Source organism: Sabethes cyaneus, chromosome 2, assembly GCF_943734655.1.
Source record: "Sabethes cyaneus chromosome 2, idSabCyanKW18_F2, whole genome shotgun sequence".
Lineage (NCBI taxonomy): Eukaryota > Metazoa > Arthropoda > Insecta > Diptera > Culicidae > Sabethes > Sabethes cyaneus.
Window position 1 is genome coordinate 147,968,154 of NC_071354.1, and position 71,519 is coordinate 148,039,672.

The following is a 71,519-nucleotide window of genomic DNA, read 5'->3' on the forward strand; positions in this document are numbered from 1 at the left end:
AAACAAAACACACAAAAACGTCAAACCAGAGTTGAGGTTAGGCACCGTGCGAAGGTTTATCCATGATATCTTTTATGTGCGAGAAAAAAAGAGAAAGAAATATTTCTGTTTGTGTTTTCACCGTTTTCAAGCAACTTTTGACGGTCTTGACAACTCGGCATAGAGATTCCGTGTAAAGGACCAAACAGAATGCTGCATCAACGCACCCGTCAGTGTCAATTTGACAGTAAACCCATTGCAAAACTGTCAGAATAACGCAGGCGGATGGGCTGACGCAGCATTCTGTTTAACCCCCCCTTCTCTATAACGAGATGCAGTGAACGTCAGCGACAGCATGTCCTGGGCTCAAAATTTGACAGCGGGCCCAAATCAGACTGTTCGCAGTTGAGTGAAACGCAGTGCTGACATGCTATCTCATTTTCGTACACACGAGATGTTGGCAGCGAAAACATGGTTGCCTGCCGATGGGGTGGTTTGGCCCTTAAGTGAAGTGCGTACAAACTTAAAACTCTCTTTGGCAAGGCAAACAGAGACTAATCGAATTCGCATGCGTGGCATTTCGCATGAGAACGAAAAGGTTCAAATATCTCTTTTTACATTTTTCATCGTGAATCATTTTTAAAATATTAGTTCTGTTGGTTGGTCCCGCTGGTTTCCGGTTATGCTATTATTTGAAATAACTTATTTTTCATTCTCATAGTCACACGGGTACGCGTACATGTGGATGTGTTTTGCTTTTTGGTTGGAGATAGCCCATAGTTGATTTTTCGGCTAACGAACCGTCCAATTAACGAATCCTTAAGCAAGCGCATCATTGCTGTATTTGATTTGAGCCAAAGCTTTTTTGAAAATTCATTTCGACAACTACCGCATACTAAACTGCTTCTCAGTTTACAGATACAACTTGTTTTTACAGGACAGGTCAGTAATAACTAAAGCGAGGATACCATTTTCAAGCTTGAACGATACTTATAAGCTGTTGCTATCCAATGAAGCAATAGCGCACGTAATACAAGACATAAGTAGGTCAGTGAAATTCTCCCACAACGGACTTTGTTGATTTAGAGTTCCAAATAATACACCCCCAAGTTGGTCGCACCAGCTTTGTTGGATGAGTTATCCAACATACAGATAAAAAGTTATTTTCATTGAAAATAATTTTACAAATAAAAACCAGGATTTCAATGAATTTTTATCTAAAAATACTGGAAACCATCTGCCGTCAGCAATCCCAAATCTATCAACAGCAAGAGAGTTACAATGCAACGGTGTTCGATTTTTACTACGCTTTATCCACCACCTATACTGCCGCTACTCACATAACAGTCCCATTTTCTATGGAGTTTCCTATATTAATGGGACTGTCATGCGAGTAGCGGCAGTATACACAACGAGTAATCGAAGTTTCGTCGATTACCCGATTAATCACAGACGATTAATCGTGTCGAATAACAATTGATAAAAAACTATTCGATTACTCGTTAATCGATTAACTGAGAAAATCGGACATCACTAGTCTCTTTATAGATCATAAGTTAGCTAGGTTAGATATTAGGTTAAGATTTATATTTTTTTCCCTTACATTTAGGTTGTAATTCCTACTGCTAAATAATCTTAATTGTCGTAACAAATCATAAGAAATCAGAATAATAGTATATATTGCAATTCTAATAGTGTTGAAAAGTCACCACTTGTGATTGAACACACAATATGATATAGGATAGTTACTCTTAAGTATTTTATGTAATCGAATATTTGCCCCAATAAAAAAAAAAAAAAAAAAAAAAAAAAAAAAAAAAAAATGAAAAATGAAACCGTTTAGTTTCATAATCCTTTAATACGTTTGAATATCCAGATGCACGCAGTAACGCCTACGTACTTTCCAATGGATTTATGGGGACAAAAACGACTAAATTTTTTGAAAAAGTATTAATTTTTTATTTCATGTTTTGATTCTGCAGTCTTTTCCGCTTAATTTGGCACCAATTTTGTAATAATCCGACTATGGAAAGTGGCCGAAAAACATTCGAACACATAAGCATTTCAATGCGGCGTGGTACCACCCCGCCGGAATAAAACGCCGCTCCTGTAAAACCACGGTTTTCAAACTGTATGTACCTTTTTCTCAGAAAATACACGATGTATCGGAACAAACTTTTTTTTATTTTATTGGTAAAAGCTTGGCAAAGAATTTTATAACTTTTGGGCTTTGTAAACAAAACAAAGCCAAGGAAATAGGAAAAAGAAGGCAAATGTTATTTTTTACAGCCATCTATTTTTCTTCTTTTTCTTTTTCTCAAGCTGCGTTTAGTTTTCAAAGCTCAAAAGTTATAAAGTCTTTGCCAAGCTTCTACCAACAAAACAAAACAAAATTGTTCCGATACGTTGTGTAGTTTTTGAGAAAAAGGTACATATAATTTGAAAATCATGGTTTTACAGGAATGGCGTTTTATTCCGGTGAGGTTGTTCCACGACGCACTAGAATGCTTATGTGTTTGATCGTTTTTCGGCCACTTTTTGTGGACGGATAATTACAAAATTAGTATCAAATTAAGCAAAAAAGAGTGCAGAATCAAAATCTGGAATAAAAAAAACACAATTTTTTCAAAAATTTTACTAGAGAGAAGCCTTGCGTACGGATACTACCTGTTCAGCTAAGCACCAAGGATGATTCCTCCTCAGAAGAAAAATAGAGAAGAGAAAAATTCAAACTGTGCTCAGTCTTCAACACGATTTATTCTGCTCCGTTTCATTTTAACTTTTCTCTTTCTTGCTGAACGCAGTTGTATGACCAACCGCACACTATGCTACTCATTGAGAAGCAACAGAATGTTACCGTGAACCCCCGTTGGTATGACCTTCTTTAATCTGAACATTTTTAATCTGTACCCCGGTGGTATAAATGCGTTCACATTAAAAACCGATCAAGCGTCACACACAATTGACGTTAAAGTGGACCGGTAAATTAAAAAAAAGCAAAAATTCTTAATGCGTTTCCTCTTGCTCAGGAGCCTTGGCAATATAGCTCATATGCAACTTATCTCTCTCCAGCACTCAAAATAGATCATTTTAGTCGAAACTGCCGAGCCGATTCCGTATTATACAAACCGAACCTTTAGAATTCGCGCATGTTTGAGATGTTTTCAAAACGTTTGTTTTCGTCAAATCAAAACAACAAGTTCATAGGGTGCGCGTCTTGCGCGTGTGTGAAAATGAATAGAGTTACCAAATATTCAGATTAAAAATGAACTCGCCCAATCTGAACGAGCTGTTTTTCATATTAGCGGGGGTTGAGTGTAATACACTTTGAATACGTTGATGCGATGCGCTGACGTATGACAACTATGGGTAGTGCGTTGAGAAAAAACGACGATTGTAAATAGCGGTCATTGCCATCAGAAAAATATTAATCCATTTATGCAGTTGAATCATGATTCTTACATTTAGTATATTCAGTTGAGTTTGGTTGCCCCCGTGAACGGAACTGCATCATATGGTTAGGCATGTCACAACGGCAACAGTGCGAAAAATGTTAATTAGATATGACAACATTGGAATTCCCATGCTTCTTGACGCGCACCTACAGGAAAGTCCCAGGTAGGGTAAGACTGTCCAGAACGCACCGGGGGGTAGAATGGATCATGTTATTAATTGCTTAAAAACGCGGAAACTATTTGGTAAAATTATGAATGCGCATTTCATTTTGGTGTAAAACACGCTAATTCATAATTGTGTAGAATGTAAAAACATCAAACATAGCAACATCCAATAAAATTAAGCGATTATCCGCGATCTCGTTCCACATGTAAGAAATTACGGTTTTCTCTTAAGCTTTTACCACTAGTCGGTATGCAAATTTCTTAATTAATACAGTCTATCTAATTGATATACTGTCATACTCGATGATTCATCACAAAAACGGCATTAACTATGCGTATTTTTCACATATATTGCAAAAAACTTCAAAATACAAAACAGGTAAAATGCATCACAGCGGGATCGAACAGTTATAAAATATTTTTAATTTGCAGTACATCTTTTGTTTCGGATTATTTATTAAAAATGTAGCAATATTATGTATTGTATAGGACTTATAATTTGCCTTAAACCTAATTGTACAGTATTTAACTTACAATATTTCATCACACATCAGTTGGAGAAAAGTAGATGATTAAATTTTATTGCCAATTATGTTGAGATATGAAACCATTGTACCCAGCAAACAAGCGTATGTAACAAACGCTATAACGAATGCTTCCGCATTTGCAGCAGCCTAATTTTAGGAGTTTATACAACACGTGATTGAATGGTAAATTTTTTGGTTGCGTTTAACGCCTAGCTGGGCAAACCTGGTGCGTTTTGTCCACGGGTTTTGGCGTTCTGCCTCACATAATGATTTTACCTCTTGCGAAAAATCGTCAAAAATAACAAAAAAAAACCTGGTTTTTGTTAGGAAATATCACCAGGAGTGAGTGTAAAAAAGATCCCAAAATCTTCTAGAAGTTGAAAAACGTGGAACAAACATGCCATTGCTCTGCAAAATGATGTTTTGCTTAAGCGGTGCATTCTGCACCACCTTACCCTAATTCTTCGCTAAGATTCAAAATTTAACGACGTTTGATTGCCTTGACGCCTCTGAGTCTATAGTTTCTGTACGCGCACCGGTTGTTTCGTTTTCAAGCTTACTGCTGTAGCTACCGAGAGGATCGAGAGCGAAACCGAAAATTACTCATTTAAAGAGCGCATTAAGAAGTTTTTCTGCGCATCAGTTTTGCTCTTTATGTTTAGTCTGTTTCTCATTGTGTGGATTTATTTCTCATTTCTGAAGGCAGTTCTGCTCATTGTGTTAAACAAAAAAGGTGCACTTTTTGCACAATGAGTGAGGAAATAACAACCCTGTAAGCGCCATTTGATAGGTACATTTAAATCAAATTGTAGACAGAATTTTCAAAATCACATTAAGGCCAATTTTTAAGGTTTTTTTGTATGTACACATATTTCCTTCATCGGGTCTAGTTTTAAGTGACCTTGTACTTTTTTGTGAGTTCGGTCTATCGAAAAATATCACTAGCTTTATTAGAACTCAGAATGTTTTGTGGAGAGGCTATAAGTCTCTTGACGTCCCATGTCATAGTTCAATTGAGATGAATTTAAACCCATGATTAATCGCTCTTGAATCCAATTCTGTAGTCTCATACGGCACAAAACAAAGATTCAAGCCGTCCGAAAATTCAGATAATTGATATTACAGCAGCAAAACGTTTGAAATGTTTTTCGAGTACCGGCCCCTATGCAATTGCAGCCATTTTGCAAAAGAACAGCTTCAATGCTATTCCATCTCCACTTGCATCAGTATTCTACTCGTCATTGGCCACTCATATTTTCCCTAGTTGCTGGATAAATTCTTATGCTTTTCCGGTTCACAAGGAGGGAAGCAAGTGTCCCGCCTTAAGTTCGAATGCCCTTGTGGCATTCACTTTTTTTGTCATTCGCCATATGGAGAAAGACTTGCAAGTGGATACCGTTTATATTGGTCCACCGGCTGCCTTTGATAAAATGGACCATCGCACTCACTAAATTCGAGAGATTGGGATGTTATGGTAGCCTACACTCCTGGCTGCGTTCGTATCTGACTGGACGGAATATGTCCGTTAAGATAGAAGAAGAACCAGAAAAATATTGACAGTGTTATCAGTTGATTTGCAGCAGCCATGGCGAAAACAGTCAAGCAAATACGCTTGATACTTTGCTTGTACTGCCAGCTCCACCATGGAGCGAAGAAATTCATCATTATGATCCACTTCGTATCCGCTGAATATAGCTTTTCCGGCAATTACAGCATCGTCTCCTCTCTATAGATAGGCGAGAGCGTCGAACGGACACCTGGTTTCGGCCTCCCGATGGTGCTGCACGACCGTAAAGTGCTCTTTTAATGCATATGTTACAGTTTTTCTACTAATTAGAGGCTCTAATTAAAAGAAAAACTGTAACATATGCATTAAAATTTCATAGGACAGATTTCAGCTGGCGATGAAAAAAATACTTCAAAAGATAATCGAAACGGAAAAATTTTCCTCAAATCTTACGTTTATTAAGCCCTCTACAAAAATGCTTCGACACCCTGCCGGATGACCTTACACCAGTTGGTCGGTACCTTAGCCATGGCCGATGAGAAGTTGAATGTCTGTATGTTCTTCAGCTCTTTCGTGGCCTTGGCGATCAGCTCCTTCTCCGTTTAGGCCACGAAATTATTGGAGTAGATCCTCACTTTCACTTTAGCTGAAATATTTTCTGTCGGTCGTAGCCTCCAATTTTGAGGCAACTCAAGCGTGCCGCATTTGAAAACCTCTACGAAGTTTATTTGAATCGGTACGCTACTGCCGTGCCTGATGAAATGGGCTGCACGCTCAAAACAAAGCAGCCGCGACCGATTTCGGTGTTGTATTTCAGGTACCGGTTTTTAACACTTCGGGAACACTCGGTATCGAGTACACTAGCCTCATAAAAGTACCTCGGAAACATGGTGGATAATCAGCGAAATCACGTATCTTTTTGCTAGCATCACGAAACAAAGAATGAATGAAGAAACTAATCTGAACTATTGGCAGCAACCTTTAGCATGAAAACAGAGACACGAATCGGAACATGGAATATGTTGACCCTTGCCCAGCAAGCCAAGACGGCTCGATTCACCAGTAAAGCTAGCCACCTGAAGCTTGAAATGCTGGGGCTGAGTGTGATCTGTTGGCCGAACACTGACGAGGAGTTGGTTTCCTACCCAGTCAGCATTTTCATATGTATAATTAGATTGCAAATAAGAGTTACGTACTGATATGTATCCAACAAAATCGTATTCGACGCGCAAAAGCCGTTTATCCGTACCATCTTGGAGGCGATATACGCACTGAGGAATAATTTTGAGCGATACACTTATATAGGTATTTCAATACGATAGGATCCGATTGAGCGTGACCAGTTGCATACAGCTATACAACTTTATGCTGAAAATCGTATGTTTATCAGCTACTAGCATTATAAACGACAGAATATCAACTTGTGCGCGCTTTATTAGGCTTTATTTACGAATCCGGATTTGTTAAGAGATATTTACGACAATTTTCGTACATTGATATACGAGTTGGTGCTGGCTGGGTAGTGAGAAAGGAATAATCTGCGTGAAATTTAGAACACGAGGTGGGAATGCCAAACTGCACAGGGCTGTTAAACAATCCTATACACGGGTTCAGAGAGCCTTACGAACGCCCTAGCCCAAGAAAGAGGAAACACCTGACATTGCAATACGTTAGGATGCTCAAAAGAACATATTGCCTCGATAGACACTCAAGAGCTCGTGCTTATTGGAACAAAAAAAATCCAACGGGCGACACACAGAGTTTTTCTAAAAGGAACAACAGGAGCAGACTAGGGAATTCACACGCCGTATGGTGTGAAGACAAGGACGGCAACATGGTTACTGACTAAACGGTGACTGTAGACGGCGGTTATTGACAGGAGAAAGGAGTACTTCCAGCGTGTGATGAATAGGGAGGCAAAAACAGGAAACAACAAAAAAAGTGTGGGCAGTAAAGCTGTTAATGAGTTGAAGAACGGAAAGACTGTTGGAAAGGATACTGGGCACCAGAAGAATTTCTAAAAATGAAGAGCGAGAAGCTGTACCTATTAAGACATCTATTGGATCACTCGGAAGATCTCCTCTAGTACTGTTGGTCCTGGGTTGCCGTTCTCCGATTTCCTTAAGCAGTAGCGGAGCGTGCATCGTTCTTGACAGCACATATCCATCGGGTGCGGTGTCTGCCCCGGAGTCTGCAGCGTTTTCCTGGTTCTTCCTGGAGCTCCTGGTCGTCTTGTTCCTACCAGATTTGAGGCGAACACCATCTTTGCAGGGTAGTTATCCGGCATTCTTGCAACATGCCCTGCCCATCGTATCCGTCCAGCTTTAGCCATCTTCTGGATACTGGGTTCACCAGAGTTTATGGCTCGTCCTCCGCCTCCATACTCCATTTTCCTGTACGCCGCCGAAGATTCTTAGCACTCGTCGTTCGAAAACTCCGAGCACTCACAGGTCCTCCTCAGGCATTGTCCATGTTTCATGCCCGTAGAGAACAGCCGGTCTAATAAGCGTCTTGTACAGGGTGCACTTTGTACGGGGACTTAGCCTGCTCGACCGCAATAGCTTGTGAAGCCCATAGTAAGCACGACTTCCGCTGATAATACGCCTCCGAATCTCACGGCTGGTATCATTGTCCACCGTTACCAGTGAGCCAAAGTAGACAAATTCGTCGACTACCTCAAACTCATCGCCGTCGATCAATTTATTACTGTCCAAGCAGCGTCGTTCGACCTCGTTTCCGCTGGCCAGCAAGTACTATAGTACTGTTTCGCGCTTTAGTCTGTTCAGCCACCGCCACAGATGTTCTGCCGATAACATCCATGTCATCGGCAAACCAGACGAATAGACTAGATTTGTTGAAGATCGAGCCCCGCGTGTTGATATCCGCTCGGTTCAAAACACCTTGTAGTGCTATGTTCAACAGCAGGCATGAAAGACCATCGCCTTGACGAAGCCCTCTGTGTGATTCGAATTAACTTGACAATCCACCCGAAATCCGAACACAATACTGTGTACCATCCATCGTAGATTTAATCAGTTTGATGAGCTTCCTGGGGAAGCTGTTCTCATCCATGATTTTCCATAGCTCTTTCCGGTCGATGGTATCATATGCGGCTTTGAAGTCGACGAACAAATAATGCATGGAAACTCTGTATTCACGGCCCTTTTGGAAGATTTGCCGCAGTTGAAATATTTGATCCGTTGTAGACCGACTTCGACGAAGGCTTGACCGGCTTGATAAGTTCCCACAAATCTGTTCGCAATTGGTGATAGTCGGCGGAAAATGATTTGGGACAGCACTTTATAGGCGGCATTGAGAACGGTGATCGCTCGATAGTTCTCACAGTCCAATTTGTCGCCCTTTTTATAGATCGGGCAGATAACCCTATCTTTCCACTCCTTTGGTAGCTGTTCCGTATCCCAAATTCTAACAATTAGCCGGTGCATACAAACGGCCAGCTTTTCTGGTCCCATTTTAATAAGTTCCGCTCCGATGTCATCCTTTCCAGCTGACGCTGCATGTTCTTTAGCTGCATGATGGCCTCCTTAACTTTGCCTATCGTTGGGACTGGCACCTCTTTCCCGTTTGTTGCACCGTCGAAATCGATTTCCCCGCAGCCATGGTTCTCCGCCTGGGCACCATTCAGGTGTTCGTCGAAGCCTTGGCGGGATCCGTTCAGTTTCAGCTTTCCACATTAGTTCTTCGTATTGCACCTTGCAAGACAATGTCGAATAATAGATGAGCGAATGCATCCCCTTACTTCAGTCCATCCAGCTAGAACTTCTCACTAAATTTTGACGAATGATTTTGATCCTTTCAGCATCACACGAATCAGCTCAACTAATTTTACCGGAAAACCATGTTCTAGCATTGTTCGTCACAGATCATTTCATTTAACTGAATTATACGCCGTCTTAAAGTATACATACAGATGATGAGTCTGCAAGTAATACTCCCGTAACTTGTCTAGTAACTGCCGCAGGATAAACGTCTGATCCGTTCTAGAGCGAAGACCAGCTTGATGCTCGCTGTTGTAGAACCCCGCTAACGGTTTCAGTCAGGATACGTGAGAGCACCTTATTGAGCAACATTGTGCCTCAACAGTTTTTAAACTCGAGTCAGTGTCCTTTTTTAAAAATAGGGCAAATGAGTCCATCCAACAACTACTCCGGTATTTATTCTTCCCTTCAGATCCCGATAATGAAGCGGTGGATTGCTTTGATTAGCCGCTCGTTTGCCGCTTTTGGAAGCGTCCTTCCCAAGTAACATTTTGGTTTTATAATCCCTTATCAAGCACTTCTTACACGGGAATTAGCTGTACAAGAGTTTAATGAGCTATTATACAACAAAAATGTAACTTGGGCTCTCAGCAGCCTTACCGTTTTTCACTAAACTAGTTAGTGAGGTTGAACTCATATATGAGTTATATAGGAATAAAATAACCAACTTAAATAACCTTATAAGTAATTTTTTAAGCAGAAATATTTTCTTCAAAAACATCATCGCATCACCAACGGAGCACACCGTCTTTCTGTTTGCATTGAACTTGTCTCCAACAGCATAAGTTCTCTGCAAATGAGGACCCCCTAGCAGCTATTACGCGGATTACGGTCCTCGACGTTTCCCTTTCTATCCTTAGTAGGCTAACAACCAGCAACGTGACAATACGGTTACTGTAGTTTTGAATTTCAATAGATATTTATTTCACTTTAGACAGCTTGGAAATAGTTTGTGAGCCAAAACATGCAGTGATTTCGTTTTCAATTTCATAATAACCAACATGTTACTCGAACGACAATCATCTTATTGGGCAATCATTAGTGCGTTTTTAGCACCACGGTACACGTTTTAATTAAAAAATCAGCCCTTCAAACCTCACCTATGGATGACCGACCGGCAGATCAAATTGTTAAACCGCACAATGAACCACGACCATGTTCCATTTTTCGACCATTACCCTAGCCACGAGGAAGTGAACCAATATCTTTCGAAGTTGGTGCGAAATTATGCAAATAAAATCGAAATTTTCTCCACTGCTCTTTCGTTCGAGGGTCGTGAAATAATGACCGTGCGTATCAGCCCAGATGTTAAGCGTAAAAAGTTCAACCGGCTTTACATCCTGATAGACGCTGGAATTCATGCTCGAGAATGGATAACAGTTATCGTAGCTCTGTATGTAGTGTATCAACTAGTCGAACGGGATGCCATCAACGTAAGACTACTCCGGAATTTCGACTGGATAATTTTGCCAGTGCTGAATCCCGATGGATACGAGTATAGTCTTGAACATGTAGTATATCGCGCCGAGCGCCAATCAGTTGGCGGAAATCCTTTACAGCAACTAATAAAACGTTTGATTGCAGAACAAAATGTGGCGAAAGACACGGCGACCCCTGGGTAGAGACCGTTGCGTAGGAGTAGATTGCAATCGAAATTTCAACGTATCGTGGGGAATTGGAACGGCCCAGTTTTGTTCGCTACTGTACAGGGGAGAAAGGCCATTCTCGGAGCTGGAAACCAGGAACGTTCGGAATATCTTTCAAAAGTTGCGGCCCAACTGTAGATTTTACCTGTCGCTACACTCGCATGCCAAAGCTATCCTCTATCCACGGGCGTATTCTAGGTGAGCACTACAATTAAAGATTTTTAACTCGTGGTTTAGTAGTTAGAGAACTCCTGAGTTTCCCGAATAACCAAATCCTCTTTTTACTTTAATTTGGTAAATGAAGTAAGAGCCAAAGGTAACAAAGAAAGTTAGCAGACATGAAAAACAAGACAACTTTTTGATTTAAAAAATATTTTTATTGCATTTTTGCTTACTGCATACTACATCAATTTCATGAAAAAAGTACCATCAAATTTGAAACTTATGCGCTTATTCCTTTTTAAGACTATGGGAATACCGTAAGGGTCGGGCCACTGCGTATATTCCGTTTTAGTAACACGAACTCGTAACAAATATTGTTAAACTTTGTTCTATGACTGATAACTTTACATAATATTGTGAGTTTCAATCGTATATATAAAATGCGTGCTCTAAATTCAATGATTAATTATATCATATAAAAAATTTTCAAAAGAAATGATTTTTTTTTGTTAAATTATAGTCACTTTAACAGCTTATGTCATTCATGACTTCTGCGGGGCAGGAATTTGAACCCAGGTTCCTCGGCGTGAGAGGCGTGAATGCTAACCACTACACCGGGACTGACCTCCTCAGAAATTAACTTCCTTCCTCTAGAAAATGCAATGCAATTATCAAGATTAGCATTCCTGAAATATCTCAATATAGAGTAACATAAATATTTAAGTCCGCAAATTTAGGTTCTAACTTTAAGAATTTAGTAGAATGAAGCTTTAGACATTTACTGTAAAGTATTTTATTTCAAGTATATTAAAAGTATTCTATTTCTTTAAGAACTAGGTCGCAAAAAGCCGTCGAAATCTCCAATATCCAAAGATTCTGTATTGCATTGACTCGATTTCAAGCAAATAACTAATCCAAGAGTTTATCCAGTTTACTAAAACGAAGGTTGTTTTTTTAGTTGTGGTCCAACGAGTGATAGCGCTTAAGCGTCTGCCCGGTATATTTCAATCGATATTTTCTACAATCATAATTTTGGTAAGACCAAATCGAGACACGGTTCTAAAATTGAGTACTTTTTCAAAATGTACTCCCTCGAGCAGCACGTTACTCGCGATTGACAGATTTTTGCCCTTTTATCTAAGCCCCATTGGCTTTCTCTGTAGAGTACATGTGTTTTAATTAATAGAAGGTTGCCAATTTGAGAGCTGTTTCGCTAATAAATTTTACGTGCTACTGAACTGTAAACCATATTACATTTTCAAAGATTTTGGTATCGTAGCTGGCCAAGACGGGTCAACCTAGTTATTTATTTATTTATTTGACTTTTTTCGGATGGTGATAAAAAAAATTAAGACGGTTAATTGAGTTTGATAGATTTCCCATAGAAGGTATTAACTTACTTGCAAAAAAAAATTCTACAGCTCTATCAGTCGAACTCTAACCGTGATGGCGAAAACAGTGAAACTATTCCGTTCAGAAGTGTGCGCGTTCAAAGAACGGTACTCCGTCGCGTGAAAAACGGACATCGTGCGGCACTTTGTGGACGCCGGATACGCCCGTTCCGGCATCTTTAACGTTTTGGCACTATTGGACAACAATCAGAGCGTCGAAAGAAAGTCCCGTTCACTGGTATCGGAGCTGCAGGCAATGACGCAGCGGCAACGGCTGAATAAGATGGTCAAGACGATTTTCCCGGCGAATCGCAAAGAGGCGGTGATGATGGACGACGAAACCTATTTTACCCTGGATGGCAGGGCACTTGTATTTTACTTCCCCCATGAAGGAAATGAGCTCCGAGGTGAAGTTCATTTCACACACCAAGTTCCCCAAGAAGGTGCTGCTATGGCTGACAATCAGCGAGAAGGGAATGTCAAAGCCGCTCTTCTTTCGCTCCGAACTGGCCGTGAACGGGGAAATTTATAGGACTGTATAGGAAATTTATAGTATAAGTGCGAAGACGCGATGTTCTGGCCGGGTCTGGCGTCGGCCCAATACTCGAAGCGATCGTTGGAGGAGATGGAGCGGCTGAATATCGAAACCGGCGAACCCACCCAACGTCCGTCAGCTGCGTCCCATCCAGAATTTCTGGACAAACCTGAAGCGTAAGATCTACTCCAACCATTTTGTCGCAAAAACCGAGGAGAAATTGATAAATGAAACGAAGAAAGAACCCAAAAACATGACTATTTACAGGCATGTTTTCGTCCGCCATGGCGAATGTTCCGGTTAACTGCCGGAAGGCCGCTCGCAAGGACGTAGAATTTTTTTGCAGGTAAGCTAATATAATTACCTTCCATGGGAAATTTATCAAACTTTATTAGCTGTTTTAGTTTTTTTCATCACCATCCGAAAAAAAAATCCACATTTTAATGTGTTGGATGGCCCCTCCGCACGCCGATACTTTCACCACATTGGCTCATCAGTTGTGATACCTGTCAGCTGCAATAGATGTCATCATGGGTATCGGCGATCAGAGGTCGAAGTCAGTCTAATCATCAGTCTGATACGACTCACACAGGTCATGTAATTATACTATTTTATATTTTAATAAATATTTTATGTTAGTCAGTTAGTGGCTACATTATTGCACCGAAAGCCCACTAACGTAACATAATGCGTAGATTATTTTAAATAATAGGGTAAGGAACGAGTTCAGCAGTGTCACCTATTTTAATCAGTTATGAATAAATGAGCCGAAAATGCACTTTTTTATTCATATTTTCCAAATCTTCACAAATCACTTAACCAGACATTTGATTCACACAAACACAATTTCCTGGGTTTCCGACAAGAAATATGATGAATTAAAAATTGTTGTCCAAAAACGTGCATTTTTCAGCTGCTGAAGGCAATCGCCACCTCGCTACTAACGAATCCATCACATTTTTCAGCACTGATTACAACCACTCTAAAAGTCAAGCACTCAATTGTCACATACCATATTATTCACTCTCTTTTTTTCTATTATCTAAGGCTTTGTCTCTAGCCGAAAGTTTTATTATTTTATAACAAAACTGAAAACAAATTCTGAATTAACGAACCTGTTCACCAGTAGCAGCAGCTGCAGCATAACTGATGAACTATCGTGTTGCCAAGACACTGTTTCGGTTCTGGAAATAAGAATTATAGGTTTGAAATTAACTGAAACCTCCAATAGTGAAAACTTGGTTCAATACTTTCAAGAGAAATGTATGTTCATAATTAATTTTTCTTCATTAAAAACAACAGAAAAAACCCGATTTAATCCACCTAGTGGTGAAAGGAACCTTTGTTATACGGTCTTACTTGCTATTTGAGATAGAAATCGACACGTCTTCGGAACATAATTCATCTATTGGTTATCGTTGCGTAGTGCGTTGGTTTACATAAAATTTTTGAAAATTGAAAAAGTTTACAAAATTTGAACAAAATAGGAACACTTTTAAATTTTGATAGATCCTTTTTTCATGAAATTGCGTAATAAGGATAAGTAAGTTGTTATTAATCTGAGTAAGTGCAAATAAAAGTAAGTTGTAAGAGGAAATCTTATCCTTTAGCATATACATTGTCTAGCAAAGGTCTAGTTTATAGGTTTTTGAACTATGCATAGTTTCCTGTAATGCCATTCTATTTGAATCACATCAATAGAGTTTTCTTGAATAATTTTCATCAATTTTTATTAACTCACGCTGTTGTATTTTATACAACACGTGTAGGTTTTTCAACGCCATATTGTTATAAAGTTACAAATCGTTGTTTAACTAACGTATATTCTTCAACAAACTTATTGTGAGCAAAATATCATAATTATTCAATGCATTAATAATTTAAATTTTTGGGAAAATTTATGGAGCAAAACTATCAGCAAATGTAAAATGTTTAAAATGTATCCGTCTGCTGGTAGTCGAGTAATTCGGAGTCAAAATTAGGGTATTCTTTATAATCAAAGTTCTACAGTTCCTAAACAAGCAAACATACAGGTATACTATTTTCAGCAAAGTTGTGTATTTTTACTATTTGTACAATTTTGTAGTACATGAAAAAGTCATACAACAATTACAAAAAGAGCAAAAATAGAAAAACTGATTTTACAAATTCATATACAATAAATACGATATTTCTATCTTCGCTGCAGAGATAGAAGGTTACTGTCTTCAGCAAAATTTCTTGTAATAATATGCTCTATAACTTTGCAGAACACATCAATGTTGACACATTGACACTGAAAAAAAATATTTTATTTATTTCACTTTTAGAGGGATTAATAAAAATTTAAATTCCACCAAACGATAGAGCTTTCAATTTCAAGAAACTCTTCCAAAGGTTCGATAAACCTAAAACCAAGTTTTCCCAGTCAAAACTCTAGCGCATACGTTTTCTTTGGTTTGGGGCTATTTTGCGCGCGAGTAACTATGTTACAAAAGTTGGCGCGAGTGTTCGACGGTTAATATATTTTAACCGGTAAAACCAATTCTTATGAAATTTTGCATATATATTCGTAGTGTCAAAACCTCTTGTTTGATATTAAAATAATTGAAATTAGATAAATTATCTTGGTTAAAATCATTATAAATTATTGTTAATTTTGGTGTAGTGTATACGGTTGCTCATAACTTTCAAATTAAACGTCCAATCAAAAAACCATTCAATAGTGATCTATTAGGATATATTATCTTTCGAATGAGACTAATAGCGCATAAATCGGTTTGGCCATCTCTAAGAAACAGGCGATAATTATTACCTTGTCAAAACAGGTTTTTTAAGGCTAACTTTTAAACTACTTATTTGTTTTCAATTAAAAATTCCTGAACAATTTACCTTTAATAAGGGCTTTCATTTGATACTAAGATCGATGAAATCTGTTATGTAGTTTCGAAGAAACCCGTGTCACGTATTTTTCACATTTTTGCTTATAACTTTTAAACGAAACGTCGTATCACGAAGCAACTCAATAGTGATCTACTAGACAATAACACCTTTCAAACAAAAGTAATAACGAACCATTCGGTTCAGCCATCTCTGAGAAACAGGCGATAGAAAAAATCATTACATACATACACACACACACACACACACACACACAGACATTGCTCAAATTGTCGAACCCTATCGATTGGTATATGTGACTTGGCCCTCCGGGCCTCGGATCAATTTCGTGTTTTTCGACCAATTTTTAAACCTTTGTTATAGTATAACAAAGGTAAAACAGCTTTTTCAATAATTTTCGAAGATTTTCTCAGTGCTTTAATGAAGCAACGATGTGTTTCAATGTTATTTGCTTTGACAACACTGTTCTGAGTCGGACCGTGTATACTGCTATGTTTACCTCTTTTGTTCTCCCACCATCCTTATGAACAGCGAGTGAGACGTCAAACTCGCAGTTTCCCATAAGAACACCAGAGAATAAAAGAGACGACGAATACCGTTTGCCGAACGGTGCGGGGAGTGTATGCCCCGATAACCAATTTAGACAGATGGCATTTTACGCATCTATGCCGATACGCTATGCCGATTACGCATCAGATGCCGATTAGTAGGTCGCGGATAAGAACGCGAACTTACTGAATAGGGGGAAAAGCTCGAGGGACTTTTTACGGGCACGTAAAAAAATTCAGATTTCAGGATTGCTTAAAAAAGCACCTTGAGGGTGAAAATATGTTCGGTCTGATCAAAATTAGTTCCACCGCTCCAAATTTTAAAGCGAAAAATCAAAAGTTTAGCTGAACAATAGTGTCCTCCAATGGTAACAGCTTGAAGAACTAGAGATAGCAAGAAGATTGGTGTTACGATGATAAGATGAACACATGTGGGCTTTTCAAGTAGGATTTTATTAATGATCTCTTCACCAAAGGCAGTGTTGCCGAGTTTCTTTAACATCACAACATATCTCCGATTTTATAATAAAAAGAAGTTCAACAATATAATATCAAATCACTAATAATAATAATATCAAGTATATAATATTAAATAACGTAATCTTCAAAACGCCTGGGAAGTGTAACACATCTACGGGGTCTATCTTGACCGGAATTCGTTGATTGTGGAATGTCCTTCGTAGGATCATCTCGTTCGCCGTGGCTGATGTCGTCTGCAGATGGTACGTTATCCACAGACGGCAATGGATGGTGCACCTTTAGATGTGATGTGTTTCTTTTGAAACGTTGACCACTCTCGGTCTCCACCGTCGCCGTGCTTCCATGCTTCTCCACAACTGTTGCTGGTACAGGCAGAAAAGTGGATGATAGTTTATTCGCTGGATGCATGTTTTTCATAAGCACTTCGTCGCCGACATTAATAGATGTTTCTTTGGCTCCTACCTTGCTGTCTCGATTTTGTTTAGTACGATGTTTGATAACAGCATCCTTGTCTCGAAGTTCATCATCCATTACCACTTCATCTCGCACATGAGGAAATAAATCTCGGAATCTGCGACCGAACATCAATGTAGCAGGAGGGACACCAGTTACGCTATGCGGGGTAACTGAATACATATAGAGGTAATCTTGAAGCGCTGCTTCCAAATTTGTGCCTTGATGCTGACCTATTTTCAGTACTTTTAATAGTGAACGATTCTGTCGCTCAACCTCACCGTTTGCACACGGCCAGTACGGCGTAGTATGAGTAAGTTTGATACCATAGTCCACGCAATAATCTATGAATTCTTGGCTCGAAAAGTTTTTGGCGTTGTCAGTTGTCAAAACCGACGGCAAACCGAATCTTGTAAAAATCCTCTTCAGTGTTCGAATAACATCAGCTGACAAAGTGCGCGTCATAAATTCTGCCACTACAAAACGACTGTATAGATCTATAAGGACAAATACGTATTTTCCATTCGGCAAGGGTCCCAAAAAATCGGCGCTCAAATGTACCCAAGGGGCTGACGGCATCTCTCGGATGCGTAATGGTTCTGGCTTATTCAGTGGACCGACCAACTGACACTCGACACAATTTCGACATGTTTTCTCAACATCTGAATCTAAACCTGGCCACCACAATGCTACCCGTAAGCGTCGTTTCATTTTTTCTCTACCTGGGTGCCCGATGTGTGACAATTGTAGTACTGTTTCTCGAAGATCTCCAGGGACAACGATTTTGTCTCTGCGGAGTAGAATGTCTTTAGAAAAACATAGCTCGGATTTAAAGGGTGTGAATGCTTTTAAATCATCCCAACAATCATCGCTCAAGGCTCTTTTAACCTTTTGGAACTCGTCATCGTCACGGGAACTACGTATGATTTCAGTCATTGTTATCGCCGATGGTTTACTAAACTCTGCAATCAAACACAGCACCTCCTCGGACTGTCTGTCGTAGGTTTGTGGTTTAACTGCTTCGCACAATCTCGATAATGGATCCGCAATGTTTACCTCACCTGGAACGTGCACTATGGAATATCGATATGATTGCATACGAAGGACCCATCTTTCTTGGCGCTTATTCGGACAGGAAGATTCGCTAAAAATCTGGACTAACGGTTTGTGATCGGTGAGAATTGTGAAATCCAAACCTCTCAAATACATTTCGAAACGTTCAGTTGCCCAAACTATGGCAAGTGCTTCCTTGTCGAGCGTGGAATATTTTCTTTCCGTTTTCGAAAGGCTCTTGCTAGCATAACTAACTGGTCGCAACTTCGAGTTATTTTTTTGCATTAAAACAGCGCCCAAACCACTGTCGCTTGCGTCAGTTACCAACACTGTATCAAACTTAGGATTGTAGAATGCCAAGTGGTTGGGATTCGACATAGCCTGCTTCACCTTATTGAACGACTTCACCGCTTCTCTCGACCAGTGAAATTTAGCTCCCTTAACGATCATTTCTCGAAGAGGTGTAGTCAGTGTCGATAAATTAGGGATGAATTTCCCTACGTAGTTAACTAACCCTAGGAAGCTACGCATCTCACTGGTGTTCTGAGGACGTCGGAAGTTTTTAATTGCACTAACCTTTTCATTCGTAGGAAGGATGCCATTCGCTGAGAGTTCATGCCCCATGAACTTTACCATTGCTTTTCCGAACTCGCACTTCGCTTCATTGACAGTTAACCCGTTCTCAGCCAAACGATTCAACACTGCTTTCAGTCGTTTATCGTGCTCATCTTTAGACGATCCGTATACTAGTATGTCGTCAATGAAGACTTTTACTCCTACCAATCCTTTCAAAACCCTCTCAATACATCGTTGGAATATTTCAGGTGCTACTTTCATCCCAAACATAAGCCTCTTAAACCGGTAGTAAGCATCTTGCGTGACGAAGGTAGTTATATCGCGTGACCCGGGATCTAGCTCAATTTGGTGAAATGCTTTAACCAAATCAATTTTGCTGAATATTTTACATCCATCTAGATGAGGCATTATTTCCTCGAACGTCGGCAGCGGATGCTTTTCTGGAATAATCGCCTTGTTTGCTTTGCGCATGTCTACGCAAAGTCGAACGTTTCGTCCACTGTCCTTAGGAGTAACAACGAGAGGAGAGGCCCAGCTGATGTTGAGAGGCGCGGGCTCAATAATGTCTTGCTCAAGCAAGTCCGCAAGTTTGTCGTCTACTAACTTTTTCAATGGAATCGGCAATCGCCTACATGACTGCTGCACCGGTAGTACACTGTTGTCCAATTTAACTTTCACATGTACATCTTTCAATTTTACGATCACAGGCTCATTTGATTCGCTAACACTGAAAACTTCTCCATGTATTTCAAGCAATCCAAGTTCTATCGAGGTAGCCCTACTCAACAAGTTAGCTCCTTTCGGCTTGTCAACCACGTTCTCGAACTTGCTGAACCTTCAACTTTCGAGACGGCTTTACTAACTTTGGCTTGGTTTTACACATTTTCTTGAAGTGTCCTATAATTTGACACTTGTCACACTTTTTAGACCTTGCTGGGCACTTTTTATCATTGGCGAAGTGACCTTTTAAGTGACCTTTTAAGTGAGTTAACGGGCACTCTTCCATCGGTTTTTTCATTTGATCTCGATTGCGTTTTACAGTTTCTAGTACTCTTCCCTCATCAGCAATTTCTTGAACTGACATCAATTTTTTCTTCAATATTGCTTCTCTCAACGAATCCGATACGCAGTTATCGAATACTTGTTCGGTAATGCGCATCTCTAACGCAGCACCATAATCGCAGAGACGGCCTTGGTCCCGGAGTCGATGTATAAACTTCTCAACCGATTCATCTTCCTTTTGTGCTATTTTCCGGAAAACAGATCTTTCATATGGAACGTTATTCAGCGGAGCAAAATGCGCATCTAATAAACGTAGAGCTTCGATGAAAACATCAGATCCCGGTGGAGGAGTTGCGTCATGTCCTTCTATATTATAGAATATATCCTGTACTTCCGGCCCAGCGTAGTGTAGTAAATATGAACGCTTGCGCGAAGCAAGAGCTACACAGTTCACTTCCAGGAACAGTTGAAACGATCTTTTCCATTTAATCCAACGACTGGCGATGGACGCTGTGTCCGATATATCAAACGGTAGTAAAGTGTTTGTTTTTTCCATTTTCGATCGAAGTGGGGTTATGTTCACTTTCAAGCTTAACCGATTAGCTGCTCAATGTACCGCCACGAATACACCGAATGTAACTCGCTTTACTAATTTTCGCGTATTTAAACAGTTCTTTTTCGCATTTAAGCACTCCGTTAACGAATTTAATCATAAAAACCCATCATTAGTCGCCAAAATGTTACGATGATAAGATGAACACATGTGGGCTTTTCAAGTAGGATTTTATTAATGATCTCTTCACCAAAGGCAGTGTTGCCGAGTTTCTTTAACATCACAACAATTGGTATGCTGATATCCCCCACTTAGTCAACCCATCGCTTGTAATAAGATAAAACAATCAGTGACCCACTTAGACTGCTTAAAACCGGTTCTTTACCCTACTTTAAATTGTTGGGAAAAATAGATCAGCATAAACTGACATCACAGAAACGAAGCAATCAGCATGTGAGGTGTGCCGCAATTGGCCTCAACTGGAATTTTCTCTCGTTTCTTTATAAGAAAAAATGATACTCACTTTAGAAGCTAAAAAATTATACAGCAAAACTATCAGCAAAGGTAAATTGTCTAAAATGAATCCGTCTGTTGGTGGTCGAGTAATTCGGGGTCAAAATTAGGCTATTTTTTATAATCAAAGTATTACAGTTCCTAAACAAGCAAACATAGAGGTGTACTATATTCAGCAAAGTTGTGTATTGTTACTATTTGCACAACTTTGCAGTACATGAAAAAGTCACAACAATTACAAAAGGAGCTAAAAGAGAAAAACTGATTTTCTGTCTGTCTGTCTGTCTGTCTGTCTGTCTGTCTGTCTGTCTGTCTGTCTGTCTGTCTGTCTGTCTGTCTGTCTGTCTGTCTGTCTGTCTGTCTGTCTGTCTGTCTGTCTGTCTGTCTGTCTGTCTGTCTGTCTGTCTGTCTGTCTGTCTGTCTGTCTGTCTGTCTGTCTGTCTGTCTGTCTGTCTGTCTGTCTGTCTGTCTGTCTGTCTGTCTGTCTGTCTGTCTGTCTGTCTGTCTGTCTGTCTGTCTGTCTGTCTGTCTGTCTGTCTGTCTGTCTGTCTGTCTGTCTGTCTGTCTGTCTGTCTGTCTGTCTGTCTGTCTGTCTGTCTGTCTGTCTGTCTGTCTGTCTGTCTGTCTGTCTGTCTGTCTGTCTGTCTGTCTGTCTGTCTGTCTGTCTGTCTGTCTGTCTGTCTGTCTGTCTGTCTGTCTGTCTGTCTGTCTGTCTGTCTGTCTGTCTGTCTGTCTGTCTGTCTGTCTGTCTGTCTGTCTGTCTGTCTGTCTGTCTGTCTGTCTGTCTGTCTGTCTGTCTGTCTGTCTGTCTGTCTGTCTGTCTGTCTGTCTGTCTGTCTGTCTGTCTGTCTGTCTGTCTGTCTGTCTGTCTGTCTGTCTGTCTGTCTGTCTGTCTGTCTGTCTGTCTGTCTGTCTGTCTGTCTGTCTGTCTGTCTGTCTGTCTGTCTGTCTGTCTGTCTGTCTGTCTGTCTGTCTGTCTGTCTGTCTGTCTGTCTGTCTGTCTGTCTGTCTGTCTGTCTGTCTGTCTGTCTGTCTGTCTGTCTGTCTGTCTGTCTGTCTGTCTGTCTGTCTGTCTGTCTGTCTGTCTGTCTGTCTGTCTGTCTGTCTGTCTGTCTGTCTGTCTGTCTGTCTGTCTGTCTGTCTGTCTGTCTGTCTGTCTGTCTGTCTGTCTGTCTGTCTGTCTGTCTGTCTGTCTGTCTGTCTGTCTGTCTGTCTGTCTGTCTGTCTGTCTGTCTGTCTGTCTGTCTGTCTGTCTGTCTGTCTGTCTGTCTGTCTGTCTGTCTGTCTGTCTGTCTGTCTGTCTGTCTGTCTGTCTGTCTGTCTGTCTGTCTGTCTGTCTGTCTGTCTGTCTGTCTGTCTGTCTGTCTGTCTGTCTGTCTGTCTGTCTGTCTGTCTGTCTGTCTGTCTGTCTGTCTGTCTGTCTGTCTGTCTGTCTGTCTGTCTGTCTGTCTGTCTGTCTGTCTGTCTGTCTGTCTGTCTGTCTGTCTGTCTGTCTGTCTGTCTGTCTGTCTGTCTGTCTGTCTGTCTGTCTGTCTGTCTGTCTGTCTGTCTGTCTGTCTGTCTGTCTGTCTGTCTGTCTGTCTGTCTGTCTGTCTGTCTGTCTGTCTGTCTGTCTGTCTGTCTGTCTGTCTGTCTGTCTGTCTGTCTGTCTGTCTGTCTGTCTGTCTGTCTGTCTGTCTGTCTGTCTGTCTGTCTGTCTGTCTGTCTGTCTGTCTGTCTGTCTGTCTGTCTGTCTGTCTGTCTGTCTGTCTGTCTGTCTGTCTGTCTGTCTGTCTGTCTGTCTGTCTGTCTGTCTGTCTGTCTGTCTGTCTGTCTGTCTGTCTGTCTGTCTGTCTGTCTGTCTGTCTGTCTGTCTGTCTGTCTGTCTGTCTGTCTGTCTGTCTGTCTGTCTGTCTGTCTGTCTGTCTGTCTGTCTGTCTGTCTGTCTGTCTGTCTGTCTGTCTGTCTGTCTGTCTGTCTGTCTGTCTGTCTGTCTGTCTGTCTGTCTGTCTGTCTGTCTGTCTGTCTGTCTGTCTGTCTGTCTGTCTGTCTGTCTGTCTGTCTGTCTGTCTGTCTGTCTGTCTGTCTGTCTGTCTGTCTGTCTGTCTGTCTGTCTGTCTGTCTGTCTGTCTGTCTGTCTGTCTGTCTGTCTGTCTGTCTGTCTGTCTGTCTGTCTGTCTGTCTGTCTGTCTGTCTGTCTGTCTGTCTGTCTGTCTGTCTGTCTGTCTGTCTGTCTGTCTGTCTGTCTGTCTGTCTGTCTGTCTGTCTGTCTGTCTGTCTGTCTGTCTGTCTGTCTGTCTGTCTGTCTGTCTGTCTGTCTGTCTGTCTGTCTGTCTGTCTGTCTGTCTGTCTGTCTGTCTGTCTGTCTGTCTGTCTGTCTGTCTGTCTGTCTGTCTGTCTGTCTGTCTGTCTGTCTGTCTGTCTGTCTGTCTGTCTGTCTGTCTGTCTGTCTGTCTGTCTGTCTGTCTGTCTGTCTGTCTGTCTGTCTGTCTGTCTGTCTGTCTGTCTGTCTGTCTGTCTGTCTGTCTGTCTGTCTGTCTGTCTGTCTGTCTGTCTGTCTGTCTGTCTGTCTGTCTGTCTGTCTGTCTGTCTGTCTGTCTGTCTGTCTGTCTGTCTGTCTGTCTGTCTGTCTGTCTGTCTGTCTGTCTGTCTGTCTGTCTGTCTGTCTGTCTGTCTGTCTGTCTGTCTGTCTGTCTGTCTGTCTGTCTGTCTGTCTGTCTGTCTGTCTGTCTGTCTGTCTGTCTGTCTGTCTGTCTGTCTGTCTGTCTGTCTGTCTGTCTGTCTGTCTGTCTGTCTGTCTGTCTGTCTGTCTGTCTGTCTGTCTGTCTGTCTGTCTGTCTGTCTGTCTGTCTGTCTGTCTGTCTGTCTGTCTGTCTGTCTGTCTGTCTGTCTGTCTGTCTGTCTGTCTGTCTGTCTGTCTGTCTGTCTGTCTGTCTGTCTGTCTGTCTGTCTGTCTGTCTGTCTGTCTGTCTGTCTGTCTGTCTGTCTGTCTGTCTGTCTGTCTGTCTGTCTGTCTGTCTGTCTGTCTGTCTGTCTGTCTGTCTGTCTGTCTGTCTGTCTGTCTGTCTGTCTGTCTGTCTGTCTGTCTGTCTGTCTGTCTGTCTGTCTGTCTGTCTGTCTGTCTGTCTGTCTGTCTGTCTGTCTGTCTGTCTGTCTGTCTGTCTGTCTGTCTGTCTGTCTGTCTGTCTGTCTGTCTGTCTGTCTGTCTGTCTGTCTGTCTGTCTGTCTGTCTGTCTGTCTGTCTGTCTGTCTGTCTGTCTGTCTGTCTGTCTGTCTGTCTGTCTGTCTGTCTGTCTGTCTGTCTGTCTGTCTGTCTGTCTGTCTGTCTGTCTGTCTGTCTGTCTGTCTGTCTGTCTGTCTGTCTGTCTGTCTGTCTGTCTGTCTGTCTGTCTGTCTGTCTGTCTGTCTGTCTGTCTGTCTGTCTGTCTGTCTGTCTGTCTGTCTGTCTGTCTGTCTGTCTGTCTGTCTGTCTGTCTGTCTGTCTGTCTGTCTGTCTGTCTGTCTGTCTGTCTGTCTGTCTGTCTGTCTGTCTGTCTGTCTGTCTGTCTGTCTGTCTGTCTGTCTGTCTGTCTGTCTGTCTGTCTGTCTGTCTGTCTGTCTGTCTGTCTGTCTGTCTGTCTGTCTGTCTGTCTGTCTGTCTGTCTGTCTGTCTGTCTGTCTGTCTGTCTGTCTGTCTGTCTGTCTGTCTGTCTGTCTGTCTGTCTGTCTGTCTGTCTGTCTGTCTGTCTGTCTGTCTGTCTGTCTGTCTGTCTGTCTGTCTGTCTGTCTGTCTGTCTGTCTGTCTGTCTGTCTGTCTGTCTGTCTGTCTGTCTGTCTGTCTGTCTGTCTGTCTGTCTGTCTGTCTGTCTGTCTGTCTGTCTGTCTGTCTGTCTGTCTGTCTGTCTGTCTGTCTGTCTGTCTGTCTGTCTGTCTGTCTGTCTGTCTGTCTGTCTGTCTGTCTGTCTGTCTGTCTGTCTGTCTGTCTGTCTGTCTGTCTGTCTGTCTGTCTGTCTGTCTGTCTGTCTGTCTGTCTGTCTGTCTGTCTGTCTGTCTGTCTGTCTGTCTGTCTGTCTGTCTGTCTGTCTGTCTGTCTGTCTGTCTGTCTGTCTGTCTGTCTGTCTGTCTGTCTGTCTGTCTGTCTGTCTGTCTGTCTGTCTGTCTGTCTGTCTGTCTGTCTGTCTGTCTGTCTGTCTGTCTGTCTGTCTGTCTGTCTGTCTGTCTGTCTGTCTGTCTGTCTGTCTGTCTGTCTGTCTGTCTGTCTGTCTGTCTGTCTGTCTGTCTGTCTGTCTGTCTGTCTGTCTGTCTGTCTGTCTGTCTGTCTGTCTGTCTGTCTGTCTGTCTGTCTGTCTGTCTGTCTGTCTGTCTGTCTGTCTGTCTGTCTGTCTGTCTGTCTGTCTGTCTGTCTGTCTGTCTGTCTGTCTGTCTGTCTGTCTGTCTGTCTGTCTGTCTGTCTGTCTGTCTGTCTGTCTCACTGTCTCACTAAGAGGGCTCCCATACAAATGAAACACAAATTTCTGCATAACTCAAGAACTAATCAGGGAAATGACTTCCGATAGTAAAATTAGCCCTTAAAATTTTTAAGGCATTTAAATATGGATGTTTTGATTTTCCAACGTAGTAAAAACATTAGGGGTATTCACGTAACGCTTGCTATGTTGCGTATACGGTGTATTGCGTATTTATATTGCGCTACTCGCATAACAGGTCCATCGGGTAATACGAATAGCGGACAAGCTGGGTAGTTGTGTTTGACGAATTGCTTGCTAATAACTTTTTCACATGATCAAAAACACCAAAACACCTCTGGGACAGAGAGGGAGTAAAAACTAGGACTTTCGCTACACGTGAAAACGAAAAACCTGAAGAAAGTACCTACAGAATAATGCCTTTTTCTCACCGTAGAACTCTGCCGCAGAACTGGAAACATCAGCACGATGTGGCCCAAGCTGGGGCCGATGCAATTGTCAGTGCGTGCGGAGTGCAGTATCGCTGCAGTAGTGCTTCGGCCTTTCTGAACAACGTCGTCGGAGGTTCCAGCATCGATTATGCGCACGATATCGAGAAAGTTCCGTTTGCTTTGGTGATGGAAATCGCCAGCAAAGGATTTCACCCGCCGGCCGCAAGCATTGCCCGCATTTGCGAAGAAAGTTGGATCGGAATCCGAGCCATGGTAATGCAGCTAGCGGTCAGCCCAAGGATTTCTTTCACCCGCAGCAAAACGGCACTATAGGATTGTTGAAAAAAGAGAAAAAAAATGCCGCTGCTACATAGTTTTACATCCTGTATTTCAGTTTTGTCAGATATCTAGTTTACTCTCCTAGCAGAATGCTTATAGATTACGAAAACTTATTGATCAAAGATACAAAACACTGCAGTGGTCGTGTGTTCAAAATTATCTATGAAAAAAAAACTAAATTTTACCATATAATGAAACAAAAACATATTTTATGATAAGCTAACATATTTGTCCAATAGAGTAAGGATCCTATATTTGCGCCATAGTATATTCTGACGGTTGAGGTTCGTTCACTGGCTTAGTATTGTTACGGAAACCAACCATTATTCCGTGAAGAGTACTAGAATCCTACGCGGTACATAACCTTGCATCAAATGTTTCGATTGTTAAGGAAATTAACACTGTTTAATTTATTTTTTTTTCACTACATGTAGTAATGTTTGTATCAATATTTCGATTCTTAATCACTAAAATGCTAAATCATGTCCTTACGCAAAATAAACTGAATTAAACAGTTTATTGTGTTGGTGTTCCATATTTTACCTTCAACCGTTCATAGTGTTTCTTATCCTGAAAATAAAAACAAGAGCGAAATTACTGAATGTCATACGGACATATTTTGATTCAAAAACATACTTCTTCATTGACAGACGGTTTGACACTTCGTATCGCTGCTTGAAAATGGTTCATCGCAACTTTGAGTTGCTCTTCGGAATCGGCTGTCTGATTATCCTCACTACTGCAGGCCGCTATCGAATCTTTAAGAGTCTGCAGGGAAGCCTGTCTTACTAGACCTGCCAAATCGGCTCCGGTGTATCCCTCAGTTAACCGCGCGATGACGTTCAGATCGACATCTTCGGCCAGTGGAGGTTGAGTGCAATTCTTTGTCAATGCTTTTAAAATATCGATACGATCCGCCTCGGCCGGTAGTCCAACGTACAGAATTTTATCGAGTCGTCCCGGGCGCAGTACGGCAGGGTCAACAATGTCTGGCCGGTTGGTTGCTGCCATAAGGAATACGCCCTTTCGTTCCTCAATGCCATCCATCTCGGTGAGTAATTGATTAACGACACGCATTCCAGAACCGCCTTCTGCACTGTCCGAACGCTTTGGACATAACGAGTCAAACTCGTCAAAGAAGATAACGCACGGTGCAGAGTTGCGTGCGCGCTGGAAACACTGACGCACAGCGCGTTCTGACTCGCCGACGTACTGAAGAATGAATGTTAATTTTAAAGCATTAGAGCGAAAGTCCAATTGAAAAATCACTTACCATATTTAACAACTCTGGTCCCTTTACTGATATAAAGTTGATTCCGGCCTCGTTGGCGACGGCTTTTGCTAGCAGTGTTTTACCGCAGCCAGGCGGACCACAAAGTAGCACTCCTGATGGAGAGCTCAGTCCGAGCAGCTTCAAACGATGTGGAAACTTTACTGGTGCCAATATAGCCAACTTCAACTCCTCACGAATATCAACAAGCGAACCAATATCATCCCATGTTACGTCCGGAACCGTAATGAAACCTTCCCGCTTGGCCGATGGCTGTACTGATTTGATCGACTGCAGAAAGTCTTCTTTCTCAATATATAAGCTATCGAGCTCCTCGTCTGGCAAAGGATTAGAGTGGTCCAGCAGAAGGTTTAGTAGTTTATCCAAGGTCAACATATTAGGAGGGAAGTTAATAGCCGAATCTGCAAGTACATTCTCCTCCAGTTCCTGTTCCATCTGTTCAAAAGAAGGCTCTTCAGCTGTCTTAGTCTGTTCTACCTGAACAGGTTCTGTTTCAGGCTTCTCCTCAGCGCCACTGGTTTCAGCTGGAACTTTCTCAACCGCTTGTGTAGTAATTTCTTCTTCAACCTCTTCAGCTACAACTTTGTCGCCAGAGGTACTACTATCTGCAACCATTTCTACATCTCCATCAATATCCGCTTTTTTTAGGCTTTCATCAGGCTTCTCTCCGTTTGCCTCACCATCATCTTTCACTGCAGCGACAGTAGCTTCACTGTCATCCATTTTTTCACCTTCAACGGGCTTAGCTTCCGCCGAATCAGGCTGTTCTTGTTCCTTCTTTTCTTCAGTGGCAGCCACTTCATCCTTCTTCGCTGAGTCATCCTTGTTCTCCTTAAGCTCATCGATCTTCGGTTCCTCAACAGCTTGCTTTTCAACGGCTTCCGCGGAAGCTTGAACATCATCTTTGTCATCGTCTAAGTTAACCACTTCTTCGACATCATCCTCCAAAGCAACAACGTCATCCGCTGAAACATCCCCGTTCAGATTGCCACCCTTTTTTGCGACCACTTGCGATGCTGCTTCATCAACTTCCATAATTGCCACATCGTCATCATCTTCTTCCTTTCTCAACGTGCCAGTTGCGGCTTCCAGCTGTCTCTTACGACGAAGAACTTCAAGTTCGACCTGTTTTTTAGCTTCCGCAATCAATTGCTGCCGTTCACGTTCAGTTAACATTCTGAAATAAGTGCAAAGAATTAGTTCAGTTTCATATGAATTACTCTGTTACTTTTTACCTTTTGATTGCCGTGGTGGCTGCTCTGGTAGCCAAAGCCAGCAGATCAGCCCCAACATATCCGGGAGTCAATTTGGCTAGCTCATCAAAATCAATAGTTTGTTCAATTTTTAGATTTCGACAAATAATCTTTAGGATATGCGCTCTCGCTTCACGATCCGGAATGCCTAGAGATATCTCCTGATCGAAACGTCCAACTCGTCGCAATGCAGGGTCCAACGCGTCTGGTCGATTGGTGGCGCCGATAACTAACACGCCATCGCCTCCTTCCAGCTTAGACAGTCCGTCCAAACTGCTCAGCAACTGGGCAACAATACGTCGTTCCATATCTTTTTGAGCATTGATACGATTAGCCGAAATAGCGTCGATTTCATCAATGAACAGTACACAAGGCGAAAGAATTGCTGCCTGCTCGAAAACTTCACGGATTCGTTCTTCCGATTCACCTGAAACACCGGCGACTAATTCCGTTGCCGGAATTTCAATGAGACCTATTTTGAGTTGCTAAGGAAAAAATATAAATTTTCAATCAATAAATGTTGTTGGCCGACATTAACTAAAACTTACTCCCGCAATTGCCTGTGCTAGCAGAGTTTTTCCGGAGCCCGGAGGTCCATGCAACAAAAATCCACGCGGCGCCGGTAAGCCGATATGACGGTAAACCTCCGGGTGCTTAACGTGAAGAAGTAACTCACAAAGATCGCGTAGAATATGATCCATTCCGCCCACATCCTCAAAGTTAGTATCAACAAAGCGAGCCCACACTTCTTTTTTGAATCGTTTAGTACGCTGATTACCGGGCGTTTCTGGTTTACCAGCTTGAACCTTGCCATTTTGATGCCCTGCAGAACGCACCTGAGGTACCTGCAAGACCGGCTGCTGGGGCTGTAGCAACGGATTGGAACTATTGCTCACTTCAGAGTTCTGAGCCTGATCCAGCCGCCTACGTTTAGCTTGCTGTACTGCAATGGTATCAAGTGGCTGCTTACGAGGCCCATTAGTACTGCCGTTACTGGAATCAACTGCTTCATCCCCTGACCTGGGTTTGTCGGCACGAACTACCTTCGTAACAGTTATATGCTTATTAGATGCAATTTGAGCTGAAAGTTAAAAAATAGAATTTATTTTTCTAGACTATAATAATTTAACAACTTACTTTCAATCAACTTCATCTGGTCGCAAGTGGTAGAAACAGCTTTGTCCTTATCACGAGAGTTTCCACCCTGGTCTTCCTCGTCACTGCTAATGTCGATCGCTTCACCATCATTTCCGCCACCTCCAGAAGCTGCCATTCCGCCAGTAGGTTTATTTTTATTGTTCATATACATGTTAGTAAGAGCATCATTCATATGGTTTGCATTGCTACCACCACCTTCCTCCATGACTTCCAAATCTGAATTGCCGTCATCTTCGTTTTCACTGGAAGGATTACTGTCCAAGCCGTAACTATGCAGGACGGTTTTATACGCCTGTTCCACTAACATCCGAAACGGCACGGCCTTCCTTCTATTGTACTCCCGATAGCGCTCTTGTAGCTCCCGGGCCATAACCCCAACGTCCACATAAGTTTGGTGAACATTTTCCTCCAGATACTAAAAGTAAACAAAACAAAGCTGAGTATATGTTGTTTTTTCACCGATTGTAACGACAATATGAAAAAGCAATCATTGCATTATGTTTAGAACTGCCGATAGGACCATTCAGAAAAAGGCAATATTGGAATCCCGGAGGAAGCCAATAAAAGATCCAGCACTTCCTAACCTCAAAACAAAAATAGACTCCATTTTGGTTCCCGAGACAATCAACCCAGAGAAGAGAAAACGCTTACAAACCGCAAACTGAACATACCTGCTTTACGCGTGGAATAATCATCGGATCGTACAATCCTCCAGCAGGTTTTTTCTGCAACATCACTGCTGTTCTTCAAAATTACACTGAAACAAGCGAAAAACAGGAAACTCTTTCCACAAGGCAGCGTCGTTGATTCCGCAGTTTTGATAGAAAAATCTTCCGCGAACAAATTTGACACCTCAACCCAGGGGCTTGCGATGGGTGCCATGTTTTTGTTGCCAACATCTCAGCACATCTCGACAAAGGTTGGCAGCAAATCTACCTGTCAGACGGGCGCTATTTCTTGCATTTTTTGAAATAGCGCCCTTCGTTAAGTGGACTGTCAAACACCGTTCGTTAAGATACGGATAGCACCCCGCTGCCTCAACCGTATCTGTGCACACAAAACCAAAAGTACCCAAAGAGCACGTATTAAATACTCAAAATTAGGTAAACAAGACATAGTAACAGTTTGAGTGAAATTTCGAACTCAGCTCTGAGTCAATTTTGCTCAATTATGAGTTGTCGATAATGTACTAAAAAATAAGTAAAAATTTTGTTAGCCGAATTTTTCTCGCAACTCTGCTCTGAGTAAATTTTACGTACTTTTGGATGAAAAAAGTAATTGTGTTGTTTACACTATTCGTTGTGCATGCAGGACGCAAGTTAACCGTCACCGCTCACCGACACCGTCGCGGATAATTTCTATGCGAAATACCAGCTATTTCCAGACAATAGTGAAGATACGTTTGCGGTAACGGTAAGTATTAACTATTTTACATATATTCATAATTGAATATGCTTCTGATGCTTTATTTATTTATTGTTTTAGATTTGATGCGACGTGATTCTCAGGACGTGATGGAACAACTGCAAAAACAGCTAGATCCGGAGAGCTATCAAAAGCTTTCAAGTAAGTATTTATTTCGGTAACTTTTTATGTCTCATAGCTCTGTGTTGGAGAAAGGTGACGATTCGTATTTTCTGGACAAAAAAATACATTGTTTTTCGACGTTTTTCTAAACTTTAGTCTGAAATCTACAAGTCAGCAGTATGCGTCGATTTTATGCAGCCAAGTAGCATCTAGTCCAGTGACGGTCAAACTGCGGCCCGCGGGCCGCGTGCTGTCCTTCGGAATAACCATCGGAAAGGAATTTAGGAAAGGTTTGAGCCGGAAAGCATCCAGAACATGCACGAGTTATTAGGACTAAACTAAGTGACCCCTGTGTCATTTACTCATAAGTCCACCATCCCTCAAATCAGTCAAATTATCCTGAAGGGCCGCAGTTTGGCCATCACTGGTCTAATTTATTCTTCAGGATCCTAAACTCTGATCCACGAACATTATTATCTTTAGATCGAATGTACCTGACAAGTACAAGTACAATATACAAGTACGAATATGTTGGCCGAAATTGTTAGTGACAGTGTTGGTGAATTTAGGTTTGGCCAACATACTCGGCTCTATGAGTTGGACTGGACCTTAATGACCCGCAGACATTTTGTTTATTTCCAACCCAACATATGTGTACGTGCCTTAACATTCCGAATTTCTTAACAAATCATCGTTTTAGTGAAAACCCTTGTGCTCGCAAAAACAACAGTACAATCTGCACATTACGCAGAGCATCGTCAGCGTAGAGCCCGGATGGCTCGTCCTGTTTCAAGCAGTTGTCTCCATTCAACTCGATCATGGATCATTCGTCGCCAATTTCCTAGCTGTCTCAGAAGTCCTAAGTCGTTTTCAACCTGGTCGAGCCATCTTGCGCGTTGGGCTCCTCTGCTCCTTATTCTGGTTAGGTTGTTGAAGGAAACCTTTTGCGCCGCATTGTCGTCCGGCATCCTTACAACGTGCCCGACTCACCGTAGCCTAATGAATTTCGCCAGATTTGCGATGGGAATTTACAGGCAGTGGTTGGACTATGATTCATATGCCTCCGCAACTCTGCTTTCATTTTGTACTCCGCCAAATATCGTCCCCAGCAGCAGCAGCTTCCGTGCGAACAAAGCAAGGACGCGTATGTCCGCTGTGAGTAGCGTCACTGTTCCACGTCTATAAAGAACTACCGGTCTAATGAGGGTTATGTACATTGTCAGCGTCGTATGGCGGTGTATTCTCCTTGATTCTACTTGAATCCGTAGGAAACGTATATTCGTGATGTTAAAGGAAAATCGGTCAGCTATGAGATCGTAGTCAATCTGATTCATTGTACGTTGGTCAGGTGGTCTCCAGGTAGTTTTGTGGATATCTTTTACGTTGGAAAAAGGGGCTTCAGATCATTAGGTGTTTTGCAGCTGTACCAGGTTTAAACCAGATTATTTTCTCTAATTCCAATGTATGTGACAAGAGCAATATTGCAGTTGTCACTCTTTCTCTTTCTCACTCACAGCATTCTCACTGTCGCACTTTTTGTGCCAATCGCATTTTAAGCCTGCGATGTCCAGTAAGGTGCAAAATGCGGCATATCTATCTGTAAATATCTTCCCTACCGACCTGGGCATTCATATCCTGGGTGATAATCTTGATATCCCTTGGCGAAGAGCTGTAGTGTGTTTTCTACAGCCGCATGTAGAACGCTTCCTTCGCATCGTCCCGTCTACCTTCGTGCGGGCAGTGCATCGAAACGGTCCTTTATCCTAAATTGACACATTCTCTAGTTGATTGCGGTCCAATCTGTCACATGATCCTACACTCTACCAATCACTACAAAACCCGTTCCCAGTTCATTGTAGTGCCACCGTTCTGATAAAACTGTGTCTTTCCCTCGCAGGTCTTCTAAATCTTGATCAATCAAATAATGCACGAGTACGGTTTTCCGGACAAACTAACGCGGCTGATCGAAGCTACACTGGAGCGAGTGATGTGCTACCTGCGCGTTTCGGGGACACTCGCATACTTTCGAATCGCGCAGAGGGTTGTGGCAAGGGGACTGTCCTGCATGTTATTCAATATCGCTATTGAAGGTGTGATCCGGCGAGCGGAAATCGAAACGAGATGCACGATCTTCAGCAAGAGTAGCCAACCCCTAGCCTTCACAGACGACCTCGATGTCATTACTATTAATTTTAGGACGGCAGAGGCAATCTACGCCAGACTAAACACTGAGAATGGTTACAAATCAATGCGTCGAAAACCAAATTTATGGTAGGAAGAGGCTCCAGAGAAAGCAGGTTCTCTTTAGGAACCCCACCGGCACTGGAATAGAGGGGCCCAACGTGCTAGATGGCTCGACCAGGGGTGACATTGCGCATCTCGTTTCGAGTGATTTTGGTTCGTTTCGACCACGTTAAACAAATGGGCGACTCGAATGAAAATCACTCGAAACGAGATGCGCAATGTCACCCCAGGTTGAAGCCAACTTGCGTCTGTCGAGACGCGCAACGAATTGGCGACGAGTAGCCCAGGACCGAGTACAATGAAGAGGAATTCTTCATACGGCAAGAGTCATCCCGGCTCTCGGCTGCTAAAGTAAGTAAGTAATATCCGCATCTTTGTATGCCATGGACCCCCGTTTGTTTGACCGTTTTTAATTTGATTCCCACTGGTTTGCACGACGTGCAAATAAAAAGTGGTTCTAATGTCATTTTCAACATGACATATTTGTTTGTACTGACCTAGCGTGTTTATTCTGTTTTACATTGCATTTTTCCAACGATTATGATAGAAATCCGATCGGAGAATGAAATATTCGCTGCTTGCAACTGTCAACTAAATCAAATCACCAAAACAATAACAATGTTGATTTCAGATAATCACCGCCACCGCAATAAAGCATTGCACGCAGATGTCAGTGCGTTTTTTTCGTTCCAGGTTTGACAGTGTTGTGGGGTTTGTTTTGATTACTTATTCGCAAGACCCAGAAGCAAAAAACTGCAAAAATTGCAAAAATATATGTTGTAAAGAACTGCTATCATTTTCCTGCTTCGGAAAAGTCGGGCATTTCCGGTTTCCGCAAACAAGTGGAACGAATTACAAGTGATAAACCCACTAGCAATAAAATTAGGTTACAAAGGGAATCAAAACAAAACCCACAAAAACGTCAAACCAGAGTTGAGGTTAGGCACCGTGCAAAGGTTTATGTTTGTTCGATTTAATCGACGTTTTTCGGCGAAATAAGTACAGTTGACCCCCGTTCGTTTGAACGATTCCTCATGCAAACTAAAGGGGTTCGTTTTTAATTTGAACAACTAGCAACCCTAAATATGCTGAAACTTATATGAACTGGCCGCCCTGCTCTTTGTTATTGTTTTGGTGGTTTGATTTAGTCTCGTTTAGTCGGTAGTTGCAATCAGCGAATATGTTATTCTCCGATCGGATTTCTATCGTAATCGTTGGGAAACGGAATCTGAAACTGATTAAATTAGGATTAAACACGCTAGATCAGTACAAACAAATCGTGTTTATGTGCATTGTCTGCGAAGGCAAATGATGCCATGTTGAGAATGACATTTGAACCATTTTTAATTTGCACATTGTGCAAACCAGCGGGGTTCAAATTAAAAAGTGTTCAGATTAAAAATGATCAAACGAACGGGGGTCCACGGTATGAAGATTTTTAAATACCAGTTAGTCCGGACGTTTCGAGATGATCAGCAAAGACCAGCAGTAGTTCGAAACGTCCGGACTAACTGGTATTTAAAAATCTTGATTCCTATTTCGCCGAAAAACGTCGATTAAATCGAACAAACAAAACAATGGTGGCGGCGATTATCTGAAATCAACATTAGTAAAAATCGACAACAATAACAAAGAGCAGGGTGACCAGTTCATACAAGTTCCAGCATATTTAGGGTTGCCAGTTGTTCAAATAAAAAAATAACGCCGTTAGTTTGCATGAGGAAACCACGGTAAATTGTAAATTTCGTGCTTGGTACGCCTGCGCCACACTCCATCCTTTAATATGCCGCCCAATGTTGCGAATCGAGCCAGAAATCAACGATGCCACACACGCGAGTGAGTATGAGAAGCATAGCTTTCAACGCTTACACCGCTAACGCAGGCGTAAAAGAAACAACCTCCGTTGCTGTGTGCAGACATTTTGTTACCGAGGGGCAAGACACTTAATAATATTATCATATATTAATATATTAGGCCGTATTAAAGTCCTACAAATGTATAACTTTATAGGGCTTTAGGTTATATTATTGGTGAGAACGGTAAATATGTATATTAAGGTTGAAAAACTATTTCCATAGGGAAAAGTAATATATTTTCAACAGTGTCTTGCCCCTCGTCTGCTACCTACACTCTCGCGCTCGCACATCCTTACATCATCTTTCTGCATAGTTTATTCGCGAGTCAAATAACTCGTGAGCAATCAGCTGCTCGTGAAGCTACTGTTTTACCTGACTCACTACGAATATGCGTATTATTGAAATAAAACGTAACCATACGTTTTATTCGTTTATAACGCATATGCAGTTAATATCGATAACAAACGATTTTTTATAAGTTGTGCTTTTGTTATTGCATTTAATTTGTAAAAAGTTGAATGAATAACAATTCAGTTTCACAATACAATTATTGCGTACTACTGGCACTTGAAATATAACGTTTAAGCACTGAGAACAGACATCCATTCAGGAAAAATTTTTTCGGGAATTCTAGGATAAAATTTCAAAATAAATTCCCCTAATACGCAAGCGTCACCACCACTAAAGTTTCCCAACTAAATGATTGTTTTGATTTGCACACTGACAACCTTTGGCTCCTTTGGCGCTAGTATATATGGACTATAAGCGTTATGCTAGCGCCAGTAGCTAGCTGTTGTGAGTTTAGTGTAGAATTTTATGGGCCTTCAGCGACATCACCACTATAGTTCCCAACTAATTTGACATAAGTTTTATCCAAGTGGGAACCTTTCGCTTGGATGTCTGTTCTCTGTGGTTTAAGTACGTTATTTTTAGTGATCAAAATTAACGGTATTTTCGATACAAGGGCAATATTTTTCGAAACCTTTCGAACCAACACGATCCCGCGAACACAACGCATATTCGCAGTGACTCAGGTAACACAGTAGTGGCGCACTGGGATACAAATTCAAATTTTGCATTACTTTTTCTTTTTTTTTTATTTTCGCCCTCGATTCTACTTACGGGCGGGAGTGAGTCCTCGCGAGTAATCGGTATCAGCAGCTCGGGCTGCAACGACGAACGAGAGCGACGATTGAAGCTGTTAGCTAAACACGCACTCGCAAAAACTCGTTGCAGTGCATGAATAAATAACAGCGAGAGTCCGAAAGGGGTGCTTATGCCGGCGGCGTATTCGCTAGAATGAGTACGCGTGTGTGAGAAAATTGGATCACAGGAGTTTGGGCTTCGCAACACTGATGCCGCCAAGAATTGATCGCAAAATTTTACGCTCAAAAACACCAACAGCTCGTCGGTCGCCTCTTCCAACGTCCAGCCACTGTTCGTGGTCGTAGAGCACTACGTGGAGAGTTAGCATCTTATAGAGCGCGAGTTTCGTGTGCAGTTACAGGCTACGGGATTTCAGATGGCTACATAACCCGTAGAAGACACTATTAGCAGTTAAGAGGCGAACCAGCCGCAGGCTGAAAACCTCTAATATAGAATTAAAAAAAAAACTATTAGCAGTCGCTATCTGCACGTCTGGTCTTCGAATAGCACCTTTTAATGCAATGTTGAATAGCAAATTTGATAGCCCTTGCTTCACAACTTCTAACATTCCAAACAAGTCCGATGTCTCACTAATGCCGTCCTTTGATAGCCGCTTCGCCATTTTCCAGCTCTCTAGCTGCTTTTTTAAATTCGTCCAAAGCTGGTGGATCCACTGCTTGTTCATCATCCTCAATCATTTTCATATTACTGTTGACAGCTTCATCTTGTTCGCCATTCAACAGTACATCAAAATGTTGTTTCCAACGCCTGGGTACCTCCGATCTTTCGGTAATCAGATTCTGCTCCTTGTCGTTGCACATAACAGGATTTGGCATGGTTTGGTTCCTGATTCCGTTAATCGTTTTAAAGAAGCTTCTCGTTGCTCGTTTTAAAGAAGCGCCTCCACAAAAACGCGATCCCAAAGCGGCCATTTCTGACGGCGGTGAAGTCTCTTTTTGGCACCTGTAGCATCTTGGTATCTCTCTGCTCTGGCGTGTCAAATTTAAAGCTAATATGGGACTTCTGGCTCGATTCTTCTCATCAGTCACCCGCTGGCACTCTGCGTCAAACCACGCAAATCTCGCGCTGTAATACTGATCGCATCGTGGATGTGTTTCACTGCTCGTCCAGGTTCCCTTCAATTTGTTCACCGAACCGCTCATTAGGTTTCCGAGAGCACTCTACAGCAACTTTTTCCGCTGATAAACCCCGAATTTTCAGTCATATCATCCTCGTTTATCTCGATTTGAATACGTTGGACAACCGTGCCCGAAGAGGGGATTGTATGCATTTAATTAAGCGATTGGAAGTGGCCATGACTTGTAAGTGACCATTGTTAAAAAGCGCCACTATGAGAAATACATTCTCAATTAAACCCAAATTTGAAATGCCGTTACGGCATATGAAGTATCGAATACTGAGTGTTTTTTTCTATTTTACAACTTTTATTATTTTAATATCGACTTCTACAATGATTACGGGTACTGGTAGGAGTTGCAATCGAGATATACAAACCAAATGGTTTACTGGGATTCTACAATGATTACTGTAGGGAAATAGTCCTGCAACGATAAAAATGAACATAAATTTATGTTCATTTTTATCGTTGCAGGACTATTTCCCTACAATTACGGGTACTGATAGGAGTAGTATGGTAGCAAATGGAAAAATTTAGTGAATTTTTATACTATATTACATTTAATTCACAATATCAATATTTCTAGCGATCGATTTTTGGGGTTTGGTGACGAATCCGCTCTACTGCGTACTAGCTCTTTGGTCTCGATAGTTGGGAGGCAGGTGTGACTGTGTGTTTCAAAGCTTCTGTCGACTATCGCGAATGTCCAGGTCGTCTTGCGCTCAATTTTCTTTGTAGACCTATCTTGGGACACTGCATAAATGCCAGGAGGGTGAAAGATGAAATATGTCCCATGGGTCGAGCGAACAGTTGTAAACTACTGATGGTCCAAGATTTGTCTTCCTATTGATTCATTTGTGGTTATTTGTGTTGGAAAATTGATGGTGGGTGCACGGTTGAGGACAACCAGTGTTAAGCAGGACTGACGAGACCTTCACTTTTTCACTATACTACAGACAGTGGACCCCCGTTCGTTTGAACGATTCCTCATGCAAACTAACGGCGTTACTTTTTAATTTAAACAATTGGTAACCCGAAATATGCTGAAACCTGTGTGAACTGGCCGCCCTGCTCTTTGTTATTGTTTTGGTGGTTTGTTTTAGTTGGCAGTTGCAAGTACGAATATTGCATTTTCCGATCGGATTTCTATCTTAATCGTTAGGAAAACGACATGTGAAACCAAATAAACACGCTAGGTCAGTACAAATAAATCGTGTTGATGTGCATTGTCTGCATAAACAAATGATGTCATGTTGAGAATGATGTTTGAACCATTTTTAATTTGCACGTCGTGCAAACCAACGGGGTTCAAATTAAAAAGTGTTCAGATTAAAAATGGTCAAACGAACGGGGGTCCACGGTATTACAACGCAAGTATCTCTCAACTCTCATCATCATTATCATCATCCTCATAATCATCGTCATCATCGTCATCATCGTCATCATGATCATCATCATCATTATATTTAAAATATGACATTCCGGCCTTTGACAAACAGATCTCAGAGTCAGTTCGTGGAAACCGCGCAGGGCCGGAACGCCTCCGTTTGCGGGCTTAGACGTGTCGGCTATGCTTGGGGCTCTATCTGTGTTTTAGTGGGCGACATTGCCTATCTCGTTAGGTAGAACTGGTGTTTGAGGTCTCCCTAACCCTTTGTTAATGACATAACAAAAGGGCCCAGCGCAGAGTTTTATACGCTCTTAAGCGACCAGCTGGATTACCCGAAAAAAGACTTATAGGGTAATCAACGTAATGTACCCAACAGGAAAAAAAACAACGTATTTTGGACTGCATCAGCAGCTTTATATAATTTGGGCACTTACAAAAAAAGCTGCTGATGGGGTGCAAAATAGGTTGGTTACCCTACTGGTCAAGTTATTTTATACTTCATATGAGAGAGTAAATGAAGATAGAATTAACAAAAGGGCGAATGTCGCAAGCGTAAACAAACCGAGTGAGGGTTGATTTTCCTATGCTGGTCCAGCAAAAAACAACTCTCACCCGTTTTGTTTACATTTAATGTATTTTTGTGAGAACGAACATTGGAAAAAGTTTTTCCTATATGCTCGTTCTTTACAAAAACACATCTTTCGGGTACTTTTTCATTTCGACGTATCTGATAATGAGAGATTCTCTTCGTGTCCCCTCTCTTCCGCTTTTTACGGCGATACTAATGCATTTTAGCACATCAGCTTTGCATGAGATGAATCGGTTGCCGAAGTCACTAGCTAGCTAAATGTTTTGAAAATTGTCTTTTCAATGCTTTTAGTTCCGCCGTAAAAAGCGGAAGAGAGGAGACACGAAGAGAATCTCTCATTGTCAGATACGTCGAAATGAAAAAGTACCCGAGATTTATTTATATTTTGTCTATTTGTTTATTAATAAACTAAACTTTATTTCATTTGTTTTTTAAAAATCTTTGATTTTGCTTACAAATATCCTGAGAATATTTCATTCATTAAAATTGATTTTTTTTTATTTTGTATTTTTCAGTGAACAAAATAACTTATGAATCCTTGATGCAACTGAATGACGATGATCTAATAGAGATGAATATACGAGAGAAAGGTCCGCGAAAGTTGATCATTACTTTCATAGAAAAGAATAAAGTAGAAAGAAACGTAAATGAAAACGCCCCAGATAACTTACAACAAGAGGTATAATGACTGAAGTTTTTGAAGCGTCTTAGTAGAATACGAAATCTAAAATTAAAAAAGAACAAAAGACTTATCCAATTTAATTCTACTATGTATATTTTATTCACGACAGATACGTATTTCGCCTACGGCTTGCAGGCTCCCTCAGTGTCTGTTTTCGAAAACAGACGCTGAGAAAGTTTTCTTCTTTTTTAATTTTAGAAGAGGTATAATGAGCAAGTATAAAAAAAATAAAAATACTATTTTTTTTATAGACGATTCGTTCCATTCTTGCTAAGGAACCAAAATTCCAAAAAACACTTACTCGTCAGCTTGACTACGAGATCGTACCAGATACAAAAGGATTGCTGCATTTGAATCGAATTCTGACGAACCACTTCTTCGAAGCTCGCATTCTTCAAGAAAGAAGGTTTGCGTTTCCATAGGGGAATGGAAAGTGGTAATTGATTTTGATATTTTTTGATTTTTTTTTAAGATATCCATCCTGGCAAGAAAAGCAAAAGCTGGCTGAACAGATTATTGAAGCTTTTCCACACCTTGATCAAACACGAGTAAACGCACAGGCACCAAGAGAGGTATGAAAAGGAAATGTACAGAATTTTTTACATTATTTCTGTGAAAGAAACATTGTGATGAATTTTAGTTCAGTATGTTTATACCTCTTCTCTTTTCGTCTTTTAGTCTTTCTTTTTTTGGAAAAATGGAGGAAAGGGAAAAGGTCCGCATCTCGGAATAATTGAAACGCGATGTTCGAACATGAGGAAGGACGTATCTCCTGAAAATCGTTTATTCCAAAGGCCTAAGAAATCAAGCATAGTAATTCCTGAAGGAATTCACGAGAGAGCAGTACGTTTGGCTATTATGACCGGAAATACCCAGAATGCGAAAATAATCTCCGACGAAATGATGCATTGTTTTCCTCTTCATCAGTATTTGCTGCAAAACAAAAATGAAAATGTGACACAAGAAATAATAACAACTTTCCCCCATCTCTTGGGATACAATGGAATGATGGTAAATATTGCACATACAGTAAAGATTTGTATAACGCAATGGGTGGTGCTGTACGCCCATCGCGATATCTCAGCTGTCCATTAACCAACAAAGTTGATTTTTGATAGTTGACTAGGTTATACCACATGCCAACAATGTACCAAAAATCAACTTTATTGGTTAATTGACAGCTGAGATATCGCGATGGGCGTACAGCACCACCCACTGCGTTATACAAAACTACACAGCGTTATGCAAATTTTTACTGTATATGTAACTCAAACACTCATTTAATTAAACACTTTTTTAGATACAACAAGCCTACGAACGATTACATATAAACTACAATAAAAATGCTGATTTGGAAAAGTTTCTCTCTATTGGATTACTAATGGATCAGGGCGGGTGGAACAACATTACTGATAGTATGTAATAATTTAATTTTATTTTTTTATTTAAAATGTAAATGATATTACATGCACAAATATGTTGGCTGAACACATTGGTAAACTCAGATTCGACTAACATGCTCGGTTCTGTGCGAACATCACGAAACAAACTAAGAGCTCAAAAATGTTCAACTCGGTGCACGGCTCTAATTAGAGTCATTAATGACTTGGTCGACATTTCGGCACTAACACCTACCTTCTCGCGTGCGCTGACTGCTAGTGGGCACAACCTTCGGAAAATATCAGCATGCCTTTGGTAACTTTACAGTGGACCCCCGTTCGTTTGAACGATTCCTCATGCAAACTAACGGGGTTACTTTTTAATTTGAACAACTGGTAACCCGAAATATGCTGAAACCTGTGTGAACTGGCCGCCCTGCTCTTTGTTATTGTTTGGTGGTTTGGTGGTAGTTGGCAGTTGCAAGCGCGAATATTACATTTTCCGATCGGATTTCTATCTTAATCGTTTGGAAAACGAAATGCGAAACCGATTAAACACGCTAGGTCAGTACAAACAAATCGTGTTTATGTGCATTGTATGCACAAACAAGTGATGTCATGTTGAGAATGACATTTGAACCATTTTTAATTTGCACGTCGTGCAAACCAGCGGGGTTCAAATTAAAAAGCGTTCAGATTAAAAAAGGTTAAACGAACGGGGGTCCACGGTATTCTCGTAAAGTTGACATTTCCACCTTTGATTGTTGTTGTAGAACCATCAAGCGTACGTGAGGGGAGTTGCCAAAAGCAAATAAATGTTTTCAAAAAGTGTACCTACTAGCCGCCATTAGGCTCGCGAAAAGGTGGATAACATTTTTGAGTATGTTTCATTAGATTTCGTTGTTTGTCTATTTATTATTACTTTATACTAATTCTTATAAGTTACATGTGTTATCTTTTTTTAATGTTCACAGAGTGTCTCAGAGGAGCCTTACGAATTATGAAAAAATTAACAAACAGAGGTATCAAACGATTCGCCGAAGAGTCTACGTCCATGTCTTTGGAAGAAATTACAGCTGCTCCCTTAGTTAGATGGTTGAAGGTAAATTTGATTATCATAATTGATTGTAGATGTAATTTAAAATTTCCAACTTACAGCCTGATCTGGAAACAACTCCAATACAGAGAGTAAAGATGGCCAACCTACAGAACACAGCCTTGCCGCATATCGCTTGTGTTGCCGAGAAGTTTCAGGAAGGAACCCTATTTTTAGTCGTCTACGGGCACATTATAGAGTGCGGCAGTTCCTCTATACAGGCGATCGATGCCTTCTTTAAAGCGTTTGATGTTCTAGGTGCCCCAGTGCCTGTTCTATTAAGAAAACTTTACGATTTTATTTCTGTACATTTATACAAAACGTTATGCTCATCTGGCAGCACAAAAGTTGCAGAGCTCTCTCTTATTTTCGAAGAATATGAAAAAGACTGAAGACTTAAAATTGTTATTAATCAAATAAGTGAATAAATCGCTAAAACTTAGCTTAATTGGCTAAATTCCAATTAAATGTTTCACTTCGTATACTTCTTCAAATTTTCAGGAGATGCCGAAAAATCCTTTTTTAATGCCTGCGGAAATAACCTAATTTTTGAGTAGTATTTACTCAAAATTCATCTTTATATTTTGAGTAGTTTTTACTTATAACTGAGTATGGCACCAGATGCCTAAAATTGAGTATAGAGCTAAAACTCAAATTTGAGTTCCCACACCGAAGCATCGATTTGAGTAAAATGAACTCAAATTTGGGTACCTTTGGTTTTGTGTGTGAAATTTACTTTTACGAGTGTATGTACCTTACCTGCAAACTTCGAATTTCACATCTACTAACAAGAGAACCGGCTGTCAAAACTCAATGAGATACACGCAGGTGTAGTAATCCCCCGAAATCCGCACATGAAGTGTCGACCAACATTTGGAAGGGGCGGATAAGCCAACTGTCAAACAGAACGAGTGAGAGTTATTTTTTGCTGGAGCAGCATAGGAAAATGAACTCTCACTCGTTCTGTTTGACAGTTGGCTTATCCGCCCCTTTCAAATGTTAGTCGACAAGTATTCCACCACGCACACATATTGCCCCTTTTATGACTATTTAGACTACTGTGATAATCATTTAATGCAACGTACCGCATTTTGCACTGTTAATCTGACACTAGAGTGGCTTTTAGTTTGATCTACTAATGAGTTTGACTTCTTTTTCCTTCTTCCCCTTCTTTTTCACTTCATTTTCTTTGAGCGAAATCGTGTGCGAGATTCGACTGTGACAATCGTGTAAATCGGGTAGTCTAAATAGGGGCAAATGTCGCAATATAAAGATTTTTTGAAATTAGCAAAATTAGCTGTGGCCCGCTTAGGCGCGTCCGGCAGAAATCGAACAAATCCGATCCGATTCTGGCAGAAATTTCGCCTCGGTTTTTCTGCCGAATTTCTGTTCGATTTCTGCCAGAGGTTTCGAATAAAAACGGGTTTTGTACCAATTCAGCTTTCCCTCCTTTTTTGGAGGGTAGCGGCACGAAGCGTGCAATAAACAGGTTAACAATTAAATTATACTTGCTTTGTCATGTTCCATATTATTCTCTTACCTTTTGCCTGAAACTGTAAAACTGATGAACCACTTTGGTCCTGCCTCAAAGTGTCACATTTGACAAAAAGAGAATCGAGCGAAAAATGAAGACTGGTTCTGTTCGATTTCTGCCAGGCATCCGACTTTTTTGTAAGCGGGTATAATTTAATTGTTAACCTGTTTATTGCACGCTTCTTGCTGCTACAGTCCGCTGCTGCATGACGTCATGACGGCGTCCAGAAATATGGCAGAATGTTTGTCAGAAAAAGTTTTTCGCTGCCAGATTTTTGTTAGATTTCTGCCGGACGCGCCTAAGCGGGATACGATTGTTATTTACCAAGGGGTGAGGTGTTTGACAAAACGGCATTACGTAGTGTTTGACCGAGACCTTATTTTTCAACTAACAAACACGAGCAACCGGATTTCGGGCAGTTTTTCCGGTTTTCGAGCAGTTGCAAATTTTTTTTTTGAAAAATCTGGCATCTCTGGCAATTATTGCTTATTATTTTTTGTGAATTTGTGATTCGTCTTTTGGTTGTGACCGAACAAAATCGTAAATTTTTACCTTGGTAAGTTCATTTAATCCGCATTTTATAACATATTAAAATCTACCAAAAGTTCTGTTTAAAAAGATACTTAAGTAATTTTCTTTTTCGTAATATGCAACATCGTGATTTGCATCAGAAATGGCCAGCGTTTGCATTTTGTCAATATTTTACGCAGTGCGAGTACCAAGTAGACTAAAATTTTATAACGTTCCAACCATTCTATAAACATAATTAGAAGTTTATGTTCACAAGAATTTCTATGATAAAACAATGAAAAATGTAATAGAATAGAAAAAATACCTTTCACTCGGAAAATCCCCTGCCAGTGAAATGCTAAGTGGAATGCATGGGTATGAGTAGGTGTAAGAAATTGTTTAAACAACCACTTCTGAGAAATCATGTTTGAACATAGTTGATATGATGAAATGAGCTTAGCCGAACTTAAAAAATTGTTCTTATATTGGAATTTGATTCTGTGGGCTGTCTCGTATATTTTGACGTAGAACTACGTCTTACCGCCGGGTGTCAATCCAAAATTTGGATTCAACCCAACGTCACGAAAGAATGAAAGATTTTGACCGCTAATATCTCTGCCAATTATGAATGGATGTTCATCGTTTAGATACCGATCGACTCAAAAGATGTAGCAATTATGTGATTTCAATTCCAACATTCTTTTTCAATCACTTATTAGTAAAAATTACCGAACAGTATCAAAGTCAAGGTGTTTACTGTGATTTCGATTACTTTATGTTTAGAAAAAAAAGCAACAAAACCCCCTTGTCCCAATAGGTCGAAGTTCCAGTTTGATGTCCTGAAAGTAAGCAATTTTGTTAAAGCATAAAACCACTCCTTCCTTTCAACCTAGTTTATTTTTAAATATTGAATCTAGTCTAAATTGATGTCCTGAAGGTGAAACGTCACAGAAAAGTGAGCAGCAGGCCTTTCCTTTTGCCAGATTGTATCCACATTCGCGACTACCAAGTTGCTAATATTTGTTTGGGTTTTGCGTGAGAAAAAAGTGAAGGAAGTATTTTTGCTTTTGTTTTCACGCAAGTTTTGACAATGGGTTTCCGTGTAAGTGCGAACAGGATTAAAAATCTCTTTAGCTTACGCAGTCGCGAATAGGTAGGGTAACCAACGTATTTTGGACCCCATCAGCAGCTGTACATAATTTGGACACTTCCATTTGATTTTGCTGTAAGTGTCCAAATTATGTACAGCTGCTGATGGGGTCCAAAATAGGTTGGTTGCCCTACTGCAAGATTTTTTTCGGAAATGTCTTACAAGCAAACACAGCTGAAGGAATATTTGTGCATGTGAAGTAACGCAGCAATTCTCAAAGTGAGGAAAATCAGCGACTCTTTTATCCGAGAATAGCTTTGAATGTTTCAATTGCTGCTTTGCATCAGTTAGTTGCCTGCAATTCTTTACTATTCAATAGTCAAGCATTAATTTCTTTCGAAAATAAAGGAGAAGACAAAGCAGAAGGGATCCGTAGTGGTGCTAACGTTTATTTGACCGTCAACTTAGTTTAAGGCAGTAAGGTACAAAACAACTTTAACTTACTTAGTAGCCTTCAATCATTAAAATGAATAAAACGATCTGAAAAATCATCGACTTGCAAAAATTTGGATTTGTCAACCTGTAGCACAGTCAAGCCATTTTAACATAACAATTTTTTGATATCTGGAAAATACATATATATGTGAATAGCGTTTGATATTAACGAGAGAATTTGGTTAATAGCAGGGTGCGTGAGGGAGATACGGTTCGTTAATTGGGTATTGGTTAGTTGGGCCATGCTCCAACTTGAATGTCAAAATTCTATTGAACTTTTGCGTTTAAAAATTTCAAACAACTGTCAGTCGGCCCAATTAGCGAATCAGCTGAAGTGCAGTCGTGACCCAATTAACGGATTCAGGCTGTACTCCAATTCTGCCACTTGTAAAAATGTTTGTTTTTGCCATCACAAATTACTCAAAATACATACCAAAAATACAATACAATTATATAGCACTATTATTTACTTAACGCTATTTTACGCCACACATATGTCAATGAAAGACAAGTCAAGGTTTCATCGTAAAAACCCGCCTAACGTAGTTCTACGCCAGCTACTCGGTTGTGTCTGGAATACAACCTTTCTGATTTTTGTAAATAATTTTGTAATTAATGCAATCTTATTTTCATACCAAATGACGATTAGACACATTCCAGCGTTACGGGACACAATTTGCACCCATTGTTACCGTGTGAATCACCTCCTGTTTCACCAATTTTTTGGCAAATATAGTTGATTGCAAGGAAAATTGTACCATCCAAAGTGCGATATCGCTCATAAAAGTGCTATTTTACTTTAAATCGTTTCGGTATCTTCGGCGCACTTCGCGTTACATTCCCAGCAATTCGCTATGTGCGCGAATGTACCACCTTCCCAAGTTTGTTCTATTTGTGAAGTCTGTGCACAGGTTTGTTAAAGAGTGAAAAGGATAGACAAAACTTTGCATCAAATCTTCACAAACTTTCCATATGGCAGTTCCATGAGAGTACAAGAGATCGATTTGTGCTTACATAGCGAATAAGTGCGCCGGAAAGACCGAAACGATTTAAACTAAAATAGTACTTTTAAGAGCGATTTCGCACTTATTGATTGGACAATTTTTCTTGCAATTAGCAATACCTTCTAAAATAGTTGTTTAACCCTCTAACGGGCAACATCGTAAAAACGATGCGATCGAGCAAATGTTTACTTTATCATGAAAGTACACTCAAAAGAAGCTCGAGTGTTGATTTTCATGAGAAAATATTTATCTGGAGGATCTGGAAATAGTCCAATTTCTCTTTTAGTTTTTTATGCCTAATGCTCTACCCAAATATTTTTTCAGTTCAAATATCTCACAAAATTGAAAAAAAGCATGTAAATTACTCATAGGAAAAGTTTGAGATTGAACGTTTTGTTCTAGATATCCTTTTTCTTCAAACGTAAAATAGGAGATTTTCGCACCATAATTTTTTTCGGAATTTTTCGCAATTCTTGTTTTTGAAAGATGATAACTTTTGAACGCATGGTCAGAATGTAGTGATATTAGTATCAACATGTCAGGAAATCTGTTCTGAACATATTTCTCATAATGTCAATTCAAGAAAAATTTCGCATGCGGCTCTGGAGCTCCAAAAGCGAAGGCCGTCTACAGACGGTCTTACCCGTTAGAGGGTTAAAGAGCCTTTATTCTCCACATAGAATACCTTCAGGGATTTGATGAAACAGGAACCGATCTGCATAGTAGAGATAGTATTCCGTAACGCTGGGATGTGTCTTAGAGAAAAAAATGTATTTCCTTTTTTTACTTGAAGTTTGAAGGAGATCTGTGTAACTTTTGAGTTTTGTAAACAAAATGTAATATTTTATCACAGACAAACAGACGAGACACTCGAGTTAATTCCATCGTCCAATCAAAAATCATTCATTTTTCAAAAAAGCATGTTTCGCAACATGGCCACACCGCAGCGCGCGAGTGTTGCTTCGAGTTTTCAGTATAAAACCATACAAATGTAAAAACCCTACATCATAAAACACTGCAAATGCAAGCTAATCCGCAACATGCATAACAGAGGGTGTTAGTGTGCAATCAAAATGTGTAGGACGATGGTTTTTAAAGGATTTTCTTCTATGTGTATAGTCAGTTGGTCAATGATTTTGTGTTCTTATCAGGACGGTGCTTTGTTCACAAAACTCAAAGATTAAAAAAGTTTTCTCCAAACATCGAACATAAAAAGTCTGTTTCTATGGGTCCGAGGCCCACGAAGTTTCAAAAACATGATTTTACACGAGCGGAGCGTTGGTTACATTTAGTTTTTACTATCAGTTTTCGAAATAGGTACCGTGCAAGCACCATATTCAAAACAGTGCCTGATTCTGAACAGTTGCAAATTTTGCATAAATAATTACAAAACTCTGGCTATTTAAACCATTTTAATAATATGAAATCATCAGATGTAGTGATTAAATTGTTTAAATAGCTAGAATTTCACTATTCATGAAAAATTTGCAACTATTCCGAATTAGGTTCTGTTTTGAATATGGTACTTGCACGGTACTTGTAGGATTTTATTTTTCATTCACTTCCCCTAGTTGGATCGTCGTAAATGTAATGTCAAAACCGTCGAAACTTCCGGAATGAATAAATGAATTTAAAAAAACTACAAGGTATACAGCCCTAAGGGTTGTACGAAAGGGTGACGTCGGACTATATCAGATCATCAGATCAAAGACTAATGTAAACTGCATTTCTGGCATATGTATGTTTATAAGAATCTGTGAGTGCCATTGTTTAAGAGAATGTTTAAAAGAGAAGAACGAAATATTCAGATTCAATTCTTCATTTAATGCAAGGGTGGCTTTGAAAATACGTGGACGGGGGTTCATAAGTACACTCAAAATAATCCACACGTCCTTTCCACGTGAAAAATCACTTAAATTTCTCTACAGGGGGTTATGTGACTTTCACCTGATTGTTATTGGAAAAAATTATAACATCTATCTGATTTTCTCGTTAACGCATTAGCACTACCTGAAAATCACGTAAATAGTACAGGAAAAGCTAGATGGAAAATATTCGCATAACTTTTCCTGCGATTTCGACGTGAAATTTATTTTGAGTGTACAATGTCTGCAATCTTTGAGACATAGCAATTTCTTTTAAAAATCACTTGTGTGCATCATAAAGGTTGAAATGGTAATGAATTATCCCCCTACCACAGGGGTGACGGGTCTCAAAGCATCATAAAATAAATAAATTCATGTCTCCAAAAAACCCCACACGCCAAATTTGGTGCCATTTGCTTGATTAGTTCTCGATTTATGAAGAAATTTGTATTTCATTTGTATGGGATCTCCCCTTCTTAAAGAAAGCAAAGTTTCTAATCCACCATAGAACCCCCCTGTTAAAAAACGTTTGGCTCTCATTATACCATAGAAAAAATTCTTGTCTTCTAAAACCCCCACATGCCAAATTTGGTTTCATTTGCTTGATTAGTTCTAGAGTTATGAGGAAATTTGTATTTCATTTGTATGGGAGCCCCCCTTCTTAAAAGAAGACGGGGTCTCAGTACACCATAGAAAAACATCTTACCTCCAAAAGCTCTCACAAGCCAATTTTGGTTTTTTGCTCGAATTGTTCTCGAGTTATGAGGAAATTTGATTATTTGTATGGGTTCCCCCCCTCCTAAAGAGAGAAGGGGTCTTAATTTACCATAGAAATAATTCTTGCCTTCTGAAACCCCCACATGCCCAATTTGGTTCCATTTGCTTGATTAGTTCCCGAGTTTTGAGGAAATTTGTGATTCATTTGTATAGGAGCCCCCCCCCCTAGTACGCCCCCTTAAAATTGCTCTCTTACTCCCCTAAAAAATTGCTGGTCATTTTATCTATCCAACGACATATAAATTGTTCAGCTTCGTTCGGTAGTTTAGTAGTTATTAGCATTTGAAATCTTTCATTCAAACGTTACACATCTATTTTCGTTTTCACAAAGTGCTACCCAGTCCCAGAATAGTAAACAAAGACGTAGTCCTACGTCAAAATATTGAAATACAATTTTTTTATATACGAGTTTGGTATACATTGAATGAATATTTATTCTTTCGTTTACTCATAGATTAAATTCCTGCGTCTGGCTATTTCATCTCTTAGATTACTCATAATGCAAAACAAATCAATGTGTAGCGAGAATTAAGTTTATGAGTGTAGTATAATATTATTTATGTTTCAATTTGTCTGATTGTAGAATAAAATGGCAGAAATACCATACCAAAACATGGAAGGTTCTAGTCAGGCAGCAAAAAATCTAACGCATCTCGACCCGGAAAGTCAGGTCGAGATTCGCGGAATGACTTTCTCTGAAGAATCAATCAGAAAGGGATTCATAAGAAAGGTTTATCTTATTTTAACTGTAAGTATAACAATGCGCCGCTTGTAAGCCATAAGCAACAAGAACCCCGTAACAAAACTTTCACGTTTTTCAGGTCCAACTTGCAGTAACCATGGCTTTTATATCGCTCTTTGTGTACAGCGAACCTGCTAAGCTTTGGACTATCAACAATCCATGGATTGCAACGACTTCTTTTCTCACGATGTTTGCAGTTCTTATTATAATGGCATGCTGCGGTGAAATTCGACGTAAAACGCCCCATAATTTTATCTTCTTAGCACTTTTCACCGTTGCGCAAGGACTAATGCTTGGAATTTTCACAATCCGTTACGAAGCTCAAGAGGTAAGATCAGCAACAGATTATTGCAGGAAATGTTTCGACCTAATTCCGGAATACTTTAAAGGTCTTCACTGCAGTTGGAATCACTTGTGCTATATGTTTGGGACTAACTTTATTCTCGCTGCAAACCAAATGGGATTTTACTATGATGGGCGGATTTTTGTTTGTCGCTTTATTGGTAGTATTTGTATTCGGCATCATTGTGGCATTCTTCCCTGGAAGTGTGGCAAGTTCCGTGTATTCCGCCTGTGGAGCATTACTATTCTCATTGTACCTGGTATACGATACACAGATGATGATGGGTGGCAGTCACAGGTATTCAATTAGTCCGGAAGAATACATATTTGCTGCACTCAATCTATATCTAGATATCATTAATATATTCCTTTTTATTCTGCGTAGATAAGATAAAAAATGTGTAGAAAAATGTTCTTGACAACTCACGATTTGAAATTATAAAACATCGATAGAAAGCAATTAGAGTTATAACGTTTAATTATTATTTCCTAACAAAATTGTTAAATACTGAAACATTGTTGTGCGACAATTTTGATGACAAATGCAAATTTGGCTTTAGTTTTCAAAAGGTCGCATAATCAACCCTTTTGCATGCATTATGCGACCATCTGAAAACTAAAGCCAAAAATGAAAGAAATAGGTTTTTATTACTATCGTCACTTACACATTCTCATTTTCTTTAGTTTTCTGCCTAAGAAAAAGTAGGACATATAGTTTTGTTTTTGCCCTGCATTATTCTGAATGAGACTTAATTGAATTTCAGGCTTATACCTGTTTTTGTTCAAATTATAAATATTCGAAAATATCACCAAACTGTATTCTTATTCGAGTTTTCGAAAATCCCGTGTCAAATATGAGGTTGAAGCTATCCCAGGTAACCAATAAGCATTTCCAATGCAATTTAAATGCAAGCCAATAAGCATTTAAGTTGCCTTAAACGATACTTGAATGCTATTTTGGCAAAATATGCGGCTACTTTACTGCTAGCCCTCTTATAGTGCTGACAATGCTTATTTGCAGCTAGTTACCGACAAGAAGAATTTAAATATAATTGTGGATGCCAATTTACAACAGTTATGCAGTCAAAAGGCTGATAAACAGCAACCTGCAGTATAAAACGCCAGGGATGCTAATAAACGTTTGATTTACTGCTTATATTAATGATTATTGGTTACCTGGGTAGGGTTGAAGGTGCTATGAATTTCCATTCATTCTACTAGTCGAAATACACTCGAATGTAGTATGCGGTCATGAACGAGTGACTACGACACTAATTATCAGTGTCCCTATTCTCGTGGTCACCTCACTTCACTCACGGGCCCTATTGTTTTATTCACCTTCAGCTCACCTTACAGTCCCCATCGATCGGTGAACGGTCGCCTAGGTGACTCGAGTCGCTCGGAAACTGTGCTTTTACCTAAAAAAATTAAGGTAAGAAGAGAGGAATAAGGCCCCATATTGCGATAAGAATGACGAGACGAGGTTGACGAGGAGTGAGGAAAAAAATCAGAGAGGTTGTGTACAAGACACGACCGCATATAGGTGACGCAGGACTACGTAAGTCTCTTTGTGGCGATAGTGGCATATATCCATGCATATGCATATAACGATCCTTCATGTATACATGCTACATGCAGCATATTTCTGGTTTGTTGAGAATGTTAATAGCGCCTTAAATCTTACTTCAACATCAAACAATATTTAGTTAGACATATATGTATTTACAGCATTATCAATATATATATGTATATATAGAATGCCCGTGTCGCTGCATTGCGCGTGGTAAACATCACACATGTTCAGATAATGTATTTACATTATATATGCATATGTGTGTGCCTGAGATGCATCAAAAGAGGAATCTCATTGTCAAACTTTGACAACCAGTTTAAAATTTCAAATAAGGCTGCCAAGTAACGCGATTGGAAACTTCGCTTGCTTAAAATTTCTGAAAAATCGGTGCAAAAGGACGCAGTTGTGGGATTCAATTCATCCGGACGAAAAGAACACAGCGACGAGCGCACTGATGACAGCACCAACCAGCGCACAGATAAAGAACAGATAAAAAACAATGAGCAACTTTGACAATGAAGTTCCCGATTCCCAGACTTAATACAGATTGTGTGCATCATGTTTACCACAATGAGTCCTGTAAAAATCAGAGGGGTTGTGCACAAGACACGACCACATAGGTGACGTAGGACCACGTAAGTCTCTTTGTAGCGATAGTAGGATGTATCCAAGGGGTCGGTCACTCGGCACAGCCGTTTTTATGTTAGGCGACTTGAAACGAACCGAGCTGTGCCGATGCTGTACCGAAAGTGCCGAACTGCAAGATTTGTTAAATTCGTTAAAATCTGATAGATCTGGCAACCGTGCGAGATGATTTTGACAACTGGCAGTGCTCCCATTTCATATGTAAAATTGAACCGGAGGTGTGTAAAGCCCTACACTCAGAAAAATAACCTGACAAAATTCATAAGATTTGCCTTATGAACGTTTGAAAAATCAATAATTTTCAATTTCATAAGGTACGTATGGAATTCTTAACGGAACAATACGATTATTAAATCTTGCAATGTTACTTTTCGTATGAACACATTAAGGTAAATATTACTTATATGAATATGAAAAACATACTGGCACCACTTCGGGCAAATCCAAGAAATCTATAATGTTACCTTATGAATTTTACTTTGATGTTTATTCGCCGCGCCGGTGTTTCTTCTCGCTTCTCGGTGTCAGTGTCAGTCTCAGTCGGTCAGTCAAGACAAGACGCGATTCGTTTTTTCCTGTTTTCAGACCGCTCGTTCCGTTAGTATGTAAATCGTTTTCTTCGTCTTAAAAAAGTGTACCTTCAGTTTTGTGACTTTACTTTACGTCTCAACTTTACTGGGTCACAATTATTGGTTGCTACTGATTTCGGCAGCTGGTTGGAGACCGCATGCGATAAGCTGGTCCTGGTGGGCTTTTTCGCAACCTGGTGCGGCCGTTGCAACTTGCAAGGTGGTTGCCTCTAAGTTGGACGAATTCCAGACCGAATTACCAACAAGATCGTTGTCATCAAGGTGAACGAGAGTGAGTGTGATTTGGCATACAACATCTAGCATCCCAAAATTCTTCCCCAAGGAAAAATCAATGGTCGAATCGTTTTCCGGCGCAAACGCCGAAAAGCTGGAGTCCAATATTAGGAGACTCAATCAGTAGATTGGAAATATGAAACAATAACGTGAAAGAAGAATACACTCCAATAAAAAAAGCGTATGTGATTTTTGTTGCCGTTGTCGATAGAACGGTGAGTTTTTCTGAGACGATAAATTAGTTGGTTTTTTGCTTATAATTTAATTTATTTCAGACTAATGTTGATATGGTTCCGATTGACACCTCCGGGCAGCAGAATTGTATAATTAATTAGCAGCTTGTCACTAAAGGACACGTGCCATAGATAGATTTTGGAATTTGAAATCATACATCAAGCTTTCAACTTTGTTGGTAAGTCTTATTTGCTATACTTCTTTTTATGTTATTAATATTCTAATGTAGATTTTTTGACTTATGGGTTTATCACTTCGCCTTATATTTATGTGTCAAGCAATGCAGAATGACAGGTCTGATCCGCTCAATATGAAAGGACAGGGAGGGCCTTGTAAATTTGATGCGGATTGCTTGGATATGCTTGCATGTCTGTAGACATACACCTCAGATGGGTGTGCACAGTGGATTTATTGTAAATTGAAGCCATATCCTACGCACTTACCAGTTGATTTCGGCTTTTTTGTGTAGATATATTGCTGATGGCAAGGAAGATTGTCTATTCAATAAGTACGCAATCGCTCATAAAAGTGCTATCTTGGCCTAAATCGTTTCGGTCTCTTCGGTGCGCCTCTGGTTGGAATGTAACGAAAAAGTGCGCCGAAGATACCGAAACGATTGCTGGATCGCACTTTTATGAACGATTTCGCACTTTATATGGTACAATTTTCCATGCAATCAGCAATGTTTATTTATTTATAAACTTTTAACCATTTTGGTCGTTCAGGTCTGTAGTTAACTTCGGGGTACGATACTATGTCAACATACCAGTCGTCGTAAGCTCCTACAGTGTGATATCAAGTAACGTTCTTTTATAATCTGTACCTATAAAAATGAATTTCTGTCTGCTTGTCTATATGTTGCTTATAGACTCGGAAACTACTGAATCGATCAGCGTGAAAATTTGTATGATGGGGCTTTTGGAGCCGGGGAAGGTTCTTATGATTTGTTATTGGTTATTGGCTCCCATACAAATGTAATACAAATTTCCTCATAACTTGAGAAACAATCAAGCAAATGGAACCAAATTTGGAATTTGGGGATTTTCGGAGGCAAGAATTTTTTCTATGATGAATTAGGACCCCTCCCCTGTTTTGGAGGAGGGGCTCTCATACAAATGAAATGCAAATTCAGAACTAATCAAGCAAATGGAATTAAATTTGACATGTGGGGGTTTTAGGAGGCAAGAATTTTTTTTATGAATTAGGACCCCGCCCCTGTTTAGAAGGAGGGGGGGGGGGGCTTCCATACAAATGAAATACAAATTTCCTCATAACTTGAGAACTAATCAAGCAAATGGACCGAAGTTTTTGGAGCGTCTTAGTAGAATACGAAACCTAAAATAAAAAAGAAGAAAACTTATCAAATTTAATTCTACTATGTATATTTTATTCACGACAGATACGTATTTCGCCTACGACTTGCAGGCTTCCTCAGTGTCTTCGAACTTAGTTCGAAAACAGACACTGAGGAAGCCTGCAAGTCGTAGGCGAAATACGTATCTGTCGTGAATAAAATATACATAGGGTATTTTGCCTATCATTGAACGATTCCAATGATTGGACAGCGTCCAATAAAACGCTAATTCTAGAATACATATACACTCAAATTCTATCAAAGTGCACAAATTACTCACTTTGATCAGTTGTGGATAATTTATTGTAACAATAGCGTTACATAAGGCATGATTTAATAACGAAAATTCAAGTTGAACATTGTCATATACAATATGGGCTATAACCTTGAACTTTGTTAGCATTTCAGATAAGAAACATGTCTCACTAAGGCTTATACAAATTTGAAAAGAAGTTTATGTCCTGGTCTCAAAATATTGTTGAAGGGGGGGCAAGAAAAAAATAATAATATTAAACCTTCAATAACCAAACAAAAGAGAAGAAACCAGCGTTTATTTTTCCATATTTATTAAAATTTTAATACAAATATTTTGTACAGTAGTTAAATTTTAGTTCAACCCTTCCAAACTTCAAAAATTTTTGACCCAAGCACATCCTGTAAGTAAGCATCCTGGTAGAGATGAAGCAGTTTGATAATAGTGGAGTGCCACAGGATCACCTTAGAGAGCCACAAACGTATAACTTGATCTTAATTTTGTTTTGAACCTCCGTATCACTCGGTTAGTTACCTTCCTTTTTAATAATCGAAATCCGTGTCACTTACTAGTTCAGAACTCGGTAACCACGACATAGTATCGTAATCTAACCATAGTGTGAAAATGGCAGTTTAGGTCCCTGCCACTTTATTACTTGGAACACTTATGCTGTGCTATCGACATGTTTTAAGAAAACAAATCTTTGAAGCTATTCACGTTTCTTGGTCAACCTTTTAGTCATGAATATCAGCCCGAGCAAAGTTTTAGAGCAAATTTAAAACAAAATTTGATATCTTGATGTAACGGATTTTGAATACTCGGTGTGACTTCATTTTGGTCGACTTAGCGGTTAAAATATCAAAAATGATTGCAAAAATTCCAAGCCGTGAAATTAAATTGAATACATACTATTGTTATCAAAAATATCAAACGGAATACTTATCTTGCTGTTACACAATATTAATAGGAAAGCAGTATTAGTTGTCATTTTACTATTATATCATCATCATTTTGCTATCATCATATAATTTGAACCAACCATTTAACTAGAAAAAAAGTTATATGAAAATGGATTAATTTAAATATTGAAGGTTTATTTACATCATAAATAGAATCTGTCAACAAATTTTCTTTCAATAAAAATGAAAACAAAATGATTGCAAAGTCTGATACATCATAAGTGCCATTTTGAGTTGGTAACAAAACATGTTTTCTAGTTGATATCAACAGCAGAATATGTAATAATTTTGATATACTTTTGTTGTCAATCCTTGCTCGGGAGGCCTCTTCTTTGTCTATTAAGGATGCACACCGTTTCGAAATTTTCAAGTTTCGAACAGTTCAGTGACATCCTGCATGCTGCATGCATCCAATGAATGGTAAAAACTGTATCGTTGAGTTTTATGTCCCGTACCTCCAAAATTACGGTAGTTACTTGGACATTACGGAGTAAAACGACCAATTTTGAGCCCCGAAAAGCCGAAAAATTGTGTTTCTATTTTTATCTTATCTAGTACCTTTGAGGGAAAAAATAATCCCACTGCAAATCAAAAATCGGAATATCTCCGTCAAAAGCGGTACCAAATTTCACTAATATAATGTTTAATTGATTGTTGCCTCCATCTAATTCTTTTAAAACATGGTAAATTAAAATGGAATCAAGCCGAAAGTCTGATTGCAAGCACACCAATTTTCGACGTCGGGAACTTAAAGATTAAGCACAACAGTTGCCTATGACTTGCAGCAGAATCAGAAAGCTTAGTTGGTGAAAGAAAGTTGATCGAGACTAACGAGATAACTATAACTTTGCACATATTGGATAATTTAGAGATGTAAACTCATTGAACTGTGAAAAAATCCCCTTATCACTAAAAAATGCAACAGACTAATATGACACTTTATTTTTTGCCCCTTCACATTTCGAAAATTTTCAAAGGGGGGGGGGGGGGGGGGGGTGACATAAACTTTTTTTCAAATTTGTATCAGCCTAATTAACGTTTAAAATAATTATGGGCCCTATTCTGCAAGTCACGCCGAGTAACTCGGTTCGACTCAGTCACTCGACAGTCGACGAGTGCAAGAAGAACGGGCAGCATAGCGGCTCAATGCAGGACCAAAACAAAGCTAGCTCAAGCGTCACTTGCTAACCGTTTAGTGACTAGCTTTTTGGCGGTGGACTCAGTCGAGTTACTCGACAAAATCGGGTCGCATGTGACTTACATAATACCAAAAGTCGACTAGTCGAGCAAAGTGACACTCGACGTGACTTACAGAATAGAGCCCTATATTACTATATCATGCTGTTCATAGCTAATGATATTCATCTATGCACTATTTGTCAACATTTTCAAGCAAAATAAACAATTATTTATAGTTTTTAAAGTATTAAAATTTGACTGTTCAATCATTGGACAATAAAGCAATGATGGTCCTAAGCTTGTACAAGCATAGCCTGTATAAGCTTGTACTGACATAGCATGAAAAAACCACATTACTTCTCATTATGCATGTGTATTGGACAGTTTTTATGTTTAAGGCACTGTTTACAAATGGTTTTCATTTGTACGCAAAAATCTTCCGTTGAAAATTTATGTAATAGTATTAATTTTTTATTTTATATACTTGCTTTTGTTTTTTTGTTTAATACAACAATTCCACGTAAAATAGTCCTATTGCGAATTAAAGCTACTCCAGATTTGTTTAAACTATGTGTACTTGAACCTTATCTGAAAAATTTTACTGTCGTGTATTTGATTTGGCCTGCTCCTGAATTAGGGTAATCACACATATCATCATTTTGGTCTAAAGACTAAAGAAAAAATTAAGACGTTTGAATCACCGAACCGTTCCGGTGTTAATGGTACTGACAACAAACGTTAGATACTTCTATGAATATTGTAGAATAATATTGGGTTGAAACAATTTTTTTATATAACGTAGAAAATATTTTGTTTTCTAAATTCGCGTCAACGAGCTAGTTTTTCGTATTTTTTGAGAGCTAAATAATTTTTTATTATTACTTTTGAAAAATTCTAAATATTATAATTTGATTTCTTCTATAAATAAAGTTTCGATGATGAGACTAAGATGAATGGTGCATTTTTTTCAACTGCAAGGAAAAGAATATTCGCAATTTTTCAGATTATTATCTTGCTAACAAATTTGTTTCGAGTAACCAGGAGAGAAACAAACATAGTTTCCCTTGTAAAAAACAGATCTTCCCATTAAGCCGCAGGAAATATAAGTATGCTTCGAGGGAACCGTAAAGAGAGAAAAATTTGCGGGAAAGCAACAGAAATGAAGGATAAGAGCATCCTAGATTAGAAGGGGAAATTAACATCCCTTAAGAAATATATTGTAATTAGTAACATGTTAATTAAGTGCTGATTATTTTTAATGAATATCGGCACCAACTTTTCGAAAGGGCCAATCTGCAAAATGTAAACAAACCGAGTGAGGGTTATTTTCTGCTGGACTAGGATAGAGAAAGAAACCCGCACTCGGTTTGTTTGCATTTTGCAGACTGGCCTTTTTGAGTAGTTGGTGGCGATATATCTTAAAATATATTCATTCTTAATAGTAAGCTATCAAAATAACTTTAAGGTCGATGCAATATATTGCATGTCCAACCATTGGACAATAAGTGTTCAACTATAGGACAATACGGTTTCAGAAGTGTTCAACGATTGGGCATTCAAGCGTTGTCAAAAAATCGCATATTTTTCCACGAAAAGCTTATTTATTTCGTGAAAATGGCCATGTAATGTGAACATATTTTGTATCTGATTCAGATTTTCATGTTTCTGTTTATTTGTAAATATTTGTTTAGGAAATATCGTTAAAACTAAAAACACAGGGGCTTAGCTGTGCGATCATTGGCAAATTACCCCAGTAGAATTAAATTTGATAAGTTTTCTTCTATTTTAATTTTAGGAAGCAAATGGAACCAAATTTGCCATGCGGGTGATTTTGGAAGCATGAATTTATTTTATGATGGTTTGAGACCCCTCACCCCTGTGGTAGTGGGATAAGGACTCTCATACAAATAAAATAGACCTCTTTGTGTTACTCGAAAACTAATCAAACTCGAGCAATTTTAGACTCTTCCATAAAACATTAGTCAATAAGGCTATTACAAATATTTTATAAAGTTTTTGTCCTTCCAGTGTTGGGCAACTAAAGGGAAAGAGAATTTTCTAATCGAGCAAAAATAATGCATTTCTACCTAAAGTTTAAACGTGAAAGCCAAATCTATTCTTGCGTTGACAAGAAAAATGATCGATTCAGACAATCGTCATTTTCCAGGATGCCTTCAAGTATTGGCTGCGTTAGTGTGAGATTAGATTAGATTAGATTAGAAAGCCAAATCTATTCTTGCTTTTCATATCTATACCTATAAAGAAGGATTTCTGTCTGTCTGTCTGTCTGTCTGTCTGTCTGTCTGCCTGTCTGTCTGTCTGTCTGTCTGTCTGTCCTGTGTTCCTTATAGAATCAAAAACTACTGAACCAATCGGCGTGAAAATTTGCATGTAGAAGTTTTTGGGGCCAGGAAAGGTTTTAGTGATGGTTAGAGACCCCTCCCCCCCCTAAGAGGGGGGGCTCCCATACAAATGAAACACAAATTTCTGCATAACTCGAGAACTAATCAAGCAAATAGAACCAAATTTGGCATGTGGGTGTTTTCGGTGACAAGAATTTATTCTAGGGTAATTTGAGACCCCTCCCCTATTTATAAGGGGAATTATAACTCCTCTCCCCTTTAAGAGGGGGGGTTTCCATACAAATTTCCTCATAACTCGAGAACTAATCAAGCAAATGTAACCAAATTTGGCATGTGAAGGTTTTCTAGAGCAAGAAAATTTTCTATGGTGAATTAGGACCCCTCCCTACTTTAAGAGGAGGGGCTCCTGTACAAATGAGATACAAATTTCCTCATAACTCGAGAACTAATCAAGCGAATTGAACCAAATTTGGCATGTGTGTGTTTTTGAAGACAATTTTTTTTTCAATGATGAATTGGGACCCCTCCCCACTTTAAGAGGGGGGGTCCTATACAAACGAAATACAAATTTCCTCATAACTCGAGAACTAATCCAGCAAATGGAACCAAATTTGGCGTGTAGGTGTTTTTGGAGGCAAGAATTTTTTCTGTGATGAATTAGGACCTCTTCCCACATTAGGAGGGGGGCTCCAATACAAATGAAATACAAATTTCCCCATAACTCGAGAACTAATCAAGCAAATAGAACCAAATTCGGCATGTGGAGGTTTTTGGAGGCAAAAATATTTTCTACGGTGAATTAGGATCCTTCCACACTTCAAGAGGGGGGGCTTCTACACAAATGGAATACAAATTTCCTCATAATTCGAGAACTAATCAAGCAAATGGAACCATATTTGGCATGTGGGTGTTTTTGGAGGCAACCATTTTTCCCATGATGAATTAGGACTTCTTACCTTTTTAGGAGGGGGGGGGGGGGCTCCCATTCAAACGAAATACAAATTTGCTCATAACTTTAGAACTAATCAAGCAAATGGAACCAAATTTGGCATGTGAGAGTTTTAGATGGCAGAATTTTTTTTCTGTGGTGTATTACGACCCCTTTCCCTTTTAAGAGGGTGGGCTCCCATACAAATGAAATACAAATTTCCTTATAATTTGAGTACTAATCAAGCAAATGGAACCAAATTTAGCATGTAGGAGATTTTTGAGTCTTGAATTTATTTTATGATAGTTAGAGACCTCTCACCCCTGTGGCAGGGGGATATGGACTCTCATACAAATAAAACAGAAATTTTTGCGAAACTCAAAAACTAATCCAACTCGAGAAATTCGAGACTCTTCCATAAAACATTAATCAATAACAAGACCACAAAAACTATCTATAGTAACACTAGATCATTCAGGACGAGCCGGTCGCGAGTGTTGCCGGTGACCCGCCGTCGGAAGCGCCGCCCACTGGGGGGCTTGCAAAACTCGAGAAGTGACAAAGATCATCCGAGATTCATGATTTATGTACAACACAGGTTAATTTGTGGCAATACGAAGTTTGTCGGGTCAGCTAGTATATCTATATATATACATATACATAAATCGTGAACTTCGAATAACCTTTGTCACAATCTCGAGTTTTGCAAGTTTCTAAGGAGTTCATGGGTGCTTCAATATACAAATTTTCCTCACAGTAAAATAGAGAACAACTTTCCACATTGCTTATCCTGATAAAATAAAGCATTTTAATATTCGCCATCATTACAAAACATTTCGCCGAATACCATTTTGCGGAACACCGATTCTCGGTTGACCATAACGCGGAATATAGAATTTCGCAGAATACCATTTCACGAAAAACCCAGGGGTGACCCAACTGAAGGAAAGTAATAGAGGTCAGTAGATCTAGGAACATAAATAAACCTAGATAAAGTTGATCTCTGAAGCTGAATCATCTAATGTTACTATTGATAGTTTTTGGTGGTCTTGTTATTGACTAATGTTTTATGAAAGTCTAAAATTTCTCGAGTTCGATTAGTTTTTGAGTTACGAAAAAATTTCGGTTTTATTTGCATGAGAGTCCTTGTTCCCCTACCACAGGAGTGAGGCGTTTCAAACCATCGTACAAAATTCCTGCCTCCAAAACCCCCCACATACCATATTTGGTACCATTTGCTTGATTAGTTCTCTAGTTATGAGGATATTTGTATTTCATTTGTATGGGAGCCCCCCTTAAAGAGGGGGAGGGGTCTCAATTCACCATAGAAAAACTTCTTGTCACACTCACATGTCAAATTTTGTTCCAATTGCTTGATTAGTTCTCGAGTTATGAGGAAATTTGTATTTCATTTGTTTGAGAGCCCCTCTCCCGTACTAACTCACCATAGCAGAAATTCTTGCCCCCAGAAACCTTCACATATCAAATTTGGTTCCATTTGCTTGATTAGTTTTTGAGGTTTGAGGAAATTTGTATTTCACTTGTATGAGAGCCCCCTCTCTTAAAAGGCGAGGGGTCATAATTCCCCTCCTAAAGAGAGGAGTGGTCTCAATTCATCATGGAAAAAATTCATGCATCCAAAAACACCCACATGCCAAATTTGGTTCCATTTGTCGACCAACATTTGAAAAGGGCGGATAAGCCAACTGTCAAACAGAACGAGTGAGTTATTTTTTGGTGTAGCAGCTCAATTCACCATAGAAAAAATTCTCGTCTCCAGACAACCCACATGTCAAATTTTGTTCCATTTGCTTGATTAGTTCTCGAGTTATGCAGAAATTTGTATGGGAGCCCCCCTCTTAGTGGAGGGAGGAGTCTCTAACCATCATAAGAACCTTCTCTGGCCCCAAAAATCCCTATATGCAAATTTTCACGCCGATCGGTTCAGTAGTTTTCGATTCTATAAGGAACATACGGACAGACAGAAATCCATTTTTATAGGTATAGATTGTTTTCCACAAAACCGACGAAAAGAAAGAAAAAATGGCGATTTTGGCAAATTCTCCCTCCAAGTTAGCCTCGAGGTAAAACGCTGGTCTAATAAGCCAGTCGTCGTATGTTCGAATCTCCGTTGGGAAAGGCTGTTAGAGTCAGTAGGATCGTAGAACTGACCCCGCATTGTCCTGTATTCTAACAGCTGGTTGCGAAGTCTGTCGTATAAAAACAGAAGGTCAAATTTCGATAACGGAATTAGCACCCAGGCTTTGCTTTTTGCCCCCTACGCCCTACTAAACAGGGAGGGGTCCTAATTCATAAAAAAATGTTGTCTCCAAAAATGTTGCCCCCACATGCCAAATTTGGTTCCATTGGCTTGATTAGTTCTTGAGATAAGAGGAAATTTGTATTTCATTTCTATGAAAGCCCCCCCCCCCTCTTAAAGGAGAGAGGGGTCATAATTCCCTTTCTAAATAGGGGAGGGGTCTAAATTTACCATAGAAAAAATTCTTGCCACCTAAAACTCCCACATGCCAAATTTGGTTCCAATTGCTTGATGAGTTCTCTAGTTATGCAGAAATTTGTATTTCATTTGTATGGGAGCTCCCCCCTCTTAGTGGAGGGAGGAGTCTCTAACCATCATAAGAACCTTCCCTGGCCCCAAAAATCCCTACATGTAAATTTTCAAGTCGATCGATTCAGTAGTTTTCGATTCTATAAGGAACATACCGACAGGCAGACAGACAGAAATCCACTGTTATAGGCATACATGATTAAAAATTAAGTTACGAATTATGACTATAAAATAACATGACTTAAGGTATTAGATGAAAATCGAGGCTACCCCGTATAGCATAAAAACCTTTGGCATAACGACTTTTCGACATAATTTATAATTTAAGCAGATTTTATTTAGTGCTTACTAACAAGAGTTAGTAAGAAATGTAATAAATAACACCAAATGGCCCCTTATGAATATGCGAAATGGATTATGCTAAATAGTATTATAACAAATGGGCGGCCACCAAAAAAAATCGTTGACAAGGATTAAGCTTAAACTTTCATCTTAACGTAACTGACATATCTTGCCCCGCGAGCCGCGACCCGTTTTGCCCCACCTGACCTTATACTTACAATTTCGCAATTCGAGGTTTTACAAATTGCTCTTGGCATGCAAATATTGTGAAATTATGGGGTTTTCTTAGTAGTAAAGATAATAGTAATTATTAGTGGGTGTATCGTGTATTTATTCTTACTGTAGCCTTTTACCTTGCGCCGATTGTGCGTGGTCGTATGAAGGTAGGTGAATCTATCTTGATTCACGGTACGAAACTTCCTAAAGCGAATTTTCCCGTAATTACAAAACAAGAAAACAAAGTGTGAGATGCGAAGCGCAGGGTGTCGTTGAATTGTTGGCAGGAGCGTACCGTTACCTTTTCGATTGATACTTATAATGTGACTTGAACAGAATATTTTGCAGGAAGCCATGAACTGGTTCCACCGGGAGGAGTTGTCAATTTAGCTGTTGTATACTTCGAGATGGATTACTGGAAAATTGCACCGCGACCGACTTTGAGATTATTTGCGTACCAAAGTGTGTCCTGATGCGGGCTACTTAATTTGCTTCATCTGCCGGCAGTCGTTTGATTCACCTAGAACTTCTACCCACTACGGAACTATTGGTGATACCGAACTGGTATTAGAAAATTTTGATGACAACGAATTAGTTATCGGTGGTATTTTGCCACAGCGTCCGGTCGGTGGTGGTTACCGAAAAACGAAAGGCGTGTCTTCGGCTGACTCTCGAATGGATCCTGCCGACTGATTCTGCTGTATAGATCGCCACGGTACGTGAGTTGATATACCGAAACTCAGAAACAGCACAAGACCAACGGGGAAGTAGAGCAAGCAGAGGACGAAGCTACGGCGAAACGGTTCTCGAGCCTAAGATTCCAAAGATATGGGAAACTCGGTTGCAGACACGGGTGTGAGTGAATATTCAATATTCTCAGCAGCTGGTAAGTCTTTTAAACAGTGATTTCTCACGGTTATGTCACATTTACTAACGTACCTCTCCATTTTTACAGCTTGAGGCGTTTTTCGTGCACAAAATTGGCCCCAACCATTTGTCCAAAATTAACGCTCTTGTTAAGCTTGTGAAGCTAATAGGAAAATATGTCAAACTACAAGGAGACTATGGTCTGTCTGAGGTGAATCCTAATTTTAATTACTAGTTTCAATCATGTACCTACAATAATTGAAATTTTCTCTGAATGCAGCTCTGCAACAAAAAAAGTAAAAGTCAACGCTCAAGGCTGGCCATCGATCCATGCAGGTGGATGACACTGTATTTGAGATTTCTAAGCTGAACTCTGGAACTGAATTAAATCCATGAACTTCGTTCTGTAAACACCCACAGCAGACGTACTAATTTGAAACTCACAAAATGTCATCATAGCAGTTAGCAGTGAATAGTTTAATTTATTTTATAAGGTTTCTATATAGGTGCATATTGCTATCCTTGTTTGCTTTAATTTTACCCTTATTATATTTTAAACAACTATCACTATGACAAAATATTTACATCAATTCTAGGAAACAGTTCCATTTATTGTTATAACTAAAGTCAACTTTCTTTGTTAAAGTTTAAAACAAAATCTGCTGAAGGAAGGATCTGGAGGATTTAAAATATGTTACGCATTGGTTGATAACAATCCACGCTACTTTATGCAGATCGACGTGTGGGAGATTAGATCCCTTTAAAATTCGAACACTAGATTTTATATTTGTATCTTAAAATTGCAAAAGTTTTTATTCATATCTTAAGCGATAAATATAATTATTAACCCTTTATAAGGCCGTGGCAATTATATTGCCACCAACGAAAAATATTTGTTTTGCGTCTATAATGACATTAATATAATTATAGAAGTAAAATAAATTTTTTTTGTTGGTGGTAATATAGTTGCCACTGCCTTATAAAGGGTTTTAAAACATTTAAATAATTGACCAACCTCATGTTTTGGTATCTTGACCTTTTTTGAAGTCAGGTATTGATTATTGTTCTATAACGGTAGTCTTTGCAATAGACGGTGGAAATGGTAGAAAGAAGAGAAGAAAGTAATGAAATAAAAGGTGTTTATAGTATTTAAACAGAATCCAATAAGGCGTGACGGGAAAAGACATTTTAGGTAAGGGAAGGTCATTGAAGCAACGTTTATTAGGTTCATAGAACGAAAGGTGGTGAACCTTTGAACAATAAAAACTCAAAAATCAAAAAACAATAAAAAATCAAAGAAAACAATTTTACGAAACCAGGGACATCCAAGAAAACACCAATTCATAATACCAGAAATTTAAAATAATAGTTACAATATTTTGTTAGAATAGGTATAAATATAGGACAAACCTACACTTATTATTATCCATATAGGTTTATTGATTGAGTCAAAACTAACCCAGGTTGAAAAATGAAGTCACGTTACGAATATGCATATACAATTCTTCATAATAAACTAAAATATTTTTTATTTGCGTTGCATAATAAAGACTGCTGAGCATAGTAAAAATACGATAAAGTTAACTAATGTTTATTTGAGCGTCTTAGTTGAATTCCTGAAACAATAAATAAGAAGAAAAACAAAAAGTTATTTATATCCTTTAATTCTACTACTGTGTTTTATTGATAAATACGTATTTCGGTCTCGACGTGAGACCTTCATCAGTATCTAACTAACTTAGACTGTTTAACAGTTCCATAGTTAGTATCTAACTATCTAACTAACAGTTAGACTGTTAAACAGTCTAAGTTAGTTAGATACTGATGAAGGTCTCACGTCGAGACCGAAATACGTATTTATCAATAAAACACAGTAGTAGAATTAAAGGATATAAATAACGATAAAGTTATTTTAAGCAGTTATATATTATTGATTGGCCCAAAAAGGACCTGGCTCCCTCTTTTCGCTTCGATTTGGCTCTTTTGGCTACAACGCCTTAACCAAACGGAATTTGAAAAAGTGGTAGGGCAGTAGTAGAATTATGCATTTATATTAATCATTAATCAAGGAACGTATAGCTTTTCTTTTGTATTTATAGTGCAATAGGGTGCTATATACATCGTTGGTAACAAAAAAGAGTGCTTTTTTGCGGCCGACGGGGTAGCAGCCCCGTCACAAATACAAAAGATAAAGCTATACGTTCTTTGAATAATGATTAATATAAATGATTAATTCTACAATTGCCCTATACACCACTTTTTTTAATTCCGTTTGGTTAAGGCATTGTAGTCAAAAGAGCAAAATCGAAGCGAAAAGAGGGAGCCAAGCCTGCGGGCCAAATGTGAATATTCTTTTTTATGGTGTATAAATTTCATAAGGTAATGTAATGGAATTTTCTTTGCGTTTGAGTCATTTCATAAGGTAATGTAATGGAATTTTCTTTTCGTTTGAGTGGTTTCATAAGGCGGTTGAATGAAATCCTTATAACAGCATTGAGCTATTCATAAGGTTACAGTTAAAAGTTCAATCGGTTTGAAATCAAACTACAAATGGTTTTAGATAGAATTTCATAGTGACAGTTCATGAAAGCCATAATCAAGTAATTATGGTTCTTTTCCATAAGGTAACTTGATGAAAATTTTATTTTTGCCTTGTGGCAAATTTTCATAAGGAATTTTAATGACTTTCACTCTGAAATTTTCCTCAGTGTATAAATGTTATTTTTATAAGGCTTTAGAGGTGTGCCGCTTGATATCTCCGCAGTGCCGGGGCACTATGTGCTGAGTGTCCGACCCCTTGGATGTATCCATGTATATAATAATACGATTCTTCATGTATACAAGCTACATCCGTAAATAAATTTGTATGATATGTTTCTACGTTGAATAGTGCTTTTCCTTTGGTAATCGGTAGACGGTACGCGCGAGTTTTCAAAAAGTTGAAAATTTTGCGCAACTTTTCTGCGGCTTACAAAAGGACACGGATAAAGCATTTACAACCTGCAGACGTATTGGAAGTCGCAGAAAATGTCACCTGTGACCAGAAAACTTATTACCGTCATTGGTTGGTCGTCCGCAATGGCGAAAAATTCAACTTTTCTCTCGTTGACTGTGTTAATTATGGTAATAACTGGGCAAGAAAATATAATAAACTCTTCAATCGTTGTGTGGCCCTTAAAAGAACCGATTGTTTGATTATCATAACTCCTGCTTGCAATAAACTTGCACTAACGCATTTAACGTAATTCTCTGTTCGGTAAATTGGAGTACCGATAACCGCTAACCAGGCACGGCTTGTTGCAACGGACCAACCGGAAAGCCTCAGCAGCTATGAGATCAACGAAACCGTTCGTGTATGGTCCTGAATCACGAGAAATACCACTCCAAGTGGCCAGCTGCAAGTGACGATAATTCTGATCGTTTTGTTGTCGCGAGCAGCATATTTCCTGCCAATTCCAGGACTTCAGCAGCCAACTATGCCATCACGGCAACGAAATGAACCACCAGCAACAAGCGAACAGCAGCGCAAGGCGATCGGTTAAAATTATTGCAAAGAAGCGAATAATCAGATCAATCTAAGTTAAATAGAATTTAAATCTGTGAGAGAAAATTCCTCAAATCTTCATGAACAAATATTTCGTTCTTAAAAGAACGGTTTTTCAACGTGATATGCCGGAAATTTAAGCCTTCTTTTCCCGTCTTCTTGGGCAGCAACAAAACAGTTTGAATGTTTGAAAAGACACTTCTCATAGCAGCGGTGACACGGGACAGCAATTTGTTCAACTCTTCGTTGTTGCGGATGGCCAGCTGCAAGTGACGATAATTCTGACCGTTTTGTTGTCGCGAGCAGCATATTTCCTGCCAATTCCAGGACTTCAGCAGCCAACTATGCCATCACGGCAACGAAATGAACCACCAGCAACAAGCGAACAGCAGCGCAAGGCGATCGGTTAAAATTATTGCAAAGAAGCGAATAATCAGATCAATCTAAGTTAAATAGAATTTAAATCTGTGAGAGAAAATTCCTCAAATCTTCATGAACAAATATTTCGTTCTTAAAAGAACGGTTTTTCAACGTGACATGCTGGAAATTTAAGCCTTCTTTTCCCGTCTTCTTGGGCAGCAACAAAACAGTTTGAATGTTTGAAAAGACACTTCTCATAGCAGCGGTGACACGGGACAGCAATTTGTTCAACTCTTCGTTGTTGCGGATGGCCAGCTGCAAGTGACGATAATTCTGATCGTTTTGTTGTCGCGAACAGCATATCTCCTCCCAATTCCAGAACTCCTGTTGCCAGATAGTCCATCACAGCAGCGAAATGAGTGCTTCAGCTCCAACACACGGTCAGCCGCCAATGAATACGTGCACGAGTCGTACGTGACTTCCGTTTGCCTGGCAAACGATGTTAGCTCTAGCTTAGCTAGCGTTTGAATAATGCTGTTCGCCGGCTTACCACGTATTATGTACCAGGAGCAAGCGACAAGCAACGCCCATTTTTCTTGGTTCTTTATTCTATCATCTACGTGTAATAAAAAATCGAGCATTTCAATTTCAGTCTGAAGGGCGAAGGTGATCGGTTAAAATTATTGCAAAGAAGCGAATAATCAGATCAATCTAAGTTAAATAGAATTTAAATCTGTGAGAGAAAATTCCTCAAATCTTCATGAACAAATATTTCGTTCTTAAAAGAACGGTTTTTCAACGTGATATGCCGGAAATTTAAGCCTTCTTTTCCCGTCTTCTTGGGCAGCAACAAAACAGTTTGAATGTTTGAAGACACTTCTCATAGCAGCGGTGACACGGGACAGCAATTTGTTCAACTCTTCGTTGTTGCGGATGGCCAGCTGCAAGTGACGATAATTCTGAACGTTTTGTTGTCGCGAGCAGCATATTTCCTGCCAATTCCAGGACTTCAGCAGCCAACTATGCCATCACGGCAACGAAATGAACCACCAGCAACAAGCGAACAGCAGCGCAAGGCGATCGGTTAAAATTATTGCAAAGAAGCGAATAATCAGATCAATCTAAGTTAAATAGAATTTAAATCTGTGAGAGAAAATTCCACAAATCTTCATGAACAAATATTTCGTTCTTAAAAGAACGGTTTTTCAACGTGATATGCCGGAAATTTAAGCATTCTTTTCCCGTCTTCTTGGGCAGCAACAAAACAGGTTGAATGTTTGAAAAGACACTTCTCATAGCAGCGGTGACACGGGACAGCAATTTGTTCAACTCTTCGTTGTTGCGGATGGCCAGCTGCAAGTGACGATAATTCTGATCGTTTCGTTGTCGCGAACAGCATATGTCCTCCCAATTCCAGAACTCCTGTTGCCAGATAGTCCATCACAGCAGCGAAATGAGTGCTTCAGCTCCAACACACGGTCAGCCGCCAATGATTACGTGCACGAGTCGTACGTGACTTCCGTTTGCCTGGCAAACGATGTTAGCTCTAGCTTAGCTAGCGTTTGAATAATGCTGTTCGCCGGCTTACCACGTATTATGTACCAGAGCAAGCGACAAGCAACGCCCATTTTTCTTGGTTCTTTATTCTATCATCTACGTGTAATAAAAAATCGAGCATTTCAATTTCAGTCTGAAGGGCGAAGGTGATCGGTTAAAATTATTGCAAAGAAGCGAATAATCAGATCAATCTAAGTTAAATAGAAT

General features: G+C 39.7%; 4 protein-coding genes across 4 annotated transcripts; 3 read left to right on the forward strand and 1 right to left on the reverse strand.

Annotated features, from left to right (window-relative positions):
- Nucleotides 1-10,554: 10,554 nt before the first annotated feature.
- LOC128736176 (carboxypeptidase B-like) lies at nt 10,555-26,392 on the forward strand. Its single transcript, XM_053830658.1, has 3 exons — nt 10,555-10,923; nt 10,997-11,256; nt 26,065-26,392. The coding sequence occupies exons 1-3, from the start codon at nt 10,555-10,557 to the stop codon at nt 26,390-26,392; spliced, it is 957 nt and encodes a 318-aa protein (XP_053686633.1).
- A 54-nt stretch (nt 26,393-26,446) lies between these two features.
- Nucleotides 26,447-30,924, reverse strand: LOC128738772 (nuclear valosin-containing protein-like). Its single transcript, XM_053834131.1, has 7 exons — nt 30,772-30,924; nt 30,080-30,515; nt 29,491-30,023; nt 28,925-29,427; nt 27,672-28,866; nt 27,035-27,610; nt 26,447-26,968 (listed from the first exon to the last, which is right to left on the reverse strand). Exons 1-7 carry the CDS (start codon nt 30,832-30,834, stop codon nt 26,915-26,917), a joined length of 3,360 nt encoding a protein of 1,119 aa, XP_053690106.1. The 5' UTR covers nt 30,835-30,924; the 3' UTR covers nt 26,447-26,914.
- Nucleotides 30,925-31,614: 690 nt separating this feature from the next.
- On the forward strand, nt 31,615-43,539 carry LOC128736178 (uncharacterized). Its single transcript, XM_053830659.1, has 8 exons — nt 31,615-31,666; nt 40,506-40,669; nt 40,924-41,078; nt 41,145-41,244; nt 41,351-41,683; nt 41,973-42,087; nt 43,026-43,153; nt 43,210-43,539. The coding sequence occupies exons 1-8, from the start codon at nt 31,615-31,617 to the stop codon at nt 43,537-43,539; spliced, it is 1,377 nt and encodes a 458-aa protein (XP_053686634.1).
- Nucleotides 43,540-45,149: 1,610 nt separating this feature from the next.
- LOC128736926 (protein lifeguard 1-like) lies at nt 45,150-52,309 on the forward strand. Its single transcript, XM_053831438.1, has 4 exons — nt 45,150-45,237; nt 51,006-51,170; nt 51,244-51,492; nt 51,554-52,309. Exons 2-4 carry the CDS (start codon nt 51,012-51,014, stop codon nt 51,893-51,895), a joined length of 750 nt encoding a protein of 249 aa, XP_053687413.1. The 5' UTR covers nt 45,150-45,237; nt 51,006-51,011; the 3' UTR covers nt 51,896-52,309.
- Nucleotides 52,310-71,519: the final 19,210 nt, after the last annotated feature.

Bases quoted from the DNA above. Each gene is read 5' to 3' on its own strand.
- LOC128736176 (XM_053830658.1), top strand. From the start codon at position 10,555: ATGAACCACGACCATGTTCCATTTTTCGACCATTACCCTAGCCACGAG. The intron at 10,924-10,996 runs GTAGTATATCGC...GTTTGATTGCAG, and splicing joins ACGAGTATAGTCTTGAACAT to AACAAAATGTGGCGAAAGAC. The intron at 11,257-26,064 runs GTGAGCACTACA...TTCTCACCGTAG, and splicing joins TATCCACGGGCGTATTCTAG to AACTCTGCCGCAGAACTGGA.
- LOC128738772 (XM_053834131.1), bottom strand. From the start codon at position 30,834: ATGTTGCAGAAAAAACCTGCTGGAGGATTGTACGATCCGATGATTATT. The intron at 30,516-30,771 runs GTATGTTCAGTT...GTTTACTTTTAG, and splicing joins TTATTCCACGCGTAAAGCAG to TATCTGGAGGAAAATGTTCA. The intron at 26,969-27,034 runs GTATGTTTTTGA...TTTTATTTTCAG, and splicing joins AACCGTCTGTCAATGAAGAA to GATAAGAAACACTATGAACG.
- LOC128736178 (XM_053830659.1), top strand. From the start codon at position 31,615: ATGGAACAACTGCAAAAACAGCTAGATCCGGAGAGCTATCAAAAGCTT. The intron at 31,667-40,505 runs GTAAGTATTTAT...TGTATTTTTCAG, and splicing joins GAGCTATCAAAAGCTTTCAA to TGAACAAAATAACTTATGAA. The intron at 41,245-41,350 runs GTATGAAAAGGA...TTCGTCTTTTAG, and splicing joins ACGCACAGGCACCAAGAGAG to TCTTTCTTTTTTTGGAAAAA.
- LOC128736926 (XM_053831438.1), top strand. From the start codon at position 51,012: ATGGCAGAAATACCATACCAAAACATGGAAGGTTCTAGTCAGGCAGCA. The intron at 51,171-51,243 runs GTAAGTATAACA...CACGTTTTTCAG, and splicing joins AGGTTTATCTTATTTTAACT to GTCCAACTTGCAGTAACCAT. The intron at 51,493-51,553 runs GTAAGATCAGCA...AATACTTTAAAG, and splicing joins TCCGTTACGAAGCTCAAGAG to GTCTTCACTGCAGTTGGAAT.